The sequence below is a fragment of the Arvicanthis niloticus genome, chromosome 15 (genome assembly GCF_011762505.2).
Source record: "Arvicanthis niloticus isolate mArvNil1 chromosome 15, mArvNil1.pat.X, whole genome shotgun sequence".
Classification (NCBI taxonomy): domain Eukaryota; kingdom Metazoa; phylum Chordata; class Mammalia; order Rodentia; family Muridae; genus Arvicanthis; species Arvicanthis niloticus.
In genome coordinates this window covers 40,399,768-40,471,856 of record NC_047672.1, presented here as the reverse complement: position 1 = coordinate 40,471,856, position 72,089 = coordinate 40,399,768, and the positions used below count along the sequence as shown (strand labels likewise).

Sequence of the window (72,089 nt, the reverse complement as noted above, 5' to 3'; positions counted from 1 at the left end):
ATTTGGAGACAGAAGGTCAAATTTGGAGGAAGATCTTGAGCATGGAGTTTATGTTCCAACTACAAAGCAGATCCTAAGAGCTGGCAGGGAGCCTTCAGTTTCTGGAATTCCTTATCTTCTATCTTTCTATATGGTAATTTCTTTCTTTATCTTTGCTTAACTCTGTAAGGAAGAGAATGAAGACTGGAAGGGGCTGGATTGAAGAACTTACTAGTAGAAGAAAATGTAAAATACTTTCTTTTTGTGTGTGTGTGCTATATTTCTAAGTTGTAGTTCTTTGAATTTCAGGGTCCTGTCCCAGAATTGCCGGAAATAAACTTGTACAGGTTGCCCAATAGGGTGTTTAAAATTTTTATAATAAGGTATGTTCTCTTCTGTGAGTTTCCACAAGCCACTGATATATGCCTTAGTAACACCTCCTAATGATTCCAACTTTATTTATTTACTTATTTATTTATTCCAGAAAACTATTTTTTGAAAAGATTATGGTTGCTATACTATGCATTCAGAGGTTTTAATCAAAGTTATAGTGAATAAGCTTAACTACAAAAACTAATTTATGCTAGTTATTATACTTTTATTCTAAAATATAATTTAGAACAACTTCGGGCCACTAATTACTGTTATGAAACTGCAATCATTCAAAACTTAGTTTCTCCTTGAGGAGAAACTAATCAAATCACAAATCAAAACCCAACACAGTTCCTTTATTTATTTTTTCATTTACTTTTTTTAAGAAATTAAGGGAAATGATGTTTTTGTTGTGAAGGTAGTAAGTATGACTACCTTCTTTGCATAATTAAATACCTCTGCCTAAGGAATTGTGTCATTAGTCATGACACCCTGTGATGAAGTCAGCTACCGCAGGGTCATTTGACCATGCTCTCACGTAAGTACCTTGGTTTCTAGAGCAATGCATCATCAATCATTCCACTGTTAGGACAGGCTGCTTCCTATCAAGGAAAACTCATCCTTGAACCAGTGAGAATACTAAAACTCCACTCTTATAAAAAAGAAACAATAATTTCCATGTACATCTTGTTTCTTGGTCTAGCCTTAGGGAAGAGAGCCACAATATATAGTCCCAGAAGTAATCATGAAGGGAAAAAAAAAAAACAAAAAGAAGAAAATAATGCAGAAGGGTAGATTAGAAGAAAAGTTTCATCAATGTGAGTAACTAGACAACATTAAGTTTGGTAAAGTTAATCTTCTTTCTGCTATTTCCATGGATATTTTATTCAAGAAAAGGAAATTGTATGAAAACACCAAGTATGAAAAGGATGATCCTGACTAGTGTAATGCTGTTATGCTGAAATTAATTATTAAGTTTTAATTTAGCCTCCAACAATAGATAATATGCATTGCAGTCATTATAAAGACAGACAGAGAGTAACAGTAAATCAGGAGCATTCACTGGCTGTGCAGAGCACCACTGTACCAAGGACAGTGACTCAGATCTGAGGTACAGGGTCCACATCAATTTAGCAGTGAGACTTTGAGAAGAGACCTCCTAACCACACCCCACTGAATAGACTGTGTTATAAAAGTGGACTAGAAGGGAAGAGGTGTGTGTGTGTGTGTGTGTGTGTGTGTGTGTGTGTGAGAGAGAGAGAGAGAGAGAGAGAGAGAGAGAGAGAGAGAGAGAGAGAGAGCAGTTCCTTAGAAGGAACATATATAGTATAAAGCTCAATGCAAGTCACATCTCCAGCTTGCTTCAAAGAAGTATTGTTTAAGGCATTTTCTGTGGGCTGCCTTCCTATTAGTAACAACCTCTAGTTATAAATTTATGCTTTTCCCCACAAGAGCTTATTTTTAGCCACAGTAAAATTGGAACTGTTGTGGCTTCCATATCTAAAAGTCATCAATGAAAATTAAACGAATTCTTAAAGCACATTTAATTACTTTATTGTTGTGTTCTTGGAGTAAAATGACTTATGAAACAATATTTCCTTTAAATTTTAATTTAAAGAAAATTACACCAAACACCCTCCACAGAATGTAATTTTTTGGAATTTCCCAGTCTCGAGAAAATCAGGTGAATTTTTAAAAGTGCTTTTTATTCTGCACACCAAAACCCTACTCTGTAGACCTGTACTCACTAACTCTGGAGAGATTTAGTATGAATCAATGCACAAAACACAGTAATTGCTGACAGCCAGCCAGAACTCGGAATTGCAAGCACTACCTTTGGAAGGAGGCCTTTCTTAGTCTGAAACTTGCTAGTCCTGCAAGAACCCAGCTCAAGTAAGAGGACCAGAGTGACATTGCTATGGGAGCAAGTAAAGATGTTTGGAATTAAAGGAACTTTAGAATAAAAGAACACTGTCCAGCATTGCATGAAATCAAATTAAAATAAATTTTTTTCTTGGCTCTTATAGATGGGATATGATGTTCCTTTATAACACAATTAAGTACTTTGACCAAAGGTCTCTGTGCTTTCTGTTTGTTCTTTACTTTTTACACCTTAGTATTAATGCATCCTTTTTAGTTCCTGTCAGAAATGTTGAAAAGATTTTCTGGAGACTATTCAGGATGTTGGGTACCAATGGTTGTGTTTCTACCACATGGCAACCTTGGACTGAGCCGTTCATCTTATGTGCCTGACTACACACAAAAGATCCATTGTGTATTATTACCTTCGTTGACCATATGGGAAAGCTAGCTAGCTAGATGCTGAGAGAATACAACAAAGAAATTACTTGCCAGTTCCAAACCAACAGTTCAAAGAACTCAGCTTGGTACTTAGGTCTGATCTGCTCTGGTGTCCTTAATTTTACCACTCATATTATTGTAATGCTTCTGAAAGTCAGGCTGCCTTCTAAGAGTTCACTAGAATTCTACTCTGTATCTACTCTTTTAATCATCGTTAGAGTAGCTTAGGAAATAGAAACTGTGACTGTGTTCAATTACAATTTAAGAAGCAAAGGAAAAGAACAATTAACTACAGTAGTGAGCTATGGAGAAGGTGTCTATCCTAGTTTAGTGTCTTTGTTTGCTTGTCAACTAGACACAAGCTACGGTCATCTGGCAAAAACTATTTCAACTGAGAAAATGCCTCCTTCAGAATTGTCCTGAAGGACATTGTCTTGATTAATGACTTATGTGGGTGAGTCTAGACAACTGAAAGCAGTGTCATCTGTGGACACGTTGGTCCTGGGTTGTATGAGATGGCAAGCTAAAGAAAGGCTTCATAAGATTTAGAATGTAGTAAGAAATTATGCTGGTCTAGCAAAGTCGCTTTAGTAGATTATTTTCTGTGGTGCATGGACTCACCGGCCTCAGGAAGTTGACTAAATTTTCAGTACCAGGCTTTTCTTTGCAGTAAATGGAGTCCATCACAGAAAACTGTATTTGGACACAATACAGAAAACAATGGATTGCAAGAAGCTTAGCTCCAACCCATGCATCTTCATCACGTTTTTGTATCTATGGCCCAGGGAAGAGGAGACAAAAAGATTTTATGAGTCACAAAACCAAAAAGTCTGGTGTGAAAGTCTTTCCTTAGAAATAGACAAGCCTGGCAAAATAGCAATATCGATGGACATGTCAATATGGAAAGGGGAAAAGCTCATGGTGTCCCACTCCTAGACAAAGAACAAAAGGCAACGCATGAATGCTGGGAGAAGAATCACTCTGTTCCAGGGATGGGTTTCCTTATTGGTTGTCAACTGCACAGTCGTCAGCCTTGAAATCATATACATATCATCAATAAAAATGGACTCAACAGGCTGTATTTAAAATATTTATGCATATGGATGTATACACATATGTATTGTGTATGTAATGATAATAATTATACAAAAAAGGCTACCAGCTTGAGAGTGGCTTCACCCCCTCATGGGAGGGGGATTGAGAGAGCATAGCAGAGAGGAGCTGGAGGGAGATGTGGAAGGATGAAGGTAATATAATTTTATTTAATTGGGTTATATATTATATTATGACAAAATTTGTCATTTAAAAAGGAAACATAAGTAAGTTGAGCAAGCCATAGGAAAGAAACCTGTAAGCAGCTACACTCCATGCCTGTGTTTAGTTCCTGCCTTCAGGATCCCACCTTGCGTGCCTGCCCTGACTTCATTCATGATTGATTGATGGTGATGGGAACACATAGGCTAAATAAACCCTATCCTCATGAAGTTTGCTTTTGGTTACAGTTTTGTCACTACAATACAAAACAATCTAAGACAGCATCAGATTTCATGTCATCCAAGTTGTACTAGTTACTGAGACCATGGTGCCAACAAAACTCTCAAAGAAACAGTAGTAACAATGATGAAAAAAATGCATAGCAACTTTGAGAATGTAGCAATATAAACATTTTAAGGATAAATTAAAATTTATTGCCTAGATTGTCATAGAAAGCAAAATTAGAATCATTAAAATGTTGCATAGGAGTTAGTCTTCCAAGACATTGTAATATTTTAATAACTGAAAAGCTGCATTTTAAAAATTACATCATATTTAGATTTATATTATGACAATTGCAAAGACAGGTTGTTGCATTTTTTCCATGCACACACTAATACAATGTTAAATTAAAATTTATATTGTAAGGATGTTCGCTTAGGATTTAATCATGTTTTACAGATCTTTGTGTTAAGGAGGGTTAACAATGGGAATATAACTCAGCTCAGAATTTCAACAAGTGGAAAGTAAACAGTTAATCGCTGATGATGTGTCTGCAGACTAAAAGGGACCAAAAAGGAAATTATGACTAATTCAGCTGCAAATGAAATTAACTAAAAAAGATGCTGTGTTTTTGTCTAAATCTGGGCTAAAAGTCAAGTTTGAAGATACACGGAAATTCCATTTTCCTGTTGCTTAATCAACTACATCACAATTTTGAAATACTTGTTACACTCTGTAATTTATTGCTTTAGTTGAAACTGAAGGAGTTAAAGTTTAAAATTCCATGAGAGTGACACTTCTACGATAAAGCACTATTTATTCGGTATTTACTATCATCAGATTTCATTTATGGACATAGCCATCCATGAGTGTTTACATGAAGACAGACAGCACAGATGCTTAATTTTAGGAAAGGAATGTGTGATGGTCTAGTCTTAAAAGCTGAGTTATGTATGACTGTATGTTTATAATGCTGCCTGTGAAGAGATAATAGCAGGAGAACACAGAAGCATAGTACCTGCTAATGGTGATTTTTATAAATGGTACATTTACAAGAGGATTGGAAGGATTTTACCAACTAATTAAATGAGCCTTGACTTTATAGGTCTGAAACTCAAAGGAATGAGAGGGAGGGTCCACTTAAATAAAGAATTTTTCTTTTAAAAATCTAGAATGAGATAATTCTCGCACTGTGAACACAAGCTGCCTGACCCCTCTACCTCCTAGATAGTATATAGCATCTTTAAAACATGGCGAATGATTGAGAGGAAGAAAGCAGCTTTTCCCACACACACAAGTTTTTTAGGAGGCCTCCCAAGGGAGGGAATTAGTTTACATGTGATGCTTGATAGGGAATTATCCAAAACCTTAAAACGAAAACCTGGAGCTAGGAATCTAGGGGGATTCGTGGCTGTGGAGAATTCGACATGAAAGATGTGTCTTGGGAAAGCTTCTCCCTTAATTTAGATTAGAAAACCAAAGATAGGTTAAAAACTAGTTGTCAAGACTATTGCTTTTGGAGAAAAAATAATTTTTCTAAAATTTTACGCTGTCTTAGCTTGTGCCTTCGGTATTTTTTTCCTGATAAAGCACAGGAAACAATGACAATACTGAGAAAAAAGTGATATGAAATAATAACTATATCTCAATTCAGCTGTCAAATCCCAGGGGAAATGGAATATATTATTCTATTAGATTGGCAGTAAAGAATGCTCAAACAGATAGAGCAGACAATTTAAAATAAAATGACTCAAGAAAGGCTGGAAAGCAAAGGGCAAAGAGATGCTAATCAGATGGGGAAGCAGGGTTTGTGGTACTGTTTGTAAATTCTATAGGCAATTTTGAAAGGGAGGATGAATACAAATGGTACCAAGGAAAAATACTGGCTATTTACCTATAATATGGGTTATATCTATAATAAATATCTCCCAAGGAACTCCCAAAATAAAACACCAGCTTCTAAATTCAAAAGGCTGCTGAAAATACAAATAGTCACATAAATATGACATAATGGAGGTAGAGAAATGAAGAGGGATATAAGCTCTAGTAACAATACAGTGCAACTTCCAGCTGGGTACTTTATACAACATAGTTACTCTAAGCATTTTCTAAAATTTACCATGGTTACATATATTCAACAGATAAAGGAAAAATGTAGACTCCAGTTTCTGATTTCAGGGAAATAATATTAGAGGTCAAGAAAAGTAAAAAGAAACCTCACAAGTTCCTAAAAATCCAGAATTCTATGAAGAAGTTTAGAGTAAAAGAATGTCAGCGTGCTTTGTCACCTCAATAGAAAAGAATCTAAGACACACGTGTAATCAAAACACACTGGAAACAGGAAAATCAAAATTTTAAACCTACGCTAGGCTAAAAACCAGTTCAAGGAAAACCTGGGCTATGTGAGTCCCTGCCCCCTACACTTCCAAAAATAAATGTCTTTAAAGAGTATATTTAATGGCAAGTCAAAAACGTGACTAATATCTAGCATATCCTACTATTGAATAGTATTAGGAAATATTGAATAGGATTTTAAAAAATTTTTATTGGGTATTTTATTTATTTATATTTCAGACGACATCCCCTTTCCCATTTCCCCTCCCTAGAATCCCCTATCCTATTCTTCTCCTCTTTTTTGCTTTTGTACCATTTTAATTACATGCATGTATTAAGGTCAGTTCTAGGTTGAGGGTCTAGCAATACAATACATGCAAATAGTCAAGGAACAAGCAAGACAATAAACACAAATAGTCAGAGAACAAGCAAGGCATTAAGCACAATTATGTGAACACTCCCATGATCACTGTTTCTAAGGGCTTATCAGGATGACCAAACTGAGCCAACTTCCCTGTCCTAGCCCAAAGTCATTTCACGTCTGAAGCCTACTTCCTTGTTCTAGCCTAAGATTTAGATTCCTGCCTGAAATTACTTCTTTGTTCTAGCCTAATGTCAGATTCCTGCCTGAAGTCTACTTCCTTGTTATATTCCTTCCAAGCAGAACATATCCTTGTTCTTGGCCCATTTCAGATTCTTGCCAAGCAGCCCCCAAAACTCTCCACCTCTCCTCCTTTTTTATTTCATTAACAAGACTGAGCCTGTCTTAGGTTGTTCTGACAAGAATGTCTCCCTTACCTGTCATGAAATATGCATTATTAAAAGCAATGCACTTCTGTCTTAGGTTGGTAAGGCTCTGTGCACAATCTTACCTGTCTTTAGCTTGCCAGCCTGTTAATTTAATAACTCTGTCTGGGGCTCCATTTTCAGGATCAAGTCATGTACTTTGGCTGATAAAATGTTGATGTTGTTTAAGACAAGCTTTAACAGGATGGACAGAAATAAATTATTCCTAGGATATAAAGGGCTAGCATGATCAAGCTATATATGCTATTCTTGAAGCTTGACCAAAATAGAAATACTGACCTCAGGCCATGGGTAATTTTATCAGCAGTATCTACCAAATCAACACTCAGCAGAGCAGTATTCTTTAAATTCATACGCTCACTATGTAACGTTAAAACATCCAGAGAGGTGTTAGAATTATGCCAAATACACTGCAAGTGTCTTTAAACTTTTTCCTAATTGTAATGACTACCACTGTAAATTTTAGAACTAACATGAATCCAATGGTAATGGGCATGACACTCGAGATGGCTCCTTACCCTTAAATTCTGAACCTCCTTCCAATAATTTGAATGTGATAAAGAGCATCAATCTGTTCTTCCAAATGCCTATGTAAGTAGGATTATCAATTCAATATTTAATTGAATTTTTTATATTGCCTAATCCTGAATGTTATCTAGAACTAAAGTTCAGTATTTCTCAAGCAATAAAAGCAGATTAACCCGGCTGGGCAGTGGTGGCGCACGCCTTTAATCCCAGCACTTGGGAGGCAGAGGCAGGCGGATTTCTGAGTTCGAGGCCAGCCTGGTCTACAGAGTGAGTTCCAAGACAGCCAGAGCTATACAGAGAAACCCTGTCTTGAAAAACAAAACAAAACAAAACAAAAAACAAAACAAAACAAAACAAAAAGATTAACCCTCCAACTAAAAGGGAGACAGGTCAGAATCATAGTTATAATTGCTTTTAAACCAGTAGTAGAGTCATGTGATTGGAGTTCAAATAATTGAGAAATGGACCACTCCTCCCTGACTCCTGACTTGCCCTGATTCAAGCATTCTGAGTACTGAATACATACTATGCTATGTATTGTTTTAGAATATATAGTCTCTTGTATATCACAACAATATCTCCAGTGAATTAAGTGTTTAACTGACCATTCTACCAATCTGTAGTACAAATTCCCTGGAGATGGGAGTACTAGACACTAACATTTTCAATTCTTTCACTATTAACTTATTACTACATTTTTCCATTAAGAAACAAATCATTGGTCTAGTATCTATAAATAGATAGTCAATCTATAGATGGTAGTGTTGGCAATGCATGGTAGGAGGAAAAAAATCAGTAAAATCTGCTAGGGATTTATTCCACTAAGGAGAATATCATTGTCTCTTTTAATTCTGAAGAATTCAAATGTATTCACAAGTAACCAAGCCTTGTAGAATGAGTTGACTGGTCCTGATTTGGCACAAAGGCATGACACATTCATGTCTGTCTAGATGAGAAAAAAGCCCTCCTTATTAATACCAAGACAATGTCCCGTGGTATCTGGGGGGCAGTGAGATATAAAGTGAATAAGTAAAATAAATAAATAAATAAATAAATAAATAACATTTAATTTTTAAACAGAAAGAAATGAACGATACCACAATGTTGAGAGAGAGAGAGAGAGAGAGAGAGAGAGAGAGAGAGAGAGAGACAGAGACAGACAGACAGAGAGAGAGAGAATCAAGTGTTCCACTAACAGTTGATACCCTCCCTAATAAGAACCATTTCATTCCCTAATAGCCAACCTCAAAATTCTTTCTTGAGTAAATTATCTGTTGGATTTCTACTTCTACAAACTGTCTGAGACGTGTTTCCTCAGTAACTACAGCATATGGCTTGTTTGGAATTTTACTAGCAATGATAAAATATAAGATATCAGAGGTAAGAGCATACAAATACCATGAAAGATAAGCCCATATGAGGATGGATTTGAGACACTTACAATGCTATTGTTTGTTCTTAAGACGTATAAGCCGCATTTCTACACCTTGGCAAGGTATAATGTGTGGAAAGCTTCTGCTGCGCCCTAAAGATGGTGCCTACTGCCTTAGCCCTCTTGGGGGAAGAAGTCCTTATTTGGTGAGGAGGTTGCACTTTGCAGGTAGCCTGATCTCTCGTCATGAGTGTGAACCTATGGTGGAGCAAAACGTAGTATGGGCTGATGGGCAGTCCACTGGAGGCTACTTAAGCTGCACTCACGGGAGGCACGGGGGCACACCCCTTGATCTTGTAACTGAAAGGCAATTCCTGAGTAAAACTGTCTCTGGAAGGAACTGGTGTGCTAGTCTTTCTTCCCTGCTGGTCAGGGTGGTCGGCGCGGCACAATAATGTAGAAATTTCATTGGTTGCCATCATCCAGTGCTCAAAGACTTATTGCACAGTGTATTGATTTCACTTCTCAGTGATTCTAGAATGTGGATACAGAGGTGTGACCATAGAGCAGAAGGGAGGTCATGAAGAAGGTGTACAGAATGGAGTAAGACCTTCATGTCAGAAGTAGAGGGTAGAAGCACATATGTGACAAAGACAAAAGACATTCATCTGGTTGTGTCCAAGTCAGGTCAATCAGAGACATCAGAAGAAGTAGTTGATCATCAAGATTCTGGTGTAGTTTACGAAAAAAAATTGTCTAAGATGTGAAATCTCAGAAGTATCTCTGATTCATTAATATTCAGTCCTAGGTATATTGTTTCAGTATACAGAGTCAGCAAGATGCCCAACAAGATGTGGAGATGACCATATCCCCATGGAGTGTATCGTGGAGCCAAAAATGTATCCTGCTGTCTTAGCTAGGAGAAATTCAGCTTCCTATGATGTTCTTGCTTATTGAGATATAGAAAACCCCACAGTTCAGAGATGAATAGTTGCTTAGCAGGTACTCCCATCTACTCTGATGTGATACACAGATGTCTTCTGAACCAAGAAATGCAGTATGTCAATCTGAAAATATAACAAATGTGGGTTTGTGTGAGTGGCAAGGCAACAAGAGTCATCACAATGAGGCCTCTTGGTTTTCTTGTCGTAATTATAAAATGTGATAAAAATCTAATATGTAACAGTTAACTGAGACACATTTCCTGTCTATATAAAGTTCCCATTCTAGTGATTAAGAGAGAGGCCCAGATAAAGAAAAAGTAGAAGAAGCAGAAGGGAAGGGAGGAGGAGAGCAGGAGCCAGAAGGAGGTGGGGATTAGAGAAAGAGGCCCTTGTTGGTGAAGAGGATGAGGAGGCCTTGTCATATTAAATGAGGTAGCCACAGAAGACTCACGAAGAAGGATGTAGCAACTGATGTTCTCTTATCTTGGGGTCAAAGCAGATCATGTAGCCACTGCATGGGGAGCCAGTCTACAGAAAGAGTGCTCATAGGGGTGTTCAACTCAAGTCTTGAAGGAGCAATAGTAGACAATCCTAATTTTACTGTATTCTGTGTGATAAAGCAGAAAAGTAAAAAAAAAAAAAAAATGACAGAAAGAAGGGGTATTTGGGACCTTGTGAGCCATTATATATTTTTTGGCTTTTTTTTTTTTTGTAACTTACTGTTTAAAAGGACAACTCTGCCAGTTGTGTGTAGCAAAGGGAAGAAAATGGGTGGAAGGAAAAAGGAGACCACTTGTTACTTTGCAACACTAATGCAAAAAGATGGTGGTAATTTTTCTACCATTAGACCAGGCATAAATCTTTAGGTTTTTAATGGTAGCATTGATCCCTCTAGTATTTCTGAAATCTCCTATCAGTTTGAGAACTGGATAGTAAGTTGTTTACTCCTTTTTTTTCTATGATGCTTCCAAAGTGGTGATTCTCTGAGCTGTTTTAAGTATATCTATTACATTATTCTCCATTACATTTAAAAAATGGACACATTATTATGGGCCAATTTGAGTACAGGACTGGGTATATCCTGTGACAGAATCAGTCTCAGAAAAGGAAGAGATAGTTCACTCCAATGACAGTTGTCTCTGGATGAGGACAGAAAGAAAACTGGTGGAATGGCTTATAATACACTTCAAGTCCCTTTTTGTTTCTCAAATGTTCTAATCTCCCATCACTAGGGGGAGCTAGACATGGAAACTTACTCAACTTTTGAAATCTAGCATGGTTCAAATCAAAATTTGCTTCCCTAAACCTGTTGCTGGAACTTCCAACCCCAATAAGTTCATATAAAAACACACAATTCAGTTATATTCAGTTATTATAATTATAACTATAAGCCTAGATTGGGCAGATCTAACACTGTACGTACCCCCCAGCTATAAGACCTCTCACAACTTGCTGTTTCTTCTGGCCATGTGGTTCTGCTCCATCATGGATTCCTCCTCTTCTTCAGTCTTCTCTCCTTCCCCTCTCATCCTCTCTACCCTGCCCCCCCCTCAAACCTCCAGTCCCACCTTTCCCTTCCACTGCCTGATCACAGGCTCTAGCTTTTATTGACCAGTTAAAATGGTGAGAAGGTTCACATGAGATCACCTGAGTATTTGATGGACTGCTCTTCAGAAACAACTCCTCGTGAGGAAGCAGAATTAACATCAGAATGCAAACAGCATCAGGACAACCCACAACAAAACCTCAGATGTTTGATTATAGAGAATAAACAAGACCTCAGTGTTAACATGTTGCTCATCTATTAACTTAGAAGGAACCAGTAAATGTCTAATGTATCAGTAAACAATGTGATAAGTCAGCTCATTCAGAGACCCACACAGTCCTTTGTGATGAAGCAGAAGGTCAAGTCTACTCTGTTACCTGCAGTTAAATGGCCATCTGGCCAGGGCTGCCTGGCTATCTTGCTAGCATCCTCACTACCTAGAAGTTGATGTAGACTTGTAGCAATTTGTATCCCTGTGCTCACTTGGCAGAGAGCATCCCCCAAGAGTATTTTGCATACTACTGAGGCTCTTCTAAAATCCTGTCTCTATCTGTATCAAAGGGAAGACTTCTGACTCATTCAACAAACAAGATTGGGAAAAAAAAGGAAAGCTATGCACCAAATCCAGCCTTGCTATCTTCTGAGTACTCAGATACTTTTCATCAAAGTATTTGTACTAACCCAGTTCATTAAATACAGGGTTTTGTTTAGTACTTATTTAGTCCAGAATTAAGCACAACAACTCTCATTGCTTGAGAGTCGACATGAAGGCCCCTTCATTCATCAATTCAGACCTACGCAATGTTGCTTCTCCTCCACCCACCCTCTCTCATGTGCTTTTGTAGCATCAACAATCGCACTTTATTACCAATTTCATTGAACCCAGTATTACTGATAAGCAGCAAAACATTGGAAATGTGGACATAGTTTCTCTTCTAGAGTTGTACTTTGTATTTGTCCTTCTTTGGATCAAGTTGGAATGTAACTCTTAGATTTGAAGGAAATCAGAGCAGCTGCTAGTGAGAGATAAACAAGCTGTCTTCACTTGGAAGGTAAGTGTCCCAGGAAACTTCACGGAAAGGCTTGCAGACAAGTGACTATAACCTCATTTAACATGCACAGAGGAGTAGTTTTTATGTCAGTGGGCAATAAGAAGTGTTTGGGGACTTGGTAGATCTCTCTGATTTATCTGAGAGCTCCTAGTCTCGTTCTTCTCTTTCTAGAGAAAAATAAAATGAAATAAACCAACCACTGAGAGTTATATTTGCCCAAGAGACTTGGAAAGAGCATTATTTTTTCCTGAGGCTTCAACTTTACAACTTACAGGATTTTACTGACAATTTTTAGATGGAGATGAATTAAAAATATTTCTTTGTTATATGTATACAAAGCCTTTGGAATACATTGAGCAAGTAAGTTAGAGGAGTTCTCTATTTTCACTTTGTTCAACTTTAACATAGTGTATAAAGCCAGCACCCAAACTTGAAATCCACACGGCCTCCACACTGAGGTCAGTATAACCCCGTTACCACAACCTCATCAGCAAAACCTAGAAAACCACAAACTAATAATCCCCATGAACACAGACAAATGTTTCTCAGAAGATAGCCAAATAAGATGTATTATTCTATGAAAATTATTACTATAACGTAACTATGCAAAGTTTATCTTAGGAACAAGAAGGTCAAAGCAAAATGAAATTCTCTCATTGCCAAAACAAAATCACGATTCATAATTTTAGACAAAGCATTTAGAAGTCTGGCATAAATTCATCATTTGAAAAACAACTTCCAACAAACTAGAAATAGAAAGAAAATTTCTCAGCTAGATAAGTGATATTTTTAGAAAATCTAACCTCCAACTAAGACTGCACTTAATAATGAACTATTGAACTCTGCCACCACAGCCTTGGAAATAAAGGAGAAGTCTTTTTCTTATTTATACTTTGAAATTCTAGTCGAGAAGTTCTACCCAGTATAATAGGGCATAAAATAAAGAAGGAAAATTATAAGTTTGCTACATCTACCATAACAATGCATTGTAGACTGCCAACAGAAATTTTCATCAAACAAAAATTCATTTTCTAACACTATTAGAAGTTCAAAGTCCGAGACGAGTGTGAGACAGGATTAGTTTCTTCTAAAGCCTTCTTCTTCTATATTCACATCAGTTTTTGTCTCTTTTTTCCTTATCCTTACAGACATCCATCATTTGGGACTGGGGCCCCACACTAAGAACCCCATGTTAACTCAGTCATCACATCACTGTATAGCAGCCTATCTCCAGAGGCCATCAAGTTCAATGGTGCTGGTATTTAGGATTTAACCACATGTATGATGCAAAGACATGATTTATCCCATGACAAGACCTTATTCACAAATGACATTATTTTGTACACATAGAGTATTCTAAGAAGTTTGTGAAAATGAAGACAACTCTAGTAAGTCTAGATTAATTTAGCAAAATTAAAAAAAAAAATATGGATCCAAAATTTAGAAGTAGTCATATAGACTATGCCAGTGAAAATAAAATTAAGTTACAAGATGATAACTGCTTATTGAATACAAAGAAATGTAAGAGTTATGGAAATGAGAGGGAAAAAGTTGACAGAGTGGATGCATGCTAAGTACAAGGCAGATACTAGTTGAGTGGAAGAAAAGACGAACTATAGAAACAGGAGTAAAAAAGAGAACAGTTATTGCTTCAAATATTTAACAAAGAGAGCAGCACCTTGGAGCTCCCGTGGATCTGTGTCTTGCTTCAACAGTGTTTGGATGGGATAGACCCAGTGACTCCCACATTATTAGCTTCCAGCTGCCTCACAAGTATCTCCAGTGGCAGCCTCCGGGACAATCTCCTCTATACCTTATGCCTTTGGTTCCTAGTACCAACCAGCACTGTCCTCATGATTAGCCCCGTACTCCGGATCAGCCATGACCTCTCGAATTCGTCAGAATTATTCCACTGAAGTGGACGCTGCCTTGAACTGCCTGGTCAACTTGCACCTGCGGGCCTCCTACACCTACCTCTCTCTGGGCTTCTATTTTGATCGGGATGATGTGGCTTTGCAGAGTGTAGGCCACCTCTTCCACAAATTGGCCGAGGAGAAGCCCAAGCCGGAGGACACCAAATGTCTCCTCCAGTTGCAGAAAGATCATGGGGCGAGGGGGCGTGCACTCTTCCAGAAAGTGCAGAAGCCATTTCAAGATGAATGGGGTAAACCCAGGAGGCCATGGAAGCTGCCTTGGCTCTGGAGAAGAACCTGCACAAGGCCCTCTTGGATCTGCATGCCTTGGGTTCTGCCTGCACAGGCCCTCATCTCTGTGACATCTTGGAAAGTCACTTCCCGGATAAAGAGGTGATGCTCATTAAGAAGATGGGCAACCACCTGACCAACCTCCGTAGGCTGGCAGGGCCACAGTCAGCGCAGACTGGCACGCCCCAGGCATCTCTGGAGAGTATGTCTTTAAGCAGCTCACTCTCAAGCACAACCAAGAGGCCTCTGAGTCTTCCAAAGGGCTGCCTTCTCTGCTCTGCACCTGCCATCTCAGGCCCATAACTTGAATGAACCTCTGAAGCCACTAGGCAGCTTTGTAGCCACCCTCTAGCCTCTCCCAAGTCTTCAATTAAGTAAAAACAAAGCTTTTGAAACAGTAATAATAATAATAATAAAATTATTATTATTATTATTATTATTATTATTATTAACAACAACAAAGAAGGAAATAACACGATATGGGGTACTTGATGAATGAAAAAGTTCTTTAACTTTTCCTAAGGAATCCTAACTGGACTCCTAGAAAAAGAAAGGTTCTTTGTCTAAGTGCTAAGACATGTATAATACACTTAGAGTCATGTCAATGCTACTTGTTGTTTAAACCTCTCAGGATTATCCTAAAGATAATGGAAGAAAGGTTGGGCTGTAATTCAAGGCAGAAGATGTTATTAATAAATATGAAAGATGACAAGACAGGTGCAGAGAGGAGGGAAGTTGGAGGAGAGAGAGAGGAAAAGAATAAAGATACATCTTTCTTTATCTTTTATAAAAAAGAGGTCAAGGAATACTGGTTCAAGGCAATGGAATTGTACCAGTCATATGCTTAAATATATAAATATCATAAACTTTGTAACTAACAAAACAATGAATTATGTCAACTCCTAGAACTAAAAAGAGAATGTAAGTTATCTAAAATTCACACTTTTATTTTAAGGAGATAATATATCTTACTCAATTTTAATGATTCAAGAAGCATATGAGCCTATAGTTTTGACTTACAAAACCAACAGCTAAAATTAAAAATATGTTACAATTACCTCCAAAATGAAACAAACATTAAGAACAATAAGGCAGAAGTCTATTACATTTTATTCTAAATGCTTTGATACTATTAAATTGCTACCATATGTAAATTACTTTGGGGAAAAAGTAATTATTTCATTATTAAAAAAAGTAATTTATTTCTTATTTCATTGATCTATCATCTCTCTCTATGTATACTGTTTCTATATATAAAATTAAAGGTCATTAAATAGCCATTGGGAAATAATTATGTTATATAACTACTCTTTTATTTTACCATAATTTTAACTATTATAGACATTGTGTTGGTTTGAATAGGAATGGCCCCCATAGACACACGTGTGAATGTTTGGTCAATAGGGAGTGGCATTATTAAGAGGTGTGGCTTTGCTTCTGGTCTACTCCACCTATACCAGATTGGCAGGCTTGCTCCCCTCCTATACCCCATAGTCTACCTGTCTTTCAGGTGGTCTGCAACAACCAGGGTCACAGATGAGACTCCTGTCCAAATACTTTCACCAGTTGGAACATACAAAGAGCCCAGCTGACGCGGGAACTACCCTGTGTGCCTGAGCTCCATCTGACTTCTGTTTGACTCCTCCACTTGGGTTAGATAGGCAACCCACTTTCCTCCCACACCCCTCAGCCTGCCTATCTCCCAAGAGGTCTGATGTAACCCAGGGACAAAGCCTGCCTGTTTACCAGGAAGCCAGCCAGAACCAGGGACACAAGAGGATTGCTAACTAGAGACACAGGAGGCCTGCTCTAACCTGGGTCACAGGACACCCCCCCCCCCCCACACACACACACCAGAGAGAGCATTGCCTGCCTCCAAGGAGGCCTGCTCCACTCAGAGACACCCAGGTCAGTTAACACCAGAAATAACCAGATGGCAAGAGACAAGCACAACAACATAAGAGACAGAAGCCCAGGCAATTCAGCACCATCACAACCCAGTTCTCCCACCACAAAAAGCCTTGGATACCCTAATGCACCGAAAAGCAAGATTTTGACCTAAAATCCCATCTCATGAAGAGGTCTTTAATCGGGATATAAATGACTCCCTTAAAGAAAAACAGAAAAACAAAGACAGACAGGTAGAAGCCCTTAAAGAGGAAACAAATCAATCCCTTAAAGAAATATAGGAAAATATAATTAAGCAGGTGACAGAATTGAACAAAACAGTCCAAAACCTGAAAGTGGAAATAGAAACAATAAAAAAAAAATCACAAATGGAGGCAACTCTGGAGATAGACAACCTAAGAAAGAGACCAGGAGCTAAAGATGCAAGCACCACCAACAGAATACAAGGGATAAAAGAGAGAACCTCAGCTGTAGAAGATATCATAGAAGATATTAAAACATCAGTCAAAGAAAATATAAAGTGGAAAAAGCTTCTAACCCAAAACATCCAGGAAATTCAGGACACAATGAAAAGACCAAACCTAAGAATAATAGGAATAGAAGAGATTGAAGATTCCCAACTCAAAGGGCCAGAAAATATCTTCAAGAAAATCATAGAAAACTTCCCTAACCTAAAGAGAGACATGGTCATAAATGTACAAGAAGCCTACAGAACACCAAGTAGATTGACCAGAAAAGAAAATCCTCTTATCACATAATAATCAGAACACTAAATGCACAGAAAAAATATTAAGACCTGTAAGGGGGAAAAGACCAAGTAACATATAAAGGCAGATCTATCAGAATTATACCAGACTTCTCAACAGAAATTCTAAAAGCCAGAAGATCCTGGAGAGATGTCATTCATATCTTAAGAAGATACAAATGTCAGCCCAGTATACTATATCCAACAAAACTCTCAATTGCCATGACAAAAAAATATTCCATGACAAAACAAAATAACAGGAACTAATAATCAATCACCAGTCTTTAATATCTTTCAATATTAATGTACTCAGTTCCCTAATAAGAAGACAAAGGATGAGAGACTGGATATGCAAGTAGAATCCAACATTTTGCTGCATACAAGAAACACACTCCAGTAACAAAGATAGACACTACCTCAGTGTAAATGGCTAGAAAAAAGTTTTCCAAGCAAATAGTCCCCCCAGACAAGCTGGAGTTGTTATTCTAATATCCAATAAAATAGACTTTCAACCAAAGTTATCAAAATAGATGAGGAAGGACACTTTATATTCATCAAAGGGAAAATCCACCAAGAAACAGTCTTAATCCTAAACATCTATACCCCAAATGCAAGGGCACCCACATTCATAAAAGAAACTTTACTAAAGCTCAAAGCACACATTAAACCCCACACAATAATAGTGGGAGACTTCAACAACCCACTCTTACCAATAGGCAGGTCATTGAAATAGAAACTAAACAGAGACACAGTGAAACTAACAGAAGTTATGAACCAAATGGATTTAACAAATATCTATAGAACATCTTACCCCAAAGCAAGAGATTACATCTTTTTCTCAGCTCCTCATGGTACCTTCTCCAAAATTGACCATATAATTGATCACAAAACAAGCCTCAACAGATACAAGAAGATTGAAATAATCCCATGCATTCTATCAGATCACCATGGACTAAGGCTTGATTTCAATAACAACAAAAAATAGCAGAAAACCCACATACTCATGGATACTGAGCAACTCTCTACTCAATGATAACTTAGTCAGGGAAGAAATAAAGAAAGAAATTAAGGACTTTATAGAACTCAATGAAAATGAAGACACAGCATACCCAAATTTATGGGACACAATGAAAGTAGTGTTAAGAGGAAAATTAATAGCATTGAAATTGGAGAGATCCCATACTATCAACTTAATAGTTTAACTACCCAAAGACCCAACAAAGAAAGAGAACTTCAAACCAATTTCACTTATGAGTATCAATGAAAAAAATACTCAATACAATTCTTGCAAACCAAATCCAAGAACACATCAAAACCATCATTTACCACAATCAAGTAGGCTTTAACCCAGGGATGCAGGGGATGATTTAATATTGATGAAAATCCAGCAACATAGTCCACTATATAAACAAATTCAAAAAAGTTACATGATCATCTCATTAGATGCTGGAAAATCCTGTGACAAAATACAACACTCCTTTATGTTAAAAATCTGGAGATATCATACATTAATGGCACATACCTAAACATAATAAAAACAATATATAGCAAAACCAACAGCCAATATCAAATTAAATGGAGAGAAACTTGAAACAACTCCACTAAAATCATGGACAAGGTTGACTACTCTCTTCTTTTCTATTCAATATAGTACTCAAAGTTCTAGCTAGAGTAATTAGACAAAACGAGATCAATGAGATACAAATGGGAAAGGAAGAAGGCAAAGTATCACTATCTGCAGATGTTATGATAGTATTCACATGGGACTTCCAAAATTCCACCAGAGAACTCCTAAACCTGATAAACAACATCAGTAAAGGGGCTGGATATAAAATTAACTCAAACAAATCAATAGCCTTCCTATACTCAAAGGATAAACAGGCTGAGACAATCCTTGACAATAGCCACAAATAATATATCTTGGTGAAACTCTTACCAAGCAAATGAAAGATCTGTATGACAAGAATTTCAAATACCTGGAAAAAAATTGAAGAAGACCTCAGAAGATGGATAGATCTCCTATGCTTATGGATTGGTAGGGTTAACATAGTAAAAAAAAAAAAAAAAAAAAAAAAAAAAAAAATCTTACCAAAAGCAATCTACAGATTCAATGCAGTCTCCATCAAAATCCCAACAAAATTCTTCACAGACATGAAAAGAGCAATTCTCAACTTCATATGAAAAAACAAATGAACAAACAAATACCCAGGATAGCCAAAACAATTCCCAACAACAACAAAAACAGATCTAGGGGAATCACCATCCCTGACTTCAACCTGTACTACAAAGCAATAGTGATAAAGACCAAATGATATTGGTATAGACAGCAGATAGGTCGATCAATGAATAGAATCAAAGACCCAGAAACAAAATCACACACATATGGACAGTTGATATTTCACAGAGAAGCCAAAATCCTACAGTGGAACAACGAAAGCATCTTCAATAAATGCTGCTAGTCTAACTGTTTGTGCGCATGTAGAAAACTAAAATAGATCCATGTTTATCACATTGCACAAAGCTCAAGTCCAAGTGGATCAAAGACCTCAACATAAAACCAGATACACTGAGTCTAATAGAAGAGAAAGTGGAAAAGAGCCTCAAACTCATTGGCACAGGAGGAAACTTCCTGAATACAGCACCAATGGCTCAGGCTCTAAAATCAACAATTGATCAATGGTACCTCATGTAACTGAGAAACTTCTGTATGGCAAAGGACACCATCAATAGGATAGATAGGCAACCTACAGATTGTGAAAAAAATGTTCACTAACCCTACATCTGAGAGCTAATATCCAAAGTATATAAACAACTCAAGAAGTTAACGTACAAAAAAACAAATAACCAAATTTAAAGATGTGGTACAACGCTAAACAGAGAATTCTCAACAGAGTAATCTTGAATGGCTGAGAAGCACCTAAAGGATTGATCAACAGCCTTACTCATCAGAGAAACACAAAACAATCCTGAGATTCCACTTTACACCAATCACAATGCCTAAGATCAAAAACTCATGTGACAACAAATGCTAGAGATGACGTGGAGAAAAAGGAACACTCCTCTATTGCTGGTCGGATTGCAAACTGGTACAACCGCTCTGGAAATCAATCTGGTGGTTCCTGAGAAAACTAGGAATATTATTTAGCTATTAAAGATGAGGACATCATGAATTTTGCAGGCAAATGGATGAAACTGGAAAATATCATCCTGAGTTAGGTAACCCAGACCCAAAAGGACATGCATGGTATGTACTCACTGATATGTGAGTATTAGCCAAAAAGTACAGGATACCCAGGATACAACCCACAGATCATGAAAAGTTTAAGAAGAAGGAAGGCCCAAGTAAGGATGCTTCAATTTCACTTAGAAGAGAGAACAAAATAATCATAGAAGGCAGAAGGAGGGAGGGATCTGGGTGGGAAAAAGGAGGTGGAGGCTAAAAGGGAAACAGGATCAGGTATGGGGTTGGGGAGAACAGAAAAGAAGCCCAAAGGGCCAGGAGAATGAATGGAAATATGCAGCTTCAAGGGGTGGGAGGTAGGTGGACCCTCTAGAAAAGTCCCAGAGCCCTGGAATATGAAAGACTCCCAGAACTCAAAAGAAGTGACCTTATCCCAAATACCAAACAGTGGGGAGAGAGAATGCAAAGAGTCCACCTCTAGTAGATAGGGCCACAAGTAGAAGGATTGGACTACCAACTCACAGTCAAATTTCTGACCCAGAATTGTTTCTGTCTAAAAAAAACTGCAGGGACAAAAGTGGAAAAGTGATTGAAGGAAAGGCAGTTCAGTGACCAGCCCAACTTGGGATCCATCTCATGGGGGCGGCACCAAGACCTGACACTATTACTGATGCTATGATGTACTTACAGAAGGGAGCCTAGCATGGCTGTCCTCTGAGAGGCCCTACCAGCAGCTGGCCGAGACAGATGCAGATACTTACACCCAACCATGGGACTGAAGTTGAGGACCCCTAAGGTTAAATTAGGGGAAAGATTGAAGAAGCTGAAGGAGAGAGTGACTCCATAGGAAGACCAACAGACTCAACTAGCCCAGACCCCAGAAAGCTCCCAGAGACTGAGCCACCAATCAGGAGCATATTTGAGGTCCCTGGTGCATATACAGCAGAGGTCTGCCTGGCCTGGCCTCAGTGGGAGATGTGTCTAGAGAGACTTGAGGCCCCAGGGAAGGTGGATTCCAGGTGGAGGGTAGTACCCTCTTGGAGGCAAGAAGGAATGGGATGAGGAACTGTGGGAGGGGGAATCGGCAGGGGGGCAACGGATGGAATGTAAATAAAATAATCAAAAAAGAGATGTGGCCTTGTTGAAGTAGGTATGGCTTTGCTAAAGGAAATGTGTCCCTGTTTAAGTGGACTTTGAGGTCTTATATACTGAAGCTATTCCCAGTACGGCTTCTGACCCCTGAAGATCAAGATGTAGAACTCTTAACTTCTTTTCCAGCATCATATCTCCTTGAATGTTGCCATCTTTCCTCCCATGATGACAACAGGCAAAACTTCTGAAACTATAAGCCAACACCAATTAAATATTTTCCATTATAAAAGTTGCCATGGTCATGGTGTCTCTTCATAGCAATAAAAACTCAAAAGTAGTAGTAACTTTTAAAGGGCCTATCTGAAGCTACTTGATCTTGCTTTCGGCTAATTATTTAATTTTTTAAAAAGACTATGTATTTAAAGTTCAGCATATAGAGCACTCATTAAAAGAGAATACACATCTTTGTATTTCATTAAGTATAAAAGGGCATATGCTCCAAAAATAAGATTTACTAAATATTAGAAAAGGCTAATATCAATTTTATTGTATCATTGATTTATATAGCAATATAATTATATATCAATATGATTATAATATATCAATTGTATATATTATATATAATATATTATATGTCAATTACATCTCATATATTATATATAATATACATATATAGTGTGTATATATATGTGTGTGTATGTATCTCAAACAGAACGAAGCAGAGATCAATTCTAAGAGTGTGGTGACATCTTCTAAAATCATTAATATACTATCGCATAAAGCAGCATTTTTAAACCTTCCTAATGTTAGAAACCCTTAATTCAGTTCATGTTGTGGTGATCCTTCAACCATAAAATTATTTCATTGCTACTGTAACTGCAATTTTGCTAGTATGAATCATAATGTAAATATCTGATATGGCAGGATATCTGATAAGTGATCTCTAAGGGGGTCGTTACCCACAGATTGAGAACCACTGGCATTAGGTATATCCTCAAAAATACAAAGTTTCCTTTAGTTTAATTGTCTTCCTTGTATTTCTAATATTGTTTCATTAATTAGAGAAGTTGAAAAGAAAAAATGGTAGAGGAAAAATGTTAATATGCCATAATAACGTATCACTGTTTCTCCTCCATATGCTTTCCTCATTTCAACACTATCAACAACATGGTTGACAGTCCCTGGATGCTCTTCAACTGTAACATTGTGGCATTGTTGACATTCTAGGTCTGATACCTACTGCATGTAGGTATGCTATGTGTTGTGAGATGTTTAGTAGCATCCTTGGACTCTGTCCTCTTACTGCCACCAGTCCGTCCCCAAGCCTTGAAATCTAAAATAATTATATATATTGCCAAATGTCCACTGGAGGGCAAAATCACTCTTGTTTGAGAACCAGCTGTCTTCAGGTTAGTAATTTCTCTGTGATGCAGCTGCAGTGTGGAGCAATGCTCAAGGCATTGGAAAGCATTGTCTGATGGATCCATTTACAATTTGTATCTACATGGCATACCACTGTATTGGTGTAGCAGTCTAGTGCTAAAATGCACACTCTCACATACGGAACTAGACAACAAAGCAATTCAAGCTGTATCCCATGATACAGGTTGCTGTTCTTCTCTTCCCAACTGCTTTGGACATTACTCCTCAAGCATCACAATGCAAAAATGCAAAACCAGAGCGTAACTTTTATCTACAATAGACTTGGTTCTCTCATAAGTTTCAGAGCCTGAATTACATTGTTCCTGCTACCTCAAATGGCCTTCACTGGTCATTTGAATGACATCCTGTGCTCCAGGACTGATCTGGCAAGAAATTCTTTCCTCTACATGGTTTCGACTTCATTTCCTATTTGTGTATCTGCCTCCCCTACCTCTGAGTATCATGTGTCTGGTCCAAGTTTAGTAAGGGATTCAGAATTCAGAATCCTAAGAGTTTTATGTGCTTTGTAACCTGGCTTGGTATTTTGACACTTGGGTACCATCTGGATCCTCATTCCAATATTAACCCAGTATGAAAGGCTTTGTAGAGAAAGCCTGACTTTGAAAAAATATCTCTGAAATATTTGTCCAGTGTTTAAGACCTTGAAAAATGTGAGGCACAGGCATAGCAGATTATATAAAAGATCTTTCATTGTACATACAAAATACATTTCTCACTATGAAATAATTAAACACATTGGAAAATCAATAAATCTTAAAATACCATTAACTATAGTTTAATTATCATTCAGAAATAACTATTAACTTCTATTGTCTAAATATATCTGTAGCTACACATCTAGGCATGCCATATTCTCAAATTCCTATAAAAGTGACATGTTCTACACAGTATTTTGTAGCCGCTACTTTCATATTCTTAAATGGGTGTGGGGGTGGTACTCAAAATAATGAAAAGAGCATACAGCAGAAGCTTGTTTTACTAAAAACAAAGTCTTGGGAGGCCTTGGTTACATAGGTACATAATAAAGGTGGCCCAGAAAGTGTCACAATGGGTAACATGGCAACAGGGACACTCTAGTGACAAAGAGAAGTGGTATTTGTCAGCTAGTAGAAATGTCTTAATATGTTAACAATACATTATTTTTGGGTGAACTATCTAATAAGCAGCCCATATATTACATATTAGTATACATTTTCAGTCATGAACGCTGGTGATCCTACATGGTTATTAATAATGAAACTGAAATTTCTTGTTACCTAGCATTTTTACTAATACTTTCCTTTGTTTAGATATATGTAAATCAAAATACTTACCATGAGTTACAATTTACTACATCATTCAATCTAGTAATGTATGAAGTACAGATTTGTAGTCTAGCAGCTATAGGCTTTGCCAAAATTATATACTATACATCTGAAGCTAAACCAGGTAAATTGGTATGTTTATGTGGTATGACAGATAACAATAATATCACCCATTTCTTAGGAAGTATTTTAGTCATTAATACATGACTATAGACCAGTGGTTCTCAACCTATGGGTCATGACTCCTCTGGGGTTGCATGTTTTGTATATCAGATATTTATATTATGATTATAGCACTAACAATTGCAGTTATAAAGTAGCAGTGAAGTAGTTGTATGTTTAGGGCCCACCACAATATGAGGAACTGTAATAAAGGGTCACAGCATTAGGAAGATTGAGAACCACTGCTGTAGATGGGCATCAAAACCATGATATTTAATGATTGCCAATACTTTAAATCTGTGGTTATTTTATTTACACCTTTATCATATCACCTTATTTTTGCTTGCATATGATTTCCTCATCAAGTAAATCAATATATCTCAATAGATTTTAAGTTAACTCTTCTAGGTGAATCACCTGTATCCTTCCATAAAATCTCACTGTGTTATAGCACTAATCAAATTTGTTTTGGTCACCTGTTATTTTCTATAAGAACGGCATCCTTGTGAAATATCATATTAGCTGTATTTACTGCTAAGTAAATATTTGCTGAGATAAACTGCAGTAGAGATTTTCTCAGATTCCCAAAAAGGCTTGCTCTTCCAGACTAGCATTTAGAGCTTTGAAGGATTTTTAAAAATATAGAACATCAAAAATTATCATGTTGCTTTCATTTTCCCACTGCCCACTCTTTTGAGGCAAGCTAATTAAAAAACACTCTTGAGGAGCTGACCTACTCCTGTGTTGTGAAGAGATTCTTTCAAAGCCTTCTACTTAGAGGACTCTTCTTGGCATTCAGGTCTGTTACTTCCCTGGCCAATGGAATCTCAGTTTCTTCAGATTTCTGGGGAGTTAGCCATCATGACACTTCGATGTTGCCCTGACCAGGCTGAACTTGAAAACTTAGGAACTTGTTCCCAGTGTTCATGCATTCATTCAATAATTCATCACATCTTTATTGAAGTCATATTACCTGCCAGCTCTGTGGATCAACAGATGAATAAAACATGGTCTTTGCCCTTGAGAAATTCTGAACTAGTGGAAGAGGCAAGCCCTGCAATGCAAGGTAGTAAGTTCCATGAGATATTTACAGCAGAGTGTGGGAAAACATTGTATTACCATATTTTACTCTCTATTTTTCCAATGATTTAGATATCCTAGGTAATTTTAGAAAAATTATTTGCATCTATTAGAAAAATAAGGATTCCTGAACTTCTAATGATTTGGACTAATTAGAACAGAGTAAAAGTTTAAAATCAGAAAGCAACCTGGGGAGCTGAGGAGATCAGTCAATAGCATTTTCTTGGCAAGCATGAGGACCAGTGATTGGATACCCAGCACTCACGTACAAAGTCAGGTGTGGTCATGTGCTCCTGTAATTTCAGAGCTTGAGAGGCAGAGACAGAATACCACAGCACTCTGGCCAAGCAATTTAGCCAATTGGCAAGCATTAAATCCAATGAGACACCCTGTCTTGAAAAAAAATAGTGAAAAGCAATGAAGACACCTGACCACCACCTGTGGCCTCCAGTTGTGCACAGTCTGCCCCTGCCCCACCCCTATACCTCAACGGAACAACACTAGCGTATCTGTCAACATGGCTTAGAGTCTCCTGAAAGGGCAGTCTCAATTGAGGTATTCAGACTAGATTTGCCTGCAGACAAGTCTATGAGGGATTGTCTGGAATGTTAATTGACTTAAGAAGGCCTAGTTCACTGAGGATATTACAGTTCCCTCGGAGGGCAGTTACAGAGTATATAAGGAAACAAATGAGCATGAGCTCAAGCAAGCAAGCAAGCAAGCAAGCAAGCAAGCAAGCAGCATCCCTCTATGATTTCTACTTTAGATTCCTCTTTGACTTCTTGCCCTGACTTTTGTTTATTAAGGGGACTGTAAACATATAAACTGAAACAGAACCTGTTTTGCACTAGCTGTTTTTGGTTGTAATACTTTCATACAGAAACAACGAAATTAGAACGATGCCTCCCCACACACAAAAGTAATCTGTATTATCCTTATGTGACTGCAGATAAACCAATTTACACCTACACTATGTAAAAACCATTTTAATAAAAGGTATATAGAATATCTGATAGCTACAGCAGATAATTTTCTTACAATACCTAACTATATAAGAAAATTGTTTGGAAAATTAGTTATGAAGTTAGTATGTAGCTCAGTGGAATGCATGGGGCCTTAAGTTCAATCTCCAATGCCACAAAGCAGCAATAGAAACAAATGAGATTAACAGTAAGCAGGGTGTGGTGGTACATGCCTTTAGATCTCTGTGTTCAAGGCCAGACTGATCTACATAGTAAGTTTCAGGATATCCAGGAATACACTGAAAAAATTTTGTCTTGAAAAATTGAAAATCAAAACCAAACCAAAAACAAAAAGAACAGCAGAAATGGAGAGAACATTGGAACATGTAAGCTTTCTTTTTCTAAATTATAATGATAAAAAATAATTAATTAGTTAATTAACTATGATGGAAGAGCTAAAGAAAGAAAGAGACATTCAACGGTTTTAGTAACTTAAAATTTTTAATTGGCACAGTGTTATACGTATGTACAGAGCATAGTAGAATAATTGAGTAACTGAGGACTTCATGATTAGAGGGAGAGGCAACTTAAGAAAGGCAGCAGTAACAGAGAGAGAGAGAGAGAGAGAGAGAGAGAGAGAGAGAGAGAGAGAGAGAGAGAGTGATTTACTGGGATAGCTTTATAGAGACAGATTGTAGGTGAAGACAGAACAAGCCAGAGAATGAGGAACCAGAAGATTAGAACTGATGGGCAGAGTTAGTTTGAGGCCAAAAAGAACAGTTCACTCAGAAGCCTAGAAGCCAGATTGAATTAGTCATCTTGGAAGATTAGATTGTATAGAGGCTAGAAGCTTCCAACCCTAGGCCTAGGGATTGTTAGAACAGAGGAAAAAAAATCTCTGGGCTCAGCCTAGGCATGTATTTTCATAGCTTGGGTATGGCTCTCTTCTTAAACCTCCATCTGAGAAAATAAAAGCAACTTTTACATTTTTTATTTTTTCTGTGTTTACAACCCTTATGTGTTGGGGGCCGACTTTTAGCAGAAAACGGCTATCAGCTTTGCAGCCATCTTGAGCCATATACCCTGACATGAGACTTGGATTACAATAGCCTACAACAGCTGAGCACACTCAGATAATCTTGGTTTAGATACCTTGGGTGTGTGAGATTAAAGGTGTGTGAGATTAAAGGTGTGCAATTTAAGAGTTTGACTTAGAAGTGTAGAGATCAGATTTAGAGACAAGACCTAAGGGCATGATTAAAGGTGTGACCAAAAAGCATGGCTTAGAAGTGAGACATATAAAAGGCAGAGGCAGACGGCAGAGAATCAGACACTTTTAGGAGACACTTGGAGAGAAGAAGAGAGACTGAAGAATAAACGGGATTGAATCACACTCTGTCTGGTCTCCATTCTTCGAGTCTGTCCTTACTCTCTCTCTTGCTGAACCCTGACCCGTGGACCAGAGCGGCAGCTTGGGCCGGGATACAGTGGCTGCCCAAACTCGGGGCAGCCCGGGCATCAATATTTTGCTCGGGCTGAGACATTTTTGGTGCCCGAACAGGGACTAGTGCGGGTCTCAAGACTTATGTATTTTTGATCTTCATTTCCAATCTATTACTCATTACATCAGTTATTACAATTCAAGTAAAACTGCAAGGATTGTGTAGAACTTAGGTCAACATTTGCTCTATCAGTAGAAACGTTATTTTAACCACTGACAGTGTTTAGAATGGCTGGCACATGATGGTAACACACAGCAGACTGTAAAAGTCCGTTTTTCTTTGTCTTTAGGTCTTCCATAGACAGTATCTTCCTTTGTTTGCCTACTCTAGTGAGTCCTTTCACTATAGCACCCTTTGAGTGTTACTTAAACCCATTTAGTTCTTGGCACTGTCAATTCTAAAATAAACTTTCATGATTACATTTATGTGCTAGGCAGTGCACCCAGTATTTTTAGACAGTCCTATGAGGGTGGCCATAATCCCACAGGGCAATCTACCCCTCCTTGCCCAGTCAGGGAACTTGGGCACTTCCATTGACATCATGTGAGTGAATAGTGTAGAATTCAAAGTCAGTTCTGTCCCATTTTAAAATCCCACAGCTACCCAGTACCATTTCTTTCTCATGGCACAAATAAATGCCTCAGTGCCCCCCAAAAGTTGTTACATGGCAGGGCAGGGAGAGAGTCCTGTTAAAGGGGTAGTCTAAGATTACTCAGCACCGCATCTTTCCCAGAATCAACCTTTCTTCTATTTCTATCACCATAGTTTTACTTATTTAAAAAAAACTAAATCAAAATATTTCCACTAAATATGGATTATTTTGTATTTCTATTTTTTCCCCTGTTCTCTTTCTGGAACCCATACTGACCTTCCAGATTGATTCTCTAATTTATAAATCCATCTGCTTGATTTCTCTGCTTGAGCTTGATTTCATTAATCATGCCTTCTAGTACTTACACTTTCAAAATTCCCCTGTTTACTCCACCAGCTAATAGCGTGAGTCTTCACTTCTTTCTCTTACTTGATACATTTAGAAACCAGACAATTTCCAACACAAACTGCTCTTGATGTTTTAGGATAAGAGGAAACTTTAGTCATTGGTATTACATTTGTATCTGTGGGATAAAATTCCAATATGCTGAAGTGTCACTTATATTAAAATCTTGGCTCCTAGAGTAACTGGAAAGTGATGTGGGCCTTTAAAAGGTGCGACCTAGTAGAAGGTTTATAGGTCATGGGTATGCCCTATGTGCCTCATCTCCTGCCCAGTCTTCTCCCCTTCTCTTCCAGATCAGCGACTGCTAACTTGGACATGTGCTTCTGGCATATCTGTCACTCCCATCAGATGCCAAAACGATGCCTTTCCCTAATCTTAGGTGTTGAATCCAAAACCTATGCATTAGTTAAATAACGCCTTTCTCTTTAGGCACAGCATTGTTATTGTGTTTCCTTCTAGCAAAACCAATCTAGAAAAAATCTATCAGTTTAGAATAATTTTTACTAGAATAGAGAAGTGTCTCTGGACCTTGTGAGGAGTCTGAATGTGCATCCAGAACAAAAATGTGTTGGTTTGCAGTTCTCATACATTTGATGGATGTTTCAACCATGATCTCAGTAGATGAATGGAAATGTCTGTTCCATTTGCCAGGGCATATTAACTAAATGAGGAAATAGTTAGTGTTAGCTTCCTATCAGCACAGCATCTGGTTGGTATGCTCACTCCACACAATCAGAACCTCAACACCTGGCAGCTAAAGATGTAACAGTATTATAGAATATGTTTAGTATATGTCTTAGGGTTTTATTGCTGTGAAGAGACACCATGACCAAGGCAACTCTTATAAAGGACAATTAATTGGGCTAGCCTACAGTTTTAGAGGTTCAGTCCATTATCATCATGGCAGGAAGTGTGGCAGCATACAGGCAGACATGGTGCTGGAGGAGCTGAGAGTACTACATCACAATCCAAAAACAGCCAGGAGAGATTATCTTCCACATTGGGTAGAGTGTGAGCACTAGGAGATGTCACAGCTTGCCTACGCAGTGATACACTTCCTCCAAGGCTGCACCTTCTAATAGTGCCATGTACCATGGGCCAAGCATATTCAAACCACCACAGTACATCTAAGGGCCTGTGTGTGATCTCCAGCACGGGGGTTTGGGGGACCTGAAAAACCTAAGCTAAACTAAAACCCATCAGTTAATACCTGTGAGCTAAATTATTTCAGCTTTCTGAAACTGTTCAACTTAGAGTTTCTTTATTTCTAGCGTGTGGGAAGTACATTCTCTAACTTCTGAGTATCTTCTTAAATTCTGCATATCTCCTTACATCGGGTGTCTGTGTTTTGTAAGAATTGTTTTATGAAAGCTTTTTATCCAGGGGTCTATCATCCATTCCAGTGTCTTCCCTTTCCCCATCCACTGTGCTTCTGGAGAACAATCTGCTTTGCACAGCACACCGCCCTACCCTGGCACACACACACACACACACACACACACACACACACACACAAACTAGTTCCTTGTCTTCTGCTTCGCCCAAGATTCCCTATCACCAATACCCAGAAATCAGGCCAAGAAAGTAAATCTTCCTGAGAAATCTGAATATTCGGAGGAAAAGCCTAACATCCACAGATCTGTGAAGGGAAGACTATCATTCTATTGGTATGCATATGATTCATCTAGGAAATAGTTTGATAGATTTTTAACAATGTAAAGTAGAGAAGTTTACTAAGGATAGCCTTCATTTTTTCTATACAATGCAGATGTCTTTAGGGCAGACGTACTGTTTAATGCACAATTAAAATATAGTTTAATCTTCCAAGTCTATTCAAAGATTCATGATGGTGGCTTTCTTTGTAAGCCAGCTAAGTGTTATAACCTTATGTTAAGAAAAACTGAGAACATTCTGCAAAATGATTTAAATTCTCCCTTGTCTTGAACTCTGGTAACCTCACATTTTGTATCAACTTTTGAATCATTTCTTTAAATTCTAACTCTACTTAGGCATTCATTTTCCCTGATGTACATGATACATTTTCCCTGCCTGTCACTCCCTAGAATTTATCATGACAGTGGAATCATCATAGCTGTAGGGAAGTTAATTGTAGAGGGCCTTGGAGATACCTCAGTGGTAAAGGCACTTACGGTCAAGCCTGAGAACCTCTTTCTACTCTAGAATCAACAGGGTGGAAGGAGGGAACTGATTCCCATAAATTGTCCTCTAACTTCCACAGGTAAGCTGAGGCATTTGCATGCTCATACGTGCACACAAATACACACAGATTCTGTTCCCACCACCACCAAATAATACGAATTTTCCAATAGTGTGTGGCCTGAAAAGAAGGATGGCTACAAAGTAGAACCCCAGAGTAGCAGAAAGTCACAATTGTAATATGGTAACTTATGAAGGACATATGACTTTAAGAATGATGATGGTAATAGCAGCTGAACAACAGCATAGACAGACCTGGTACTAATCTAAGAGCTCTGCACAGATGACAATTTCACAAGCATCCCTGTTGGGGTCCACACTAGCCCCACATTGGGGCGGCCAAAAAATGTCACGGCCCGAGCAAAATGTTGAGGCCCGGGCCGACCCACGTTTGGGCAGCCACTGTATCCGGGCCCAAGCTGCTGCTCCGGTCCGCAGGTTGGGGTTCAGCAAGAGCGAGAGTGAGGACGGACTCGAAGAATGCAGACCAGACAGAGTGTAATTCAATCCCGTTTATTCTTCAGTCTAAGTCCTAAGTCTTGAGTTCCTAGTGCCTAGTCCCTAGCTCCTAGTCCCTCCAAGTTCCAAGTTACTTCTTCCAAGTTCTCTTCCAAGTGCCTGCTACCTGTCTTCTCTCTGCTGTGTCTGGTTCTCTCCTCTGTGTCTCCCTTATGTCTGATTCGTCTGATTCTCAGTTCTGTTCTGTCTCTGCCTTTTATATGTCTCACTTCTAAGCCATGCCTTTTGGTCACACCTTTAATCATGCCCTTAGGTCTTGTCTCTAAATCTTATCTCTACACTTCTAACTCATACTCTTACACACCTTTAATCTCACGCACCTTTAATCTCAAGGTATCTAAACCAAGATTATCGGAGTGTGCTCAGCTGTTGTAGGCTATTGTAATCCAAGTCTCATGTCAGGGAATATGGCTCAAGATGGCTGCAAAGCTGATAGCCGCTTTCTGCTAAAAGTCGGCCCCCAACACATCCCCATGTCTTAATCGCTATTGCTATTTCCCATTTACACATCTGGACACGGGCACGTTGAACCTTAAAGCCACCTTCAACATTGCACAACTGTTGTTAGACATAGAGTGACAGAGAAATTGGGGACCAGCAAGGAAAGAATGAGAGCTTCACTGGAGCAGCTTAGCAACAGGAGCAAGAGGACCACACACTTATGTGCTACAATAAACACACTTGCGTTGCAATGCTGTTGGTGTCTTGTCTCTTCATTCTCAATTTCACACCCTAAGACAGTGCTTAGGTGCCTAAGATAGGACCACCTTCAGCATATCCATGATGAGTTAATAAGCCATTATCAGGGAGCGTAGGACTATTAACACATAGACAGTCCTTTATCTCATAGGAAGCTCTGCCAAGAAATGTGGGGTTGGTTGTGTGCAGGTGTCATCACCAAGTATCATCAATTGCATAATCCAATGGCATAGATAGATGGCTTCCTGCAGCAATCAGGGTTATGTTCAGAAAGGAAAAACAGCACATAAGTTTTATTCTGGCCTTCTCTGGAAGGTGTGTGTACACTGACTATGTCTGAAGTCATTTTAAAATTTCACTTTCCTCAATACAGAATACTCTTGGAGGAAGCTTGGTTTACATAGACACGGTGAACTTCTACTTTTGACAGAATGTCGCGTTAACCACTCTGAATGCAGTATCTGCTAAAAACAATGAAAGATTCTGGGCTAAGAAGCTCCAGTGGAGCCAAATGAGGCGAGGTGGTACAAGCCTGTAAAGTCAACATTCTGAAGGCACAAGCAGGAAGGTTAAAAGTCCAAGATTATTTTTGATTACAATAGTGAGTTGGAGGCCAGCTTGGGCTAACCCAAGATCCTGTCTCAAATAAACAAACAAATGGATTCAAATGTATTGATATTCTACTAGGACATATAGAAACTCTCAGAGTGAATACAGAAGGAATGAGCAGAGGAAATAAGCACGTCTGAAGTAAGCAAGGACCAAAGTCAGCTTTTGTTCAGAGATCATCAGTCAAATCCTGGACATGTAGAATTCTTGCTTTAACAGCTATGCATCATGCCACTGTAAGAAGATAACAACAGTAGTCGGTTCTCAAGGCGGGGACTAATAGAAGACAGAATTTGAGGCTCCCAAGAGGAGTCCCTATGTATTGCCCTATTGGCTCAATAAGGCCAATAAGTGAGCAATAAGTGAAGCCAATAAGAAAACATGCTTTCTTGGACTTAGAGGCCAATAAGGAAAAAAAAAGTCTCCCTTGAGAGTATATAATGAAGTATTTTCATTACAGGTTTCAATTCAATCTATCTGTGCAATATAATAAACCTCAACTATATAACTTAATTTGGCCCTATGTTTGATGGTGTCTTGCAGCAACGTTGCAGAATCAAATGCTAATATTCTCTAGCAAAACTCAATTTTAACTCCAGCCGTGAAAAATCTCCACGTTTATAACCCTAGAAAAGTGACTTCAGAGTTAAACAAACAAACAAACGAAAAAAAAAAAAAAAAAAAAAAAAACCCATCCCAGATGAAATTAGGCACTGTGAGCAAACGTGGCTGCTTTTGAAGAGAGAGCACAAATGGACAAATAGTTTTTAGTATGGGATTTAAACTAAACAGATGTAGACTAAATATATTTTACATTCGAGTAATAGGGAAATGAACAAAAGAATAAAAGTATATCATTGTAAATAAAATTGTAATATAAAAATATTCTGAGTAGTGAATAAAATGTGTCATACTGTTTTTTTCTTTTGTATGACATAGAGTCTCCCATAATCTAGGTTGGCTTCTAATTGCTTCCTGTCTCACTCTCCCAGTTAGGGGATTACAGGTGTGTGTCTCTATAGTCCACCAGTCTAAGAAGGGATCATTTCCCCCCAAACTCAGAAGCATTTATTTACTGCATGAATTTTCATGAAATATATTTTAAGATAGAAATGAGGTGGTGATACACTAATTATACCACTAATGAACATTTGCTAGGGTTATTAAAAGAGTCTGCCAAAACTATAAACCTTAACCCAGGTCCTTACCCAGCATAAATTCAAATCATTGTTAGAATATGCCAGCAATTCATTAAATCACCGTAATTTATGGTTGGTCGTTATTTATTTATTGCAGATGCATTCGAACAGTTCTTTTACAATGAACACAAGATACACCACAAAAACATAACTGGCTACTGCATACTATTTTGGGTACCATTTAATTTGGGAAATGCACATTCGCTCCAGTCTCACTACAAATTATCTTAACGTTGCAGGGACACCAATCACTTGTCCCGTTTATTTATCAGGAATGAATAATGAAGATAAATTCCAGCAGCGAGTTCTGTTCTAAACAATCTGAATTTTCCGAACTTAGTCGATTATTCTAGCGTTTGGAATCTTTGCTATTTGCCTAGCACAGCCAGAAATCCATGACTCACAAACGGCGGGCTTAGAATCACAGCACAGAACAGGTGAAAAGTTGTTCCTAGTTGTGTCAGGCAGGCGCATACAACTCCCGTCATTCCCCATGAAAGAAATCAACAAATAAACAGAGGCACCGCATTTCGGATTCTGGCGTGCCCGTTTCGCGCAGGCGTGTGGTTTCTGTAGTTGCCACTCCAAGAGACAACCACACTAATGGCTATGCTCGGGAAAAAAAAGACTACATTTCCCAGAACACCGCGGAAATCCGCACCGGCCGGTTGACGTCATTGCTCCAGACAACCAATGGCAACGGCGGGCGGCAGTGAGGCAAGCGCCGTCAGGCGCCAAAGTGGAGCCTTTTTTTTTTTTTTTTTTTGCTTTTTTTTTTTTTTTTTTTCCTTTGCCGGAGTCGAGCGGGTGCTGCTAGCGGAGGCGCCATATTGGAAGGGACAAAACTCCGGCGACAGCGAGTGACACAAATAAACCCCTGGACCCGTTCGTCCCCGCAGCAGTTAGGGCCGCGATGTTGTACCTAGAGGACTATTTGGAAAGTGAGTGCGCGGCGCCGGCGACGCGGCGGGCGGGATCGGCGGCGGGCGGGAGCGCGAGTGGCCGGGCGGGCGGGATGGCGGGAGGGAGGGGGAGCGGGGGATGTTTCTTTCTCACGGTAACTGGCAGCCTCGTTGTGAGCCGCCCCCCCCTCACGCACGCACGCACGCACACACGCGTGACGCCAGCGCGTACCTCCGCCGTTGGCCCCGCCCTCTGACGGACTGTGCCTTTGACAGTGATTGAGCAGCTTCCGATGGACCTGCGGGACCGCTTCACGGAGATGCGCGAGATGGATCTGCAGGTGCAGAGTAAGTGGCGCGTCTCCACGGCCCCGCGCAGCCCCGGCCTCCCTCGGGCATCGCCTGGCGGGTCCTCCGCGCTACTTTTTTCAGGCTGTTACAAGGAGGCGGCAGGCACACCATACCGTTAACACGCGGGGCACAGCAAACACAGTGTTTGTGTACTGCATGGAGATGACGACACTGCACCGCAGTCGAAACTCGCGTGATTTTCAGAAGGTTTGCACCTGAGCCTGGATGTGGAACTTGAAGTTCTGCATTCAGACTTAAAAGTTCATTACATTCTGAATTTCTCAAGAGCAAAGACGTAGAATGACAGGTTCTGTGCAGTTGGTTAGGGACCCTAGTGAACTTGGAAGGCCGAACTTTGACAAGTTGCATATTAATGGAAGACACTTAGAGCTGTCAAGAGCGTGGTCATTTTCTCAGCCAAAATGAGTGAGAGAAATCAGATTTTACGGTAAATCATCCGATTGCTCTTTAGAATAATGTAGACATTTGATAGGCTTTCCTACTCGTTTTGTGTCTTCTAAACACAATCACATAGTTCACGATGGTCTCACACTTACTATGTGTCCTAGGCTGGCTCTAATCTCCTGATCTTCCTGCTTCTGCCTGCCTACCTAGTGCTGGGAATTACAGCTTTGATTTTTCTGTCAGTGCTTGACAGTTTTATGTGTGACTTATTTCCAAAATGAACCTTGTTCTTTTGAAAACCCAGACTGGAAGAGGCTCAAAGGTAACTTGAGTTTGCTAAGGGCTTGTTCTTCTCATTCTTGGTCCTCTGCTGCCTCTGCCTCTCATTTCTGTACCTTTTGTCCCCGGCTATACTTTTCTCATCTCAGTCTCTGGGTCATTTCTTGGGGTGCATTGCCCTGTAACCTATCATAAAGCTATGACCAAAATAAGTATGCTTTTTCTTTTTGACTTTAAGGCACTTTAAGTAAACATCTGCTGAGGCACATTCCAGAGGGATTGAGTAGAGCTTGGTGGCCGACAAATTTGGGTTCACTCTTGGATTCCAGTTCAGTTCCTTATCTTTAATGGCTGCATTAAAGATAATGGGCTTGCTTGGGGGCTTGCTTGCTTGCTTGCTTTTTTTTTTCTTTTTAAACAGATAGTCTTCCGATGATTTAAAATAATACAGATAAGTAGAATGTATAGTACCCATTACAAATAGGTTTATAATAAAAGATAGTTTAAAACATTTTCAATCATTCAAGTTTTTAAAATTCTGGGATAGTTTGGATTTAGTCTATACATATGACAGTGTTTTCAAGTGTATTTTTTTTTTTATAACCCTGGAGCTTTCTAAAACAAAGTGAGTATTAGCATGTCTAATGTCAGCAAGCAGCTGAAAGTAAAATGTGTTCTAAAATCAAGATTAACTAGAATGTCTCAGCATCTTTTTAAAAAGCCATCCTGCACTGAAGTTGCCTAAATGATGAATATAGTGGGCAAGTTTTTCTCCATTTCCATCACAACAAAATCCCTTTTATTTATTTATTTGTCTTTTTTAGCAGTCATCCATTGAGGTCATTATTTTTGACCTAGGCTTTGGTGAACCCTTATGTAGAATAAATAGCATGCGTGTTTAGAGAGTAAATGATGTCTCAAGTGAGCAAACGGTCACATCTGTCCTAAGAGAGGAGCTGATGATGGGCTTGCCACTATGTAGCAACTGTTGACACTCTCATCACTATTTTTATTAAAAGAAGTATGCGAACTTTCCAGCAGTACTGTCAGTAAACACCTCTGATTGCCATAAGCAGCTGACTTAATGCCATTAGCTTTGATTTCAGTGTGGGTTGCGGCGTAGATCCTTGTTTGTGCAGTTGACTCTACCTTGATTATTGGAAAATGTTTCAAAATAGCAAAGTCAGTACAGAATACTTCAGCTTTTTAAAACTAAGATCATGAAGGCATTACTGCTTATAGCACAGAATGTGTAAAAGCCACTAGCAAACTAGAACAGTACATGTTGTCATATGTCTTTTCTTTCCTCAAATCAAAGCAGTTTGGTCGGCTAAGTATGAAATGTTTTATTGTGTCAGATGCAATGGATCAACTAGAACAAAGAGTCAGTGAATTCTTTATGAATGCAAAGAAGAATAAACCCGAGTGGCGAGAAGAACAGATGGCATCCATCAAAAAAGTAAGTGCAGTGCCTTGGGTACTTGTCAGTCACATTGGAACCCTTTGGGAGAGAGAATAAAATTAGGGATATACCTGGATATGGAGCGAGGGAACACATGAGGGACTTGGGGGTGCTCGTTGTACTCTAGAGCAGCAGCTCTCAACCAAGGGGCAAATGACCCTTTCACGGGGTCGTCTAAAACCATCCAAAAACACATTACGATCCATAACAGTAGCAAAGTTACAGCCACTAAGTAGCAGTGAAAATAATGTTATGGCTGGGTCTCACCACATCATGAGGACCTGTGTTTACGGGTCATAGCATTAGGAAGGTAGAGAAGCACTGGTTTAGAGCTTCCTGTAATTCCTTCTTAGGTTTAGTGCTATGGGACGTAGGCTGTCCTGCAGATTAGATTACAGATTAGATAAACTCACTGAGTGCTGTGCATATGGGATCTGCCGTCTTTAACGGTACAAAGATTTGGCTTTGATCCTCACTGCCGTGTAACTGTGTGACTTGGGTCAAGTCTTTTAATATGAGAAGGAAGAAGGTTTTTTTTGTTTTGTTTTGTTTTGTTTTGTTTTTTGTTTTGTTTTGTTTTGTTTTTTTTTTTTTGGTTTTTCGAGACAGGGTTTTTCTGTGTATTCCTGGCTGTCCTGGAACTCACTCTGTAGACCAGGCTAGCCTCGAACTCAGAAATTCAGAAATCCGCCTGCCTCTGCCTTCCTCCCGAGTGCTGGGATTAAAGGCGTGCGCCACCACCGCCCAGCTGAAAGAAGAAGTTCTTACACCCAACCTTTATAAAAAATTTTCAAGAATATACAGAAAAATTAATTTTGGAACTAAAAATTTCACTTGTGTTATTTAATCTTCCGTCTGTAAGGAAGATTGTCTGTTGGGAAGGGGGAAAATCTGCATTCCTAACAGAAGTGGTCCTAGTTCATAAAAATACCTAGGTACGAAGGAGGTTAGAGCTTGTATATGTAAATCTAGAGTTCACTAGCCATCCCTTTCAACTAAAAGGATTTTTTATGCAGAACAATTTGAACATGCGCCCAAAAGTCTATGTCTGTGGAAGCATATAGGATACTTTTTTCTTTTTTGAAAAGTAGCTTTTTTAAAATGTAATATGGAGAAATATAAACTATAATTTGGGTGTTATTTATATCTAATTTAAAACTAAAGCTGTAGACCAATTGGGCAGCAGAAACCTGCAGATCAGAATCCTTTCTGTGGCTGTATTTTTGCTATAAAAATTGGGGCTGGAGAGATGGCTCAGCGATTAAGAGTGCTGGCTACTCTTTTAGAAGACCAGGTTTTATTCCCAGAATCCACATAATGGTTCATAACCATCCATAACTGCAATTCAAGGGAATCCTATGGCCTCTTGTTTTTTTTTTTTTTTAAATGTTTTTTATTTATCTTTATTTTATTTTATCTATTTTACACTCCAGATTTTATTCCTCCCACCCCCTCAGTCCACCCTCTGACTGTTCCACATCCCGTACCTCCTCCCCACCCCCTGTCTCCACGAGGATGTCCCCACCCCACCAGACCTCTCCACTCCCTGGGGCCTCTAGTCTCTTGAGGGTTAGGTGCATCTTCCCTGACTGAACACAGGCCCAGCAGTCCTCTGCTGTATATGTGTTGGGGGCCTCATATCAGCTGGTGTATGCTGGATGGTTGGTGGTCCAGTGTTTGAGAGATCTTGGGGGTCCAGGTTAATTGAGACTGCTGGTTCTCTCACAGGGTCACCCTCCTCGGCTTCTTTCAGCTTTTCCCTAATTCAACCACAGGGGTCAGCAACTTCTATCCATTAGTTGGGTGCAAATATCTGCATCTGACTCTTTCAGCTACTTGTTGGGGCTTTTGGAGGGCAGTCATGATGGGTCCCTTTTTGTGAGCACTCCATAGCCTCAGTAATAGTGTCAGGCCTTTGGTCCTCCCCTTGAGCTGGGTCCCACTTTGCTGATGCCCTCTTCTAACATCTGTAGGCACATGGCACACAAACATACATTCAGGTAACACACACGCATAAGAATTTTTTTTCAAGTTTTAAAAATGGAGTGTTCTGTGTTTTATATGTTAGCTAACTTACCATTTTTTTCTTCTTTCATGACTTCCTAGTAAAAAGGGTAGACTTGCCATAATTTTCTTTTATATATGTGTTTTCTGGGGTTTTTGAGAATCTGTTAATTTTTGACATTGCACTTCATTTCTAATGCTCTCTCCCAGCCACCCCCTATCCTGGAGGCTGGTTATTGCTAATATGAGATGAGAAGTGATAACCAGGTACAGTAATGAGAACGCAGGAATATGTATGTGTATGTTTATGCTAAAATTGCCAGTGCTTAAAATAAAAATATTTTTCTTTAGGACTACTATAAAGCCTTGGAAGATGCAGATGAGAAAGTACAGTTGGCAAACCAAATTTATGATTTGGTAAGTAAAGGAGCGTGCATATTATGCTGTGTGTGCTAGAATTGTGGACTTTATTTTATTAGTTTGTGTGTAAACTGGAATGTTGTTCTCTTGATCATACTGAATTTGAGAGTTCAGTGTCTGTATCTTGGTTTCCTTGGGGAAGAGTCATAGAAGTCCACAGTGTGTAGTTAATATCAAGAGCCATACATTTCAGTGAGGACTACTGTAAGTTTGTGGGTGATAGTTTTACTTTAGAAAGAAGTAGCTTTATTTAATTAATCCTGTTCTACCATTTTGCAGTTGTTTTTATGATAACATGTAATTAAGAGTACTATGTTAGTGAGAGTCCTTGGTGGTCTGATTAAAATGAGAAAGAGGGTTTCTTGTATCATCCTTTTATCTAGAGGATGCTAATACATAGTTGACATCACTTGAATCAGGTACATAACTGAGAACATCAGATTATACACACATAAAGAAAAAAAACATGAAGCAGACTCTATGTTACGTGTGTGCTTTTTTGGAGGGGTATTTTTATCTTACTGTACTTTTTAATTTGTTTTAACCTTTTGGGGGGAGTTGTTTTATATTTTTGTTGTTGTTTGAGACAGAGAACATGAGGTTGGGTGGGTAGGGAGGTGGGGAGAATCTGGGAGCAGATGGAGGAGGGGAAAGAATATGCTGAAATATTTTGTATGTAAAACATTTTTTAATAAAAAGAAAAAAGGAAAAAAAAAGGTGTTTCTTTCTTGCAAGAGTAATTTCCAAAGTTTGAAATCACTGAGAAGAGAGATACACTTACATGTGCTTCTCAGATTGATGTCATGGTGACGTCATTACCATATGGTATGAAGCATCTGTTTTTAATGCAAAGCTGCTTCTTATTGCTTACTTTAGGAAAAAATTACTTTTTTTGTATCAGAGTAAGTCAATGTTCAATTTGGTTGAATTGAACTTTTATATTTTGTATCTTTCTTAGCTTTGGATTATCTTCTAGATACAGTTTTCCATTGACAAATACATGCACATATAATGTTGCTAATGAACATGATGTTTTATAGAAATGTTCTAGTTTCATCTCTTTTACTGGTATACAGTACTCTAATCAAAAGCAACTTAGAGGAAGAAAAGATTTGTTGCAGCCTATAGGTTGCAGCTCCTTGTTGAGAAAAGTCAGGACAGGAAGTGAAGTATAAACCATGAAGGAACTCTACTTGCTGCTTTATACAAACTCATGCATAGTCAGCTTATACAGCTCAGAGTCACCTGCCCAAGAAATGGTACCATCCACGGTGGACAGGACCCTCTCACATCACTTAACAGTCACTACACACACATACACACACATACACACACCCGCCAGACATGCCTACAGGCTTATTTGATCAGGCAGTTTCTCTCTCAGATGACTGTAGGCTGTCAAGTTAGCAGTTAAAGCTAGCTAGGACAAAAGTCACCCACCTTATATATGATGCATGCACATACTTGCGTTAAACTAAAAAAAAAAGTATCAAATAAGAAAGTATGGTATTTTTATGTAGTGACATTTTTAGTTAATTTTTAAATCCTGATAAACCGATAACTTGTTGAAAGGGCCAGATGCAAATAAATTGATGTAAAAAACGGAAGTAAAGCTTTCTTGAAAACCCAGTGCTTACTGATCTGAGGCTTCTGAAAATGCTTAGGGTTTTACTGAGTTACTAGAGGTAAGTAACTACCAACTTAGTACTTAGTAACTTAGTACTGACAGTGCATCTCACAGATGAGGGGGTATTCTTTTGGGGGGGGGTTGAGATGGGGTTTTTCTGTGTAGTCCTGGCTGTCCTGGAACTCACTCTGTAGACCAGGCTGGCCTCAAACTCAAAAATCCGCCTGCCTCTGCCTCCCAAGTGCTGGGATTAAAGGCATGTGCCACCACTGCCCGAGGGGGTATTCTTATTCTTTTACTTATTTTTATTCTTTGACAGTTACATCACTTGTGTAGAATGAATTTTAGTCACTTTCACTCCTCATTCCCCTCTGTCATCCCACCTCCTGCTGAGACAATCTTGTCAAGAAGCCATCCTCCCCCTTTCATGTCTTCTCTTCCGGTGTGACCCACTTTAGAGTTCTTGGTACCGACATGGGTGGGAGGGCATTTCCTGGAGCACAGGCAACTTCTCAGAGACATCAGCACTGAAGAAAGTGGCACCCACCCCCCCCCAGGCACCATAACTGACATCAGGAAGGATACACCCTCATAGGTCCCTCTTATTCATGATGAAACAATGACAGGCTCAATCTTGTGCAAGTAACCACAGCTACAGTGACATAACCAAGTCCAAAAGATGTGTTCTTTGTTTCGTATCTCGCTATCTGTGGATGAACCAGGATATTCCCCAGGCCTTGGAAGGGATGATGTGGGTGTCTATTTAGGGTTGAACACATTGCATCCCGTGTTCTTGGCACCTTGACTAGTTATGCTTTTCCGTATTAACTGCCACATACTGCAGTAAGAAAGCTTTTCAGACCCAGGACAGCACTAACTTGTACATAGAAGCATGAGTGTTTAGAAGGAAATTTGACATGGCCATTTAACAAAAAACATAGTAATATGTTTTCCTCTAGGGTCTTTGCCCTCCCCAGCCATGAGCGTTTGAGTATTAGTTTATAGTATTAGGTATGAGTTCTGTCCTGTGGAATGGGCTTCATATCCAATCAGAAAAATGTCTGTTATTCCCATAACATCAAGGCATTTTGCACCGGAGGGCTCATCTTGCCTGGCAGGTTGACGCTACACCACATGGCTTACAGCTGGGTAAACACTGTTGATGACTTTTCTCCTACAGCAGTTTACATAGTGTCATCTTAGTGTCATCTGGCACTGGGAAAGCAGTGCACAGGAGGCTTCCAGCTCAATTCTAACTTGATGTCTCTGTCTCGGGATTCTAGGGATCAAAGGGAATCTTGGTGAGAAGGTACTAAGTAATAATACCTACTATCACTAGTGCATGCTGTTTTAAAAAGGTAGAAGCAAGGGTTTTCATTGTTTCTACCCTTAAGCAAAAGAGATCAAGTGTTGAAGAGGTGAATTCTGATTTAAAAATTACATATTATATATGTTTTCATATATCACATAGTACCTCAGAAGCATACGTTTTATGTATTAATGTGTGTATGTTTGTGTGTGTATGTGTATACATGTAAGAGATGTCTATACGTAGATAGAGACAGGAGAGAGAGAGGCAGGGAGAGTCTGATCTTACAAGGTGCCTGTGGCGTTCAGAAGAGAACTTTGGAACCTTTGGAGTTGAAGACAAGCTGATTGGAGCTGGGAACCAAATATGTCCCCTGGAAAGCAGTATATGCTCTTAACCACTAAGCCATCTCCTTAGCCCCTGCATACTAGGTTTCAAAAATTTCCTTTTGAGATTTAATGATCTTTATATTTCCTCTGCTTTTCATTGCTTACAACTTTTAATGACTTCTATAGCTATCCCCTTTTTCCTTAAGAAACAGGGCCCTTATTCCTGTTTGTTCTCCTGTGAGCCATCTTACCTGCTAGTTATCTGAGTTTTCTGTAAACTCTGCTCCCCTTCACTTTCCACCTGCTGAACTGGAGTATTGTGTGGAGTTTCTCTACCTCTGGAAGCCTCTCATATTTGTACCTCATTTCCTCCCACTTCACCATCCTTTTTAAAAAATATTTTTTTGATCTGAGATTCTCATGGAGTTCCATCTTAAGGTGCCTTCACTAGCTCTGACAGTCACCAACAGTCACTTGTAGCTAGCATAGTTGGAGATATTGGGCAGCTGTGAGGCTGGTGCCTCTGCAGACTTGTTGACCTCACTTTTATTTGAATCCTTTCATTAGACACTGTGCATTAGTCTGTGTGTTTGAATGAAATCTGTTTCTTTTCTGTTCTTCTCCATGGTTATTTCTAAAACAATGCCCTCGTTTCCTACAAATATCCCCTCTCTGGTCACGTGATCTTATCTTTCATTGACAAGAATATAGTTTGAGGCTTCTTAGTGACCATTTCTGCAGTTATCAGCTATGCCATTATCTCTACCTGTCAGATATACAACTGTCATCGCTTTCTGTAGCTTTATCTACTTACCTCTTATTCCTCCACAACCACCACCCTTATTTACATTTCAGATGTTATCCCCTGTCCCCATCCCGCCCCCATTAGCCCCCTATCCCATTCCTCCTTCTTTTTTGCTTTTATACTATTTAAATTACATACAAGTATTAAGGTCAGTTCTAGTTTGAGGAACTAGCAATACAGTAGATGCAAGTAGTCAAGGAACAAACAAGACAGTAAACACAAATAGTCAAAGAACAAGCAAGGCAATAAACAAAATTCCCTGAACACTCCCATGATCACTGTTTCTAAGGGCTTATCAGGATGACCAAAATATCTGAGACAACTTCCCTGTCCTAGCCCAAAGTCATTTCATGTCTGAAGCCTACTTCCTTGTTCTAGCCTAAGATTTAGATTCCTGCCTGAAATTACTTCTTTATTCTAGCCTAATGTCAGATTCCTGCTTGGAGTCCACTTCCTTGTCCTTGGCCAATGTCATATTCCTGCCAAGCAGCCCCAAAAGCTCTCTGACTCTCCCCCTTTTTAAAAATTTCATAAACAAGACTGAGCCTGTCTTAGGTTCTGCCAAGAATGCCTTCCTTACCCATCATGGAATATGCATTATATCATAAGCAATGCATTTTTGTCTTAGGTTGGTAAGGCTCTGTGAAGAATCTTCCTCATCCTTGGCTTGCCAGCCTGTTAAATTAATAACTCTTTCTGGGGGTCTATTTTCAGTTTTAAGTCATGTACTTTGGCTGCCAACATGTCGATGTTGTTAGAGGCAAGCTTTAACATGATGGACAAGAATAAAAGTATTCCCAGGACAAAAAGGGCTAGCATGATTAAACTATATATGCCATTCCCGAGGTTTGACCAAAATGGAAATACTGACCTTAAGTCATGGATAATTTTTGGTGATAAATTATCTTTGATGATAAAGAGAATGGTTATTCTCTTTCATTGGCATTCTTGCTCATGTATTGTGACTTGAAGGCTATACGAAAATATTCCTACCTTTGTGGCCTTTCTTGGTGTCTAACGTCATAATGATGGTGTTCCTTGGGTTCTGTCCTTGACCTTTATTCTTTCATATTCTTCAAGAAATGCTAATAATTTTTTTACCCTCTCTTAATTCTGTCAAGAGGGCAGGAAAGAACAGTTACTATATCGTACAATGAGTTGTTGGGTCAGATGCTCTTTGTATTTCCTACCCACATACCTTCCACAAAAGTAGAGAAACATTTCTCAGTTACCTTCCCATATGGTCTCTTAGTTTCATAAACTAGACAGCAATTCCTTAAGCATGAGCATTTCTGAGTTGCTGAATCATATTATCTGTGACTGTCCTGTCTTTCACTTCTCCTATCTCTTTATCTCAGAAGATCTACCCATCTATGCTTTCTCACACTGGGACACTGAAAGTGCTCCTCCCATCCTTCTTCTCACCTGACTTCTAATTCACCACCATGGCCTGATCATTTTACTCACAAGTAATTTCCCCACTTGTTTAACCTGCTGTAGTTCTAAAACTTCTTAAAAACAGGATTATAATTAGAAAGAATACAGCATATATGCACTAAACTGTAATGTACATATTGACTAATGTATGTGCTATTGTAACCATATTTCAGAAAAAATCAAGAGCATTGCTGGCCTCTAGAAACCCTCTTTGCACCATTTCTAGCACCTAAGCCCTCTGATGTAGTCATCACTTACTGAAAAGACTAGAGTAGCTTTCCTAAATGCTACTTCAACTTTGATTCATCATGTTTATTCTTTTTTAAAATATAAGCATTTTTGAGAATTTTAGACATGAATACTATATTTTCATCATTTCTGCCCTTCTTTTTTTTTCCAAGTCATCCTCCCGTGTTTCCCCATTGCCTTTCAAATCTATGACCACTTTGTAATTATTATTATATATGTTCACATATATGATCACCGTCTACCTATCATCTATTTATTCTCTCTCTCCTTTCCTCCCCTCCCTTCTTTCCTCCCTCTCTCCCTCCTCTCCTCTCCTCTCCTCTCCTCTCCTCTCCTCTCCTCTCCTCTCCTCTCTCTCCTCTCTCTCTCTCTCTCTCTCTCTCTCTCTCTCTCTCTCTCTCTCTGTTGATTCATCCAGGGGTTGTGAAACTTCTCTATGTATGTTGGCATGACAGTTGGTGTTTATTATGCAAGTTTACTTAAGCAATCATAGTGTTGAAATTTCATGGCTGCAGCTTCCTTGTTACGTGTAGAAGACATCTACCATTAGGTGTCCTGGGCCTCTGGCACTTAAAGTCTTTCCACCCACCCTGCTTTCCATGATTTTTCCGGAGTCCCCATGTCCTAGCTACAAAGCTTACAAACCATAACGATGACTGGCATAGCAGTATTCCCAGGGCTGCAATAGTGACTCTTTTATCTTGGGAGTAACTAATAGCTGTCTTACTGGATTCAGGGCTTGCTCTTTAGGAGGAAATCCATGCCCAGTATTGTAAACCTATCCACATACTAATGGCGAGAGAGGTTATAGACCCTAGAGAAGAAGCTACCGCTGCCATTTCCTAAACCAATATAATTTGTAATTATATTTTAAATACTTATCTATAAACCCACAGACAGTGTAGCTCTTACTTCTCGTCCAAGAAGCTCTGCAGAGCAGATGGAGACTATTGCCGAGATCCACAACTGGTCAGAAGAAGAGAATGAGTGACTGTGGGGTGCCTGACTCCAGTTGATAAATCTATCATGCTTATTCTAAAATACACAGTCATCATGCTGTGGCCTTGATTGAAATCCATTGGTATTTTATTCCAGACTTAGTTTACTGTGTTCTGCAGGCTCCTTCTTCATCTCATCTTTGCTCAGTTCTTTTTAGTATTCTTTTAAATGTGTTCTCATGGTTTTGGGTTTTTTTTTTTTTTTTTAGTTTCTTCAATTTAGATAATTTATTTTTTCTAATGCATATGAATTATGAAAGAGTTCTTCTAAAGGAAGAGTTGCAGATTTGTTCTGCAAAAAGAGGCATTTAAAATACTAAATCTTTGACTTGGCAAGATGGCTCAGATTGTAGGCACCTGCTGCCAAGACTGATGACCTGAATGTGATCCGTGGAACCCACCTGGTAGAAGGAGTGAACTGACTCTCAGAAGTTGCTCTCTGACCTCTCCAGGCTTGTAGAATACTAGAGTAGACTTTACTAATCTGAAGGTTCAAAATGTGACATGTTCTCCAGAAATGAAGCTCCTGGGTGTTGACATGATGCTACTAGTAAGCAATTCTATATCTGATTTTATTTCATGTTTTGACAGGCTACAGGCAAAACAGGAGATGGATATTCCCTTTAGATTATGTATATATGAGATGGACGTTTATGTTGAGTTTGATTCTGTCCTCAAGATATCGCAGTGTTTTATATAAAGCTCCCCAAATCTGAAAACATTTGAAAGCCAATACACCTCTGCAGTTCTGTAACACATTTCTCGTATGTAGTCTAAAGTCAGATTTCATGTTTCAATGTTTTGTATAAAATAGGATTTCATTATGCTTTTTCACACTGTGACATTTTATTTGCTTTTAACATCAGTAGTAAATGGATATATTCCTTTGACCAACACTACACTGGTTATGTCATTTATTAAGGAAAGAAACCATGTTGTGCATCTATAAATAAATATCTAGAAACAAAGCAAAAAGTTACCTTGTTTGATAATTTCCTAAAACCTGATATATAAACAGCCATTAACACTTATTTGTGTTCCTTAACCAAATGCCACTGTCTAAGAAGTTTTACATTGCAGTATACCTAATAACGTTGATTTGTATACATTGTGCCAAAATTACAGCTTCTAGTTAATGCTTGAGTGCTTTTCACAATCTGGCATTGCTCAACACTCTTGAATTTGCTTCTGTTTATGTATCCTGCCCTGTACCTGAGGTGATTGTACCTCAGACCAGATTCTGCATATAAATTTGAATGTTCTTCACCTGATACTCTAAATAAGGAATAATATTATGTGAGTCTGACCTTTTGATTGTCTTCAGTCCCTGTTGTCTTTTAGGAATATGATTAGATGTAGCTTATGTTCCAGGGCCTCAAGTACTTGGTTAAGCCAAAGATGGAATAGTTCACATTTTCATCTAGTCATATAATTTAGAGATGTAAAGAACCATTTTATGATTTCTCAGAGGATACTTTGGTGTCATTACTCCTCCATACCACTACCAGTTCACCCTCTTTCTTACAGCAGAGTCCTTTCATGAGTAAGACTTACCTGCTGTTCTATGGGTGTTCTCTTAGGATCTAATAAACTACTCATTCTTTAAGGTCAAGCTAGATGTCTAAATTGGAAAATTCAACTATCTGGGAAGCAATTGACAATGTAGAAACCTTTTAGAAGTTATATGTTATTTTAATGTAGGTCCATCAATGACACATTGTAAAATCTAAACGTTGAAAAAAAACTGGGATATTCAAAAGAGAAAAATAAAGTATTACAACTCTAAAATATTAAGAGATGGTTTGTTGTTGTTTTATAGAAAGAGGCCAAGTGTGACTAAACTCTTTATTCTCATGAACATGCCAAGTAATGTTTCTATGCCTCAGAAAGGTTCTGGAAAAGGACAGTAGTTTATATTTAGCCATTGTGGTTGAGGTTACAAAATGATTTGGAGCTGTAGAAGGACAGCTTTTATGGATATCGTTATTGCCGTTAGGTGGGGAACTAATCAGTAAGACTCTGTGCTTAACTCTGAATTTGAAATCTGTGACAAACACACTCTCTCCTAAGTTGACTAATACCCTCTTTGATTACTGTAAACCAATCTTACAAGTTCAAGTATGTGTAGAGGGGCAGCAGAACCTAAGAGCCTGCTCTGCATGGCACCTGTGTGCTCATGGCAGTGATTAGCAAGAACAGGCCCTTCCATTCATGTGGGCTGAAGGAAGGTGTGAGATTTCAGTTAGGTTGAATTCAGCTCTTTTTATAGTTCTTCATGACTGTTTGCATAGCTATATCTTGGGGGTTTTAGCTAAGGTTTAATCATCTGGTCAACTTATTCTCTGACTAATTTTATTTTAGTATGTATAACAATGATAAATTTAAGAAAAATAATTCACATTTTATAAGAGTTGCTTAAAAAGTAATTAGTTCACAGTTGCTTTTGAATCAAAAAGTCATTTCTAGAGCTGCCACCCTCAGGGTGGTTACGGCTGCTCTGCCTGCTGAGGTAGGAAATTAGTTTTGAGGATTTTTAATTCTTTGAATTCTATTGCTTCTTCTGAGTCATCTAGTGAACTTCATCAATAATATATTTAATAAAACAATTTTAAATAGAGAGCTAGGATGAATTAAGTGTATGATGTGGGGAAACGGCCTTCATATCACTTTAGACCAGCCTACAGCCGCGATTCCAACAGTGTCCTCTCTATTCTGGGTTTCAGACTAGACCATTGTTTGGTTTACTCGGAACATACAGTTTGACCACCCACATTTCTATGATTACTCCTTTCCATGTATTTAACTGTGGTGTGCTTGTCACGTGGTCATTCCTGCCTTTGTGTCTACCACAGCCCAGGCTAATATGGTTGTACCTTTTATTCTTGTACTGCGGAACCACTCCCTTTGAACTGATACTTATTTGTTGCATTTATATTTTATCTTCTGGGGTCTGGTCTTTATTATGTTAAACATTTTATGAATTTCAATTTTTTTGGCTAAATTCTAATTTCTGTGAAGGCTGAGATTTTTTTCAGTTTTACATGCCCTCTAATTTAACCTAATGCCAAGTACATACTAGAAACTCAATGCTTATTATAAGTATAATTTTAGGTAAATTGGTGGAAGGTTTTCATTGTGGTGGTTTAGAATGAATATATTTTAATATTGTGAGTTCCCTTAAGATTAAATTTTGACAATGAAAGAGACACTATACTGTTGAATAATGGAAATCTGTGGTCATTCTTTTATTGAAAGCAAGATGCTATTAGAGGTTGCTCAAAAGTTATCTGTGTCCTATGAATAGGAGTAACTATCCCAAACATACGATATCAGTAGGATTTCTATATTGTAACTATGACTTCTGCCAAATTCTGTAGAGGAATTTGTATGTAAATATTAAGTGATAACTAGGCTTTAAATGACTGGAAAAAATATAAATATGTTGAAAGTTGTTGCTAACATACAAAATATAAGCAATAGAACATCATTACTAGTTTTTTTTATTTGAATTATGCGTCTCTACGTTTAAAATAAAGAACAGTTTGTTTCTGTAACAGAATTTCAGAAGGTATTAGATATAAATGAGGATGAATTATTTACTATATACAGATAATTAAATCTTATGTCTGTAATACAAAAGCTGTGTAATCATGGGCATGTCATTTAACTCGTCTGAGCCAGTGGTTTTGGGGTTTTGTTTGTTTGCTTTGCTTTGCTTTTTGTTTTCTCGTGGAAAGAGGATTGCCTTAAATTTTAGGTTGAGGACATCTGTCCTAGCTATTTTTATGTTAGCTTGGCACAAGCTGGAATCATCTTGAAAAAGGGATTTTCAATTGAGAAAATACCACCAGACAGGCCTATGGACAAGGGTCTCTATTGTGAAGAGACATCAGGAGCAAGGCAACTGTTATAATAGAAAGCATTTAATTGAGGCTTGCTTACTATTATCATTTCAGGAAGCATGTTTGCACACAGGAAGGCCACTAGAGCACTAGCTGAGAGCCACATTCTGATCAGTAGGCAGAGAGAGAAAGATACACACACACACACACACACACACACACACACACACACAGATACACACATACACACACACACTGGGCCTGGCATGAGCTTTTGAAACCTTAAGGCTCACCCCCCAGTGACATACTTTCTCCAACAAGGACACACACATATTCCTACAAGACCATGCTTCCCAATCCTCAAACAGTTTCACTCTGGTGATTAAGCATTCAAATAGATGAGCCGTTTTTATTCAAACCACTACAGCAAGACTGTGGCACATTTTCTTAATTGATGCATGTGGGAGGACCCAGGAGCTACTCCTGAATGCTGTATGAAAGCAGGCTGAACAAGCCATGAGGAACAAGCACATAAGGGGACATGTGGTTTGTGGTTGAGTGTCTGCCCTGACTTCTAGGACAATGGACTAAAAGTCATAAATTAAAATAAGCTACCCCTAAAGTTGCTCTTGGTCGTGGTGTTTTATCACAGCATCAGAAAAATAACTAAGACAGTATCTAAAGCATGGGTTTGGGGGGGAGGGCACAGTGTTACCTGGCCTTAGTAGCATCTGACATGCATCTTGTCTTTGGTTGGTTTTGTCCTCCTCCTCTTCATGTTAGAAACAAAGTACTTAATTAAATAACTTACTGAAAATTTGTTCTTCATTTTATATTGTAGTACATTGTTGTCATTGGGTTTGTTATTGTTGAGAGAAGCAGAGGAAGAGGGAGGAGGGAGGGAGAGAGTTTTTTTTTGTTTTTTTTTTGTTTTGTTTTGTTTTTTGTTTTGACATTTCACTATGTAGCTCTGGCTGACTATGTAGACTAAGCTGGCCTGGAATTTACTATGTAGATCATGCTGGCCTGAAACTCATAGAAATCCCCGTGCACCTCTTACTTCTCAATTACAGGCATGCACCACCACGCCCAGCAACTCATTTGTTTTTTTGAGATTTACTTTTGTATTTTAATTATGCATATTCTTGTTTATCTGTTATGTGGGCTTATGCATGTGAGAACAGTACATGTGGAGGCTAGAATGGATCCCCTGCAACTGGAGCCAAAAGTTGTGAGCCATCCTATGCGGGTGATGGGAACCTAACCTGTGATGTTCTGTAAGAGCATAGCGTTTCTAACCTTACAGCTGAGCCATTTCTCCAACTTCTGCTCTTCTTAGTCTCAACAGTGATCCGGTCAGGCTAGATTTTGAAAAAAAAAAAAAAATGTTAGTATTGTAATAAAAATATCTTTTTAAGAATTTGATGGATATTTATTTATCTTTAAAATAGTTAAGTTTGACAAGATAATGTTTGACATTAATCTTATAAATATTAGTTGAAAGTGTCATAATTTTCCTGTTATTGAAAAGATTTATAAGTAAATTATAAAATAAAAATTTGCCATAACTAAGCCAAGCTTTTTCAGAAAATGGAGATTTTAGTTAAAATTCCCCTTTGTTTAAGCTTTTCCATTGATATTTACAGTAGCAGTGGTCCACTTTCCCACCGTGTAGCACTGATTGCGTTTGTGCCTTTGTTGGTTGAGTGTCTTCCCTCTGTTAGTCTAAGGCAGTTCTGTATGGCAGTGTGGATGGCTCCAGGATAGAGTTCAGGCAGAAGGTAACTTAGGTACATTTTCAAAAGTTGCTGGTTCTCTGGCCCTCTGAACACTGTACTTACTTTGATTTTCACAGCCCCTCTTCTGAAAACTGGTCACAGAATGTTTTCTAACAGATTTGAGACTCTGACTTTTTATAAATAAGGTTGGGGAAGTATTAGCCTAGTACTCTAAGATGTAGGTTGATTGACTTCCCTCAAGATATGAAGCAGACTTACTAAAAGAAACAAATATTGAAGTTTTATTGACTGGGCCCCAGATTTTGGTGTTATCTTTTATTTTTTTTTTGAAACAGGTAGATCGCCACTTGAGAAAACTGGATCAGGAACTGGCTAAGTTTAAAATGGAGCTGGAAGCCGATAATGCTGGAATTACAGAAATACTAGAGAGGCGTAAGTACAATTTATGGTCTTCCATTCACCCTGAAAGTAATTTTCTCACAGAAGCCTGCCAGAGCATATATACCCTTTGGTGGATGGTAGCCTCTGGGTCCCGTAACGTCTAGTCTATCATTGAAGTCTTTGGGTCATAAACACTGAGAGAAATATACAAGCTGTCAGTCTACTCACTCTTTATGAAGGTAGCATACAAAGTTTTTCCATTTTGTATTGTTTTCACTTTGAGATGGAATCTTGCTCTGTAAAGCTTGCTGTCCCAGTCTCCAGACTACTGTGATTCTGAGTATGTGCCTCCGATCGCACAGTCCAAACATGTTTAATATCTACATATGCTAATGCGGTCAGGAGTTAGAAGAAAGAGGCAGAAAAGTGCAAGTGTCCAAAGTGATAAAACAAGTCAAGTCTGTTCTGTGTGCTTCAGCTTGGAGGAACGTCTCGAAGCTTTGCCTCCCCTGTGTGAACTGAGATTTCCATTGGTTTCATAACACCGCTCTTTTCCTAGGAGGTCTTTTTAAAGCCTCCCCTTAGCAGAAGTCATCATAATATTTTTTTGTTGTTGTTACAAGATTCAACTTGATATGCATAAACTTAGTACCAAATATTTCCTGGGCTTAACTCTGGAGACTTCCTCAAAATGTGATCAAGATTGAGATCTGTTTTTAACCAATTTACCATCTTTTTTACCCCAAATAAGTGAAGTAAAAGTTTGTTGGTAGGGTCAGAGAAGGTAGTCACTGAGTGATAATAGAACCAAGTTAGTCATGAGGATGATTTCTATGAGAGTTCAGTTAGTGTTCCAGCACCCCTCATTCCTTGGTACATTCACCAGCAAGAACTTGTTCCTATTTCTACTGCCAGATAGTGGGTTTCATGACTACTGGGTACCCAAGCTGTGTTTACATGGACCTTTGAGGTCAACTGGACAAGCCAGGTTGTGTCTGTTAGTGAGAATTGGAGTTTTAAATTTAAAAGTATATCATCACTTCATATAATTATCTTCTTTATTGCTGATACTTTTATTCTAGAGGAAACCTGTCTGAGGATAATAGATACTGGAGAACAAAATGAAATATTATATAACTACCTTTGAAGTTTTTTCTTTTTTCTTTTGGAAATGCTGTTGCTAGCTGTGAATAAGTCATGCCTGCCTACTCACTGCTGCAGGAAACATTAATAACACATCCACTCCAAGGACCCAGACACATGATACAGAACTGGATCACATAAAAACTGTTCCATCCTGCCCCCTGACATAATTTTATCTCAACGAATCATTAATAAATTCAGGGAATTTCTTTAAAAGTGTTTTAAAGCTTGGTATTAGGAGTTTTACCCTTTACTTTTTGCAAACAAAGTCCTAAGCTCCTTTTTGGAGTTGTCGGTATCACATTATTCTTGAGATTGAATTTCTTTGTATGTAGTAATATTCCTATCACCTAGACTTTTAGGATTACATAGTAAAAGGCCTTCAATTCTTTCACTAGATAGAATTTTTTACTTTTTCCTATTTATGTGGCACCCAGCATCAAAGATTTTCTAATTAGATATTAGCATGTTTTGAGCTGTTGTGTACTTAAGGTGAATACTGGCATGAGTCTTACTACTTAGGAGAGGATTGCTCAGGATAAAGGTGAAGACAGTAACGCTCCACATGTCTGTCTGAAATGATATGCATGTATACCAGAATTTGGTAGTCATCTGTGAGGGGACATGTGGTTTGTGGTTGGTTTACGTGTAGAGTTCTATGGTGACGTTTAATCCTGGCTTGTCCCTGTGCCTCTCTCTCTAGGATCTTTGGAATTAGATACTCCTTCGCAGCCAGTGAACAATCACCACGCTCATTCACATACTCCCGTGGAAAGTAAGTCTGCTTCAAGTACAATTTAAAACTGTAAATGTCACCTATATGTTCTCGCTTATTAGCTCCACATAACCAAATGAGAAACATCCTTTCCTTTCCCTTTTTAAAAAATAGCCTTTTTATCACAGTTTACTTGTAGATTTTTCCATTTAAACAACATATATTTAATTTGGGAACAGGGAGTCTGTTTTATAAACACAGTGGCAGAATACATAAAACAGATCCAGGGAGTATTATGACTGACCCAAACTATATACTTCTTCATGTGGCCTGTTTCTTTCAGCCTTGCCTCTCAGTGCTTGTCTGATATCTGTCATGTGATAAAATCTTGTTATTAGTGAGTTAGTGAAAGGGAAATATTGGTGTTGCTACATTTTTTTGATAAGTCACTTCAGTAGGAAAGAGGAATAAATTGAAAGCTATTCTAAATGATAGGCAATATATTGTAATGAACTTTCTCTCATGATATATGTGAAACCATAGTGCATTGTGGATTGTCTTTGGTTTTTTGCTCTTAGTTTCTAAAGTGCTTGAAATGTCTGTTTTCTGGATGAAACTCATGACAAAGGCTCTTTGCATGTCCCCTCTTTGGTGAGCATAATGGTCCATTTCACAAGGAACCTAGATCATAACTGTACTGGCTTCTGAAGGGGTGGAAGTATTCCTGTCTGTAGTCCCCTGAAGTTTGAAATTTGTGAATTCTTTCTTTTTATTCAGAAAGGAAATATAATCCAACTTCTCACCATACAGCCACAGACCATATCCCCGAAAAGAAATTTAAATCTGAAGCTCTCCTGTCCACCCTTACATCCGATGCTTCTAAGGAGAACACGCTGGGTGAGTTTGTTTTCCGGAAAGTGGGAATTTGCTTGTTTTGTTTGTATGGGAGTAAGGGATAGAGAAACACTCAAGATTATAATTCACACATGTGCTACCCGTTTCAAGTCTACATGTGGAGAAAAGGAAAAGGAAAATTGCCTTGTATTTTTCAGTTGATTCAATCCCTAAAGTATATGAAGAATTTAAAGTTAATGATTATATATGGTGAAATAATTTATTTTAATCTCAGTAACATTATGTTCTCTGCAACCATTTTTCTTCTTTACAGGTTGTCGAAATAATAATTCCACAGCTTCCTGCAACAATGCTTACAACGTGAACTCATCCCAACCCCTGGCATCCTATAATATTGGTTCATTATCTTCAGGAGCTGGCGCAGGGGCCATCACCATGGCAGCAGCTCAGGCAGTGCAAGCAACAGCACAGGTAAATAGTCGGAGGTTAAAGGCAAAGGCCTCACTTTGTTCTCATCATTGGCAAGCCTCAGTACGAACCACTAGGGGTTAGCAGAGGTTTCAGACATCATGTGGTTTGAGTTTGAAGTTGCACTTTGAGGCTAGATGGTGTTTTATTAATAATGCAGAGAAGTTGTTGGGTACAGAGTGATACATCATACATAGCACGCGTTGACCCTTCTCCCAGTCAGTGCACAAGTTACCTTCTCGTCATTATGAGGACAGTATCTGTTCTTTCTGTACCATTGGGCTTTCATCTGTGTTGACTGCAGTTAGCTCATTCCTGTAGTTTGCACATAGTGCAAGTTAAGGCATTCCATTTCCCATGTTTATTCTCAGTTTAGCATAAAAATGATTTTGAGTCTTTCCATGAAATGACTTAAATAACCATAACTTGTAACACTTAAAAGAGAAAATACATATTTACATATATTGATGTTATCAATACATGTCTACTTAAGATGAAAGAAGGACGAAGAACATCAAGTTTAAAAGCCAGTTATGAAGCATTTAAGAACAATGACTTCCAGCTGGGAAAAGAATTTTCCATGCCCAGAGAAACAGCTGGCTATTCCTCCTCGTCGGCACTCATGACAACCTTAACACAGAATGCCAGCTCCTCAGCCGCCGACTCTCGCAGTGGCAGAAAGAGCAAGTAAGTCTCCCCATGGTAGTGTGCATCTTTGTTCAGTATTGTCTGTGGAACCGTATCCATCATGTCTCCAGGGATTAACCAAGGCAGGGTGCAGTGGCCCAGGCTGAACACTGGGGTAGGCAGTCACCTCTTTACACTGCCTCCCCTTGAAGGCAGGAAGTCTTTCAAGTGTTAGAGTCATTTGTAATTGTTCTCAGTTTGTATATAAGTGACTCTTTTTACTTTCCTGTCAGATAAATCATTTTGTGACACTATTTTTATTTTTAGTTTAGGTGTTTAGTGGTAAATGAATATAAACTGCAAATTAATCCCAGGAGGTTTTTTACACAAATTTCTTTTTTTGTTTTGACTAATAGTGAAGTATCTGAATTTTTGCCTATATTCAAAAAACTGATTATATGACAGTATCCCTAGACATGGTATGTAAGAGACAGGGTGATTATGTGAACCACAGAAATGAAAACTTAATCATGTGCCATTGTTCATCTAAGATAATGAATACGCTGAGTATTTATACGTACTGAAAATTCAAGCCAGGGTTGATGGTGTTCATCTGTAAGCCTAGCACTTGGAAAGCAGGAGGATTACCTCAACCTCAAGGCCAGCCTAGTCTACATAGGGAGGTTGGGCCAGCCAGGACTACAGTAGAGACCCTGTTGTCTGAAGAGGAAAAGGGTGCAAATGAGAGGCCGAAAGAATTAGTTATCTAATAATGCATCTAAACTTTATTTTAAATGTATTACTTCTGTACAGAATTGCCTGAAAGAATAATCAATATAAAGTGTCCACAGAACCATTGTACATCTTAAATGGATATGAATTGCCCACATTTAGTTGAACTCCCTATAATAAGTTCCTGCAGTCTAGTACTCTAGACTAGAGTTGGTGGAAATAGTGCGTGAATTCTGAGACTCTCAGATCCATGATCTGTACTTGATAGGCAGAGGGCACATGCCAGCTGATGCTAGGACTTTTACCAAATACTTTTATATATTTGTACCTAGGTTTCTGATGAGAACTCTTCAATTCACTGTAAAAAACATTTAATAATGTAAGATAGTGTAACTATTATTCTTGAACACTACCAACAAATTTAAGTCAACAGTAGATAGTAATCTTAATTTAGAAATTATTTTTAAAAGTTAGAAACATTTTAAAAGAATTTTCTTCTATTTATTTTAAATAGGAGATTTTAAGAATATTTTCTTCTTAAAGGAACTTGTTCTCCAGAAAACAAAAACTCAACATAGGGTCAGAGCTTAGTGTGTTCTTTCCTTCCATGTCAGTGACTAGGAGTCACTCTCAGGGAACCTCCCCAATGGGCAAATGAGGCTGATCTTCCTTTAATTTTTTTCAGAAACAACACCAAGTCTTCAAGCCAGCAGTCATCCTCCTCTTCCTCATCCTCATCCTCTTCCTCCTTATCTCTGTGTTCATCGTCTTCAACTGTAGTACAAGAAGTTTCCCAGCAAGCAACGGTAGTGCCCGAATCTGATTCCAACAGTCAAGTCGATTGGACTTACGACCCAAATGAACCTCGGTATTGCATCTGTAATCAGGTAAGGTCTGCTGCTTGTCTGTAGAAGTGCAGTCTGAAGAAGCAAGGTAACTGTTTCAAAATCAGCACGTTTTTATTCTAGCTAAAATCCAGAATGATTTGTTTACATAATTTTTGTCTTATAAAAGTAACATACTTGCTATAAATACCAAGAATATAAAGAAACATGAATTACATGTAATGTCAACTTTCCCATATGGTGAGACATTTTAATGTCACGCTCGCCTGTACCTTGCATGCATGATGTAATACACCACTGGGCTTGTGGCTTACACAGCAGAAATTCATCTCCTCATGGTTTTGGAGACTGAGAGGTCCATAATTAAGGTGCTGGTTGACTAGGTGCCTGGTAAGGCCACTCTTTGAATTTGAAGACAGTGCTTTTTTACTGAATATTTATGAATCAGAGAGAGGAAGATTATATTGTACAGATATGCAAGTATGTGCCGACTTCTTCTGAGTGCTTCTTCTCAGATAACCACTGGAACCATCAGATTTAGGCTTTGCTTAACTGTAACTACTCCTCACAGGCCCAGTCTTCAGTTAGAGGGGGTAATGGCTTCAAAATAGGAATTTTTAGAGGTGTAGACATTCATTCCATAACAGATATGTACACATATATGGATGTGGTATGGGTTTTTATGTCTATGAGTTTGATAGTAATAATAGCAATATATACTTTTTTGTAACTATTCTTTACTCACTAAAAAATTTTCTTTTTTAAAATTTTTTTCAGAGTTAGCTCTTGTACTCTATACCATAATTTATTTAGTCTATACCTAGCTATAGATTATGATTCTCTTTTACATTACAAATATTATAATAAGCATTATTTTAATATAATTTTTCATGCTAACTTTTTAGTAATCCATTTAAATACAGTGATGTTATAAATGTTTGATACAGTCTACCAAGATATTTCTAAACCGTATTACGTAAAATTGATATGCATAGCATTTCCTAAACCCCAGTCTATCACTGAATATGATTTTTCTCTAAAAAACTACATGCCAGTTTGAAAGTTTTATATCACATGATCGTTTTAGTTGGTTTTATTACTGGGGCCTTTTAAAAACCATTTTATATTCTTCTAAATTAACTTTTAGTACAGTTGGTTATATTTTGCATTGTTTTTATTATGTACACTGGTAGTATTTTGAGAGACCCTATCTCAAAAAACTTTGTAGAATCATTGATGAAAACACCTAATATCTACCTCTGGACTCAGTAGGCAGATTCACTGAAATAGTCTGTTGATGCACAAGTGGCCCAAGAGAGAGTAGACTCGGTCAGATGGTACCACCACCACATGTCGGGTTCCTAGTGAGTCCGTTCAGACTTCTAAAGAGTGGGTGGTTTCTGGACAGATCTCTTTGCCTTGGTCCATACTGTTTTAGGAATGATAACAACAAAAGCCACCACATTCTCAACGTCATCTTATTTGTATGTTTAGTGAATTTCTCATGATTCTCTAATATTATAAACACCTGGTTTATATTAAATGCTTGTTACCTAGTTATAATGTTTATCTAATTTTCTTTCAACCAGGTATCCTATGGAGAGATGGTGGGATGCGATAACCAGGATGTGAGTATTGCCTTTTCCTACCTTGGCATGTAAAAGGGTGTAGACGGCTGAGTATTTGTCTGTTAACTGTGTTTCCCAGTTAGGAAATCAGGTTCTTGTTTGTGATAACTACATTGTCCTGAGGGACGCATCTGTATGACCATAAAAGGATCGTGTCCCTTAATGATTTCCTGCTTCAGAGTTTCAAGGTGGTGTTACTAGGTGTTAGGTTCACATTAAATTCACAAGGACTACTGTCAACAGTTCCAAGTGCTTTCCTTTCTTTAAGCCCAAGATACTATATTTACTGGCGTCCAGGCTGTTTATCACAGTGAAGAAGTGAAACTTCCCTAAATTCTTTTAGACAAATGCTGTTCGGGGATAATTAAGACCCAGTGTAGGGTTATTTCCCTGGTTATTGCAGCATTTGGCATTCTCCCAAGGACTTGGACTGTACAAGTCATCACTGATGGGAAAGTGAGAGGAGATTTGAGAAAGGATTTCTGCCTCCTTTCCTAGGAAGGGTATTAGTTACTTGATAAGAACACTGTGACAGAGAGCAACTTAAGTCAGGGAATAGTTTGTCTTCACTTACAGTTCCTAAGGGAATACAGTCCATCTTGGCTGGGGAGGCATGAGAGGAGGAGGGTAAGGTTGGCCTGGTAGTCAGGAAGCCGTCTGATACTGGTTCACCCACCCAGTGGAAGCAGAAGGTGAGACAGCAAGTACACATGCTAGCAGGGTATGAAACCTCAAACCCACCCCCAGTGAAGTGCTTCTATCAAAGCTCCCTGTCCTAAAGGTTCTAGAAATTTCCTAAACAGTGCTACTAGCTGGGGACCAATGACCAACTGAGCTTATCAGGGAAATTATATGTTTAAACCACAAAAGGGATTTAGTTTTGGTTAAAGATGTATGTTTGAGTAAATACTGAGCAGACTTGGTCTAGGGATGTTGACTCATTCCTTAACTGCCTACAGCAGATTCCCCTTTGTACCTGTCGTACTTCAGAGGAGTAGCATGAACTCTGTGACCGTGGTGACACCAGTAGGGTTGGAATTCTAATAGTAACAAGAGTCACAAGGATTGGCTTGTTGCAGTGACAATTGTGTGTATTCCTTCCCTGAAAGGGTGGGTGGAGTGTGCTCTTTAGAAGGGCACAGGCCCTCTTCAACTGTCCTATGCAGTCATCTGTGTGTGTGTGTGTGTGTGTGTGTGTGTGTGTGTGTGTGTGTGTGTGTGTTGGGGGGGGGGGTGTTAAAGCAACTCTGAAATCCCTGTAGTTAGTTCTTTCTGTGCTGTTGTGGGTATCGAGACTTCCTGTGGAGTGAAGAATTTTTGAATGTTTCAGAGAAGAGGGTTTTTCCTCCATATCTCTGAATAGAGTACCAGAAAGGAAACCCAGCCATTTGATGTCTGTAGTTCCAGCTTGCTCATTCTACTTCTAGAAACTAGTTATGGCTGGATAGTTTTAAATCTTCTACATGTTTTCTTCATGTAAGATTCATCTTCTTTTATCTTGGGAAGATGGTACTGCCTGACTGTCCAAGTTGATGGTAATGAATGGATGGCCGTCCGTTCTTTAGTGCTCAGGTACTAGAGGCCATGAGCCTCCCTCTTATCGAGGAAGCATCCTTTTTCTGTGTGTCCATGTTTTCATCTATGAGGTAAATCAGTTAGACTCAGTAACGTTTAAGTCACTGCCAGAGTCCAAAAAATCTGATTGCACAAATCTAGGTTTGGTTAAATGAAATACTATATGTCCTAAGCATTTATTTAACTATCTGTTCTTTAGAAAAACCAACCCCCTTTTTAAATTTTCCTTTGCAGTGTCCAATAGAGTGGTTCCACTATGGGTGTGTTGGTTTGACAGAAGCACCGAAGGGGAAGTGGTTTTGCCCGCAGTGCACCGCTGCCATGAAGAGAAGAGGCAGTCGGCACAAATAGAGAGGGGCTTCACTGCAGGAAGGGAGAGCTTCAGCTCGGCATTTTACACAGGACTCTAGAAAGACAGACACGAGGACGAAGAAACAACTCATTCCAGGCAACCACTTAAAGGATTACATAGACAATCCTAAAAGATCTTGAACTTGAATTTTATGAGTTGTATTTTAATAATGTAAGTAAATTATTTATGCACTCCTGGTGTGCTATGAATATTATTCCAGTTAACCTTGGATTATTTCTGTGGCCAACATATGCAGACATTTGTACTCCTCAACCATTTTCTCAAAGTACTGGGCATTCTATAATTTAAACTTCAAAGAATTCCAACGATGAAGATTTTAAGAGAGTATTTTATATTCCACAGGTATACTCTGCTGCATGTACTGTACTCCAGAGCTGTTATGTTACACTGTATATAAATGGTTGCAAAAAACCAAAAAACAAACAAAAAAAGTCAGTCCTTCTAAAAAGGATTTCAGATAATGGTTTTTAAGATGCCTTTATAATAAGCTTTGTTTCTTTGTGAAACTCATTCAGCAGGCTGAAGGAATTGGTTTATGTGATAAAGTGGGCTGGTGTCCTCTAGAGTACCTGGGTACATAAACAGAAACTCCTGTAGGTGAAACCTGACTTGTGCCATTAGTCTCTATGTTTCTGCATCCAGAGAGAGTGCAGCTCAAGCTCAAGAGGGTGGGGGTGGGGGCCTCTGGGGGAAAGGGCGTTAAAGTGATACATTTTTATACCAAATGTGTTTATTTTTTTGTGCAAGTAATCCTTAAATTGGAATTGTATTAGGTGTTAAAATAAAGTTTTTTAAAAAATAACTTGTATTTATACTTTACACACTTAATTATGAAAATTTCTTAATTGCAATTTATTTCTAATTTTCATAATCCAAAAAAGATTAGAGGTTAGCATGCAGAATGCTATGTAATCTATGATTTCTATAATAATGGTTGGAAATTGTGTTATGAGGATAAGGAAAGAACATTTTAAATGTAAATCTGAAGTGTCAAATGTATTTTTCTAGAATATTTCTCTGGCTTTGCTTTGAATCTAAGGGATATAAAAAGAACCTAATTACAGCAGATACAATGAAAATAATATCTATAGATGTTTGGACTGGAAGCTGTGTGACCAATATGACTTAAAGAGACCTTAAAATACAGTTCTGTTTTTAATTCTCTGACATCGTGATGTGGCAGTTAATTAACTCTTAAATCACTCTGGGCTTTGTGAAACCAAAGTAATGCAGGTCGTGGGATGTCTTCAAAGCACTCCTAAGTATGTGTTCTATAGGTGCTATTTCGGTGATGAACTTTACATAGTGGAAGCTTCACTTCATATATGATCAGTAGATGAGTAGAAAAATTGACGAGACTCCAAAGACCAGACTTCCTCTACATTGAAATATATGAAATCTTTCAGACTTGCGCTTTAATGAAGCCCGCTTCTGAATCCTTTAGAACTTACTCAAAAGGCAGTGTTAAATCTATGGAATGCTACCTAAAGGGTAGATACCTGACAGGCTTACTTTATAACGGTTGTCAGCCCCAAAGACAAAGACGGATTCATGAAGATCTTAGGATTTAATGTCATCAAGTGTGATGATTGCACGATATCTTGTAAGCCTTTAAGCAATGTATACAGTTGTGCTTTGCTAGCTCAGTTGTACGCTCTCTGGGGATGCTTGGATGAGAGGCGTGTACATGCGTAATCACACAGTGTGACTCTTCTAAACTCATCCACCCTGAGAACGGGCTAGAGGAAATCACCGTATTTTAAGAAACAGTTCCTTGTCAAGTCAGGAGCATTCCTATAGTCAGTTGCTAAGTTCCTCTCTCTGACTTCTACTTACCAAGTCTTTTGGAAAGAAAACACAGTAGCAAGCTTTGAGCTCAAACATGGGACGCTCTTACACACTATATATAAGGAAATACACCAAAATTTTACACTAAATATTTAGATATGAGTAGAACCTGTCACTAAATTAGATAGCTATGTATAATAAATGTACATACATATACCATATATGGCCAAACATGGAACTACCTCACTAAAGCAACACTTCAGCAATTAATAGCCTTTGTTACATTTACACCAAGATGTCCAGAATCTTTGTTGTACAAAACTTCTGTAACAGTGGGTGGCATAAAAGGCCCGAGTGTGAGTTCACAGTTTATAGGTGGTGAAAAAAAAAAAAATGAGGCCTTACTGCTGTAGTCTCTATTTAAATGTTCATGGTAACACATTTGAAGCAATAAATGGCTTAATTAAATGCCTACATGAAGCTGAGTGTTCGATAACCCCATAATCATTCTTTTTTAAGGGTAGCTAAATTCTTGCCTCATTTCTTATGGAAAGTACTCTTAATGTATTTTAGGTTTTGAACACTGTTAAGTTTGTATGACGTTGTTCCTTGGCCCCTGGTCTTTAGAAACAGTTTTCTTTATTTAATTAATTAACTTTAATTTTAGAAAAATCCTTGCCTGTTATACTTGGATTATAAGAGGCAAGCTACTTGGTATGCAGTTTTCTTCTCACATCCAAAAAAAAAGAAAAATGAGCAAACAGACTTTAATAGAAAAGACTTAAAAATATCTATGTAACATTACAAATATTAAAACACTAGAATGCTATACATCAAGGAATGCATGTTGCTTTGTGGATGCAAGCTGAGATGGAAGCCAGTGCTGACAAATATTTATAATTATTTTGGTAAGTGCTGTAAGGAATGTAAAAGCACTTTGGGAACATTGGAAAGCAGAAGAATTGATTACTCCAGTTGAGAAGTAGCCCGAAGGATGAACCGCTCAAACCGAATCCTAAAAGCAAAGCATGTGCATTCTAGGACCAGGGAGCTGCAGTATGTGAGGCTGAAGGAAGTAGATACCATGTTCAGAAGAATCCAGGGCTGAACAACAGCTGGTTTAAGAAGAGCTTTAACCAAGGAATAGTTTGTAATGGAAGGGGGATATTTACCTAGTGTGAGTTAACCATAATGATCACAAAAATCATTGATAACAATTAAAAAGCATGAGTATCTTCAAAGTAGCCTACAGCTTGGAAACTGCTAACTGTTAAATTTAAGGTAGATCTTTACCTCTTGGGGGTCAGGGGACGCACCAGCATGCACATGGAGATCAGGAATTGGTTCTCTCTTATGTGGGGTCTGGGGATCCGAACCCGGGCCACCAGGCTTGCCTGCTGATCCATCTGGCCAGCTGTACCCTCAGTTATTGAACAGCAACCAGAGTTGTTTCAAGTCAAGATTTAACAGTTTCCTTATTTTGAGAGCAATGTATTGTAGAATCAGATTTCGATTTTGACCTAATACAATTGTTTATGATTTGATTCTGTTATTGAAATGAGTTGACCTTAGGTTTTGTTTTTAATTGTTTTAATTAACTTATTTAATTAATTTTTCATTGTTTTTCATTGAATTTGATACTCCTTTCTGACTACTTGTTTTAAAGCTTTGTGAGCTGTAAGAGTTAACTGTCAGCATAATTAGAATTCTTATTTGAAAGAGCTTTAATAATTTCCTTAATATAATCTGCAGAGCTGTATAATTTAGTTTTCGGCTAATCCAGTGTTCCTTTTTTACTTTCTTTATCCTAACAAAGGGAACAAAAGGAAAACATTATAATTTGGGTTTTTTTTGTTTGTTTGTTTTTTTAAAATTTTTCCTGTTGCTTAAAAGACTTGAACATTTGCTGGGACACATAGCTGATGTGGGAAGCAAGCAAGGGGAACACACATAACCTGTTGCTGGGTTCCCATTCCTGTTCCACATGTCTACTTGTCTTTGTCAGGAAATAATAATTAATCTGCTTAGGAAGCTGTGTGCCTGCTAGTTTTATAAGATGAGTCCATTTAGAATACAGCTCTTAATGCAGTAGCGGGGGCGGGGGGGGGGGGGAGAAACAAACCACACAACTAGTGGCTATGACTTAATGCTTTTGCGTTGTTAGATTTGCTCCAGCAGAGGCAGTCTCAACACTGAGACATTAAAATAGGGACAATTGTAGTAGGTGGCAAATGACAGAAAATGGCTGTACTTGCTAAATACAATGTAATCGTTCAGCCAGGAATGCTTTTATGTAATTCTGGGTGTGAATATGAGACATCTGCTAATTGCTGGTAATGGTATTTAGTTTGTCTTCCCTGGTATAGAAGTTAGAACTTACCAAAATATATGTCCCTGTCCTTGAGGCATCTGTATATTGCTCTGGAATGGAACCAGTTGTTTTCTTGAGTGCAGGACTGGTTACAAACATGACTTGTTCAGGATTCCCAACCTGTGCAGAGTGCTTTTTCTTTTCTGCTGTTTGCCATTTACAGATGTTTTAAAGAGAAGCTCAGTTTCCTGCTGATAAATAATTAAGCATGCTTATTGATCTTATGGTTTGGATTTAAAATTAGGAGAGAACTTTTATGTCACGGACACATGACTGAAGAGCCCCATTCCATTCAAGAATGCTGCCTCTTACCCACTCCGATTTCCTAAATGAAGGCCAGCATTCACGAGCCACCAGACAACCTACACCCTTCAACTTGTGACAAGTTTAATGCTGTAAATTCTCAAAATACCTTTTATTTTCAGAAAAATGGGAATAGACCCCTGAGTTACACAAAAGAAAAAAAGAGAGGGAAAATAGGAGGAAAAGCAAAATCACATAGCTGTTTTATAACATTTTTGAAATGTAGTATAGCTTCTAGAGAATCCTATATCTCAGATCTATAGAAAAGACAAATGAGATTTCTATTGGGAGTGTAATTTGATAGTTTCATATAACAAAAGCTAAATGTATTAACATCTTCTATAGTATTATACTCCTAAGAATATGGAGTGTATGTGGCTCCTTGCTGGTGTATAAACTTTTGTCCTAAAGAAAGTAAAACACCTAGTATGCCCAGTGAGGCAAGTGAATCTTTCCCCGCTTATCTGTTTTGTCTATCTGTCCATCCAGCTCCATCCATAGATAAATGTGTATATAATATCTACATCTTCTTGGTTTTGTTTGGTATTTTGAGACAGTGCCTCCTTCTGTAGTTCAGGCTGGAGCTCAATACATAGCCCAGGCTGATTGAGAATTTGTGCTGATCCTCCTGCGTCAGCTTCCTGAGTGTTTATACCCTAGACATAAATGACATATCCCATCATTCCTAAGCTATATATAATTTAAAGGATTCAAATATGAAAGGCATTTAAGAGGCTTAAAGGAGTCTCTGTCCGTAATTAAGGGCAGGAAAGGAGCTGTATAATTATGAAGTTGCTAAAATCTCAAAAAACCTGGCCGTGCCTCTGCTGAGGTACTCAGTATCCTAATGTACAGAACAAATAAATCTCAGGCAGCCACAGTAGGAACTGTGCAACTTTTCTTTCGTTTAAATTCGAAAGTCCCCAGCCCGAGCACTTTTGGCATCTTTTTCTGCCAATGATTGTGTCTTCTTTAGAGGATAGAGTTTTTATAGCATCTGTAGTTTCTGCCCTAAAACTCAGTAACATCTGTGTCAAAAGTATTCCAATGCCAGTTGGGACAACCAAAATGTTTCTAGAAACTGAGAAACATTTCCCAGAGGAAGAAACTGGCCCCCTGAACCAAATATCACCAAGAAGGGAAATCGTTTAGGAAAACGATGGGAAGACTGATACAGAGTATCTTAATGAGTGATGTGTAGGTTTCCAGAAAGCAAATGTTTAAAACAATCACTTGCAAGTAGACACTTAGCTACAACAAAAGCACAGAGACAGGCAAAATAGCTTTCCATGTGAAGCAATGTGATAGCTTACACACTATACAGGGTCATTAGCACAGTGTGAAATAAAGTATAGCACACAGTAATTCAAATAAATTTGGTGCCAGTGGAGGTTAATTCAAAATGCCTGTGAAGAGACAATTATGGGATGTGAGTGACCAACTGAAAATAGCGAACTTGAGCAGTTGACTCGTATTTAAAACTAGTGACACCAAATGTTCACCTAAGTAAGGAATCACCAAGGTGATACGTGTCTGGCAAGTGCCACTTTAAAGGGAGATCTAAAATCAGAACCACTGGCTTCAGAGGCATCCATCTATCAGGACAGATTTTTCATCTTGAAATGTACAGATTACAAGATATACCTATTTAAACAAACAACCAAAAAATGTGACCAGTATGATAATGAAGAAGTTGAACTGCATATACTTCCATGTATAAACTAAGCAGACACCAGGCAACCAGGCATTTCTGCACACTGCAGTTCACATGATTCTCAGACCTTGGTCATATTAAAAGGTTCTCTTAAGATTATTAATAAAGATTTATATTTCTTTAAATAGTGTCTTCATGACTCTCTGAGGGTGGGAGGAGCAGCTGTTGGCACTTCTGCCCTGATTTTACAAGAACTCTGAAAAATTGGCTCCAAAAACTCAAAGAGGGGAAACTGTACCCCCAGAATGAGTCTCCATCATGCCTTGTTCACTTTTAACTTTCTAAAACTGAAAGCTCATGGCAAATCTGCTGCTGACTGCCTCTGGCATCGCTGAGACCAATAAAAACTATGCCACAGCTATGTGGAAGGACCCTCTTACCCTTAAATGGAATAGCCAGGACCCAGTTCTCATATGGGGCCGAGGATTGATATGCCTATTTGATACCACAGAAGGCACGGCTAAATGGCCACCAGAAAGATCAATGTAATAAATAGATACCCCCACAAAACCAGGCCCAATTATAAATAAGATGAATAACAATTGACATCCAGGGAAGAGAAATCTCCCTGAGAATTCCCTTCTTTTTCCTTTCCAGGTAAAAATGAATCACCCATGATGTCTGCTGTTAGGAGTTCTAGTCCTGACGCTGGCTTCCGGACTTATACTACTCAGACCTCCAATGGGCCTTTGACAAGGACATCAAACAGCTAGAGATTGACATCACTAATCTGAAGAAATCCCTCATTTTGCTGTCTGATGCGATCTTCAAAAATTGCAAAGGACTTTATTGGACTTGATTTTCTCTTTTACAATAGAAAAGACTGTGTACAGCTCTAGACTGTGTACAGCCCTTAAAGAAGAATATTGCTTTTCTTTGATTAACATTTTTTAAAATTGTATAAAAGCAAAAAGGAGAAGGGGGCATGGGATAGGGGTTTTCTAGGGAGGGGAAATGGGAAAAGGGGATGGCATCTGAAATGTAAATAAAATATTCAATAAAAAAAAGGAAAAAAAAAAGAATGTTGCTTTTATGTAGACAAAGCATGGATGATTAAAGAGAGCATGAAAAAGGCCAGAGAAGGTCTTGAGAAAAGACAGAGAGAGAAAGAGAAAGATGAGAGCTGGTACAAGAGTTGGTCTTCAAGGTCTCCATGATTGTCAACTCTACTTCCTTCCATCTTGGGACCATTAATTGGGTTATTTTTGCTTTTTTTTTTTTTTTTTTTTTTTTTTTTTTTTTTTTTTTTTTGGTCCCTGGGCCTTAAATAGGCTGACTAACTTTGTGAAACAACAGATAGATAATCTGATAGCAAAATCTATTCAGATACATTATCATAAGTTAGCTATGGAGGACCATGAGACTCAAGATGAAGTTGTTACTCTATCCAGGGTGTTCCCAAATCCCATCTCCACCCAACCTAAGAGAGGTGACTTCTGCCCCAGACCAAGCAGAGAGGGGCCACCCAGAACCCCCTCTGACTGGCGATCTGAATTCGCATAGGCTGCGAGGCTAAGCACTGCAAGGGAATATAAATACAAGTTAAAAATATGTTTCTGGGTTTCCTGAGGGACATGCCTGATTGCATAGGGGTTGATGTCAAAAGTATCCCCTCTCTGGGAAAAAGACATCGGGATGGGTATGGCCCTCATGCCTCACTGGACAATGACAGGAGGACCGGAGCCATTACAAGGTCCTCTTTAATTACAGAAGATCAGGACTCTATCCCTGCCTTGGCAAGATTAGAATTGCCATGGCCCTTCTATACTTGGAGAAGGGAGGAGATGTCAGGGGCAGCCCTGCTTATACACTGAAGGCCTAAAATCAGCCATAAGCCTAAAATCAGCAATAGGCCTGACATTCATGCCTGCTAACACAAAGTCTTGGGTCTCTGCGGAAAAACACTGAAACAGATGGCTATAAGTTATTGTAAACAGGCAGCTTTTGTGGAAATTTACCAGCTTGAGTAGTCATAGACCTTGTAAAAAAAAAATAGGCAGCCTTGGTGGATAGTACCAACTTAGATAAGGACAAGTAAATCATATGCAGAGTCATAGTGACCTGTCCCCTGAAACTTTACCCAGCTGATACCCTGTTCTGAAAGATATCTGTACTCACCCTGAACACTTATGCTCCTGTGTCATCCCCTTCCCTGCATACTGCATTTTTATGTTTATAACCCCTGTGTTAAAAAGTAAAAATTATGATTTCATAATAAAAAAAATAGGGAAAAAAAGGTTCTCTTAAACTGAAATTCATAGCTTGAAGAAAAAGTGGCTCCATAGAGACTATTCTGAGAGAAGCAAGTTCAATTGGAAGGAAATTAAGCTAAGCATGTTCAAACGTTGACTATATTAAACATCAAAACAAACAAACAATAAGGGCACTGTTTTAGTGTCCTACTTTGTGATTTCATTGACTAATGAATGCCACAGCACATCCAGAACCACGTGTGATCCTCTAAATGTAGCCAGTTCTCTGACTTCATGAGGAATGGATGAAAGCCATTCAATTGAAGTGAAAGGATGCATGATCTCAATCATCTCTGTATGCAGAACTTTGTTTAGAAGGCCTAATGAGGTGCCTCAGTATGTGCTAGCAGAGAATAGCATCTGCCTGCTACGCTACGGGAAGAATATAGTTCACACAACATTTTCTCTTCAACTTTGTATATATTTTGCACTACAGAGAAGAATCACATGACCTTTACAGGTGTTATTTTTATTCTACCTGACAGAGAAGGGAGACTTGGTTTTCTTTTTCTTTTTTTTTTTCCATTTTTATTAGATATTTTATTTATACTTCAGATGCCATCCCCTTTCCCCATTTCCCCCCCCCTTAGAAAACCCCTATCCCATGCCCCCTTTTCCTTTTTGCATTTATACATTTTTTAAAAAATGTTAATCATAGGCTTTATAAGTTTGGTATTGTTCAATCAGAGGTGTAACCCACTACCCAACCTAGATATATCAACTATCTTTGACTGGTGGAGATACATGAACATCTGCCTCCCTGTCTCCCCCTCTTTCTCTCTTTCATCACCTAGCTTCTCCTCTCCTTCTCCTCTTCTTACTCCTTCTCTTCCTCTCAGTACTACTCCTACCTTAGCTCCTCCTACATATCACCCTTCCTGTTAAACTGAAACTTTTCTCTCAAAATACAATTAGAGCATAATTATGCCGATTTGTACCAGTGAGGTACAAGATAGTCCTAATACCCAGTCCATCATTTTGTTGACTAACCAGCACCTCTGTCATTTATCCTAACTAAAACATTTAGTTCTGAACCTGGCTTTAGGATGAATGTCAGCTGATGACCATCCACTTAAATCCTTTCTCTCAAGGTAAATAGCCAGGATTGGCTATGAGGCTATAAGTTTTCAACCCCGTCAGAAATCCAGAATGACTGAGTTAACTATAATTGTGGGAAGCACAAAGCATAGTTTCTAAAACTTAGCCAATTTATAGAGACCTCTGAACGCCTGGACACTCCCTCTACTTCAAAACGTTGGAGCATCTGTTCTTCTGCCTTCTGGCCCAGGATCATCTGACAGACCTTAGTGCTGCAGAATTATTAAGGGCTGATTACTCTGTCTAGGCAGATATAATCAGTCGACTATTCTGCAAGTGTGTCCTTTTCTGGACAGTAATTTGTAGAAGGAAAGAGGCAATTCTTGCCTAGTGGCTGTCTCACCACAACTGGAGTAACTCCAAAGATGCTCGATTTCTTCTTAGAATTCAATATAGGAAGCTTTCAGGAACAGACAGGTCTCTAATCAAAATGAACATTAATACAGAAATGTTTGTCATATCAATTCTGTGGATTTCTGATGTTTTGAAAACCGACTATCCATGTAAGGTAATCTGGACTGTTGCCTGT

The 72,089-nt window shown here is 38.5% G+C and overlaps 1 protein-coding gene and 1 pseudogene across 3 annotated transcripts; both read left to right on the top strand.

The window, feature by feature from the left end:
• The first annotated feature begins 14,592 nt into the window (after positions 1 to 14,592).
• On the top strand, positions 14,593 to 15,223 carry LOC117720439 (ferritin light chain 1-like; annotated as a pseudogene).
• A 20,104-nt stretch (positions 15,224 to 35,327) lies between these two features.
• Positions 35,328 to 63,201, top strand: Ing3 (inhibitor of growth family member 3). 3 transcript variants are annotated; one of them, XM_034519627.2, is made up of 12 exons: positions 35,328 to 35,475; positions 35,713 to 35,784; positions 37,830 to 37,930; positions 40,289 to 40,354; positions 53,028 to 53,124; positions 54,920 to 54,991; positions 55,742 to 55,828; positions 56,100 to 56,257; positions 56,748 to 56,941; positions 58,299 to 58,500; positions 60,048 to 60,086; positions 61,896 to 63,201. In XM_034519627.2, the coding sequence occupies exons 1-12, from the start codon at positions 35,448 to 35,450 to the stop codon at positions 62,010 to 62,012; spliced, it is 1,233 nt and encodes a 410-aa protein (XP_034375518.1). In that variant the 5' UTR covers positions 35,328 to 35,447; the 3' UTR covers positions 62,013 to 63,201. The 3 variants fall into 3 exon arrangements, with proteins under 3 accessions (XP_034375518.1, XP_034375517.1, XP_076769777.1); XM_034519626.2 differs by having other exon boundaries at positions 35,329 to 35,475; positions 55,709 to 55,828; XM_076913662.1 differs by lacking the exon at positions 35,713 to 35,784 and having other exon boundaries at positions 35,333 to 35,475; positions 55,709 to 55,828.
• The last annotated feature ends 8,888 nt before the right edge of the window (positions 63,202 to 72,089 follow it).

What these genes read in the sequence shown, in the direction of transcription:
- Ing3 (XM_034519626.2), top strand. Translation starts at nt 35,448, where the DNA reads ATGTTGTACCTAGAGGACTATTTGGAAA. An exon ending in TTCTAAGGAGAACACGCTGG is followed by an intron (nt 55,829 to 56,099) that starts GTGAGTTTGTTT and finishes TCTTCTTTACAG; the next exon opens with GTTGTCGAAATAATAATTCC. An exon ending in CGCAGTGGCAGAAAGAGCAA is followed by an intron (nt 56,942 to 58,298) that starts GTAAGTCTCCCC and finishes AATTTTTTTCAG; the next exon opens with AAACAACACCAAGTCTTCAA.